At 46.4% G+C, this 59896-nt stretch overlaps 1 protein-coding gene across 1 annotated transcript; it reads right to left on the bottom strand.

The window, feature by feature from the left end:
* Positions 1 to 25532: 25532 nt before the first annotated feature.
* Positions 25533 to 56802, bottom strand: DRAM1 (DNA damage regulated autophagy modulator 1). Its single transcript, XM_081127704.1, has 7 exons — positions 56248 to 56802; positions 41430 to 41497; positions 39239 to 39381; positions 34410 to 34587; positions 29824 to 29882; positions 26889 to 26981; positions 25533 to 26001 (listed from the first exon to the last, which is right to left on the bottom strand). The coding sequence occupies exons 1-7, from the start codon at positions 56376 to 56378 to the stop codon at positions 25957 to 25959; spliced, it is 717 nt and encodes a 238-aa protein (XP_080983830.1). The 5' UTR covers positions 56379 to 56802; the 3' UTR covers positions 25533 to 25956.
* Between the last annotated feature and the right edge of the window lie 3094 nt (positions 56803 to 59896).

The following is a 59896-nucleotide window of genomic DNA, read 5'->3' as shown; positions in this document are numbered from 1 at the left end:
GACCCCTTCGCCCAAAGTACCATATATTCTCACCATGAAGACAGACACGACAGCCTGCTTCGTGAAGCTCATCATACAAAGTGCCAAGAGGGAGTGAGCATCTTTAGGGAACAGTCCAGGCTAGTGTCCTAGGGGGTGAGTAAAAGTTTTTGCAGGAGAAATGGGTGTTGGAACGGCAGCACAGGCAAAGGCTCAGAAGCATGAAACAGCACGGTGTGCACTGGGAGCCATTCAAGTAATTCTGCGTGGACAAAAACAAAAAATTCAAGGAAGGGAGTTCAGAGGCATCTTGGGAATAAGAAGGAAGCGTTGTGTGATCCTGGCCTCCCACATTCTGTGCTGGGGAAATGAAAACCAGATGGGAAATATGCTCCCAAACATGGCCCAGGCTCTCGGAGAAGCAGGAGAGAATCTCCTTCCAGCTTGAGGAGCCCTCAGAACCCTCACTCCCAACCCTTTGGCTATGGCCCACTTCCTTCCATGACCTTCAGCCAAAGCCAAGGGCAGGAAGTCTAGCTCACATACGTCCTCTTACGCACAAGGGCAGCAACGGGAATGAAACAGAGTGTCCCCTCTACCACCCCAGGCTGCCTCACGGGGTCTGGGGAAGCCCAGCTGCCCTTGGCTCCCGTGTGGCATAGGGAGTGTCCAGAAGTTCCCTCAAGGGCCCAGTGAAGGGCACAGAAGGTCGTCGATGGTGCTTCTGGCAAGCTCAGCAGAGGGTTGCCAAAGTAGGGCCCGCAGGGCAGACCACCTGAGCTGGGAATCAAGTGGGGATCCCTCATACTTTAAAGAAATATACAGCCCCAGAAAGCTGGGCTACTCAGAGGCCCCCAGGCTATAACTGAGCTGAGAAACAGAAGACCTGGAGTATTCTGGTCACAGATGTCAGCAGAAAGTGCCAGTAGAGCAAAGAGTGTCCAGAGACACAGGGAAATAATCTCTTCAGAGATGGTGAAGATCCAAGGAGCAGCATGGGACTAGAACACACATCCTAGTTCCCACCTGCCCACCTCTACGGCGACACAGTAAGCAAACCCAGGTGCCAACAGGCCACCTGGAGGCCAAGACACGGAGAGAATACTGAGATACTTATATGTGAGCGTCCTTGTTACTCAGCAAGATGGGGCTCATAAGGAAGATTCAGTGATATATAACAAATAAGAAAGAAAGCTACATTTTCTTTGCAGAAATAGTTTTATTGTGTAGAAATGATCAGCCCCCTCTCTATGTGGTTTATGAACGTGCCTGACCAGGTTTTGGATGAGGTAATCCTACTTTTAGTTCAAAATGACAAGGGTCCTATGCTGGCTGGTGATTTATGAATCATGCCCTTCATTCTCTGCCAGTGCGAAAACCACCTCTTACTGAAGAAGAGGTGAGCTCCCTTTTTCACCTGTCCTCAGGTCGAAATTGGTGGCTACCCCGGTTCACCCTCAGAAAATGGGGACATGGCCTTTATAAAAGGACCGGGACAGCCTTTGGATCTGTGAACTGGTTTTCATAGGGCTGATTTTGTAACATTCCACCTTATAATTGAAGGGGCGTTAGAAAGAGAGAAGCTGTGAAATGGAGACAGCAGGGCTTAGAGTTCAGCAACTTATGAGTCACCGAAGACCGTATTTTTCAGTAAAAAAGTAAAGTAAGAAAGGAATTTTTCTTAGTGAGGTTTGCTGTATTAACAAAACTCAGAGACTCACAACAACAGTGGCTTATTACCCCTGCATGCTCTATGGAGGCCAAGGTGGGCTGTGGTCTGCACCAGGCCCTATGAGTAAGAAAAACTCGCTCTCTCTCCTGTGTGTCTCCCCTTTACTCTCACATCACTGCCACACTCACACTCCTGACACCAGATGTGGGAGTGGAAGTCACCAGGCAAGGCAATCTGTGGCACCATCTAAATGGCCCACAATTCAACTCAACTCTGACATTATCAAACTAGAGATGGTATCAGATTTCACAGGTTAAGGGTTCAGTACCACTACCTTTAGAGGCCAATCCCAAGTCCAGGGTGTCGCCTGGGCTCCTAACCAATCAGCTACAGATCAGAGCTTCCCACCACCCCCTTCTTAGGTTTGATTAATTTGCTAACATGAACATCTTTGTGTATAAATTTTTATCCAAGTTTCTGTTAATTCCTTATAATAGATTCGTGTAAGGAGAATTACTGGGTCAAAGTTTAAGACTCTTAATAATTACCAAATTTTGAGCCAAAATGGTTGTACCAATTTGTATATCTAATGAAAGTATGTAAGCACCCATTTCACTGCACCCTCCTCACCATCAAGTGTGAGCTTCTTAAAGTTCTTTTGCCGATCTAATGGGAAATAAGTCATGTATATTTTAATTTCTTTGCAAATTTGAGGTTGACCTTTTCTATCAGATATTGTTAACATTAAGAATTCTTACACAACACTCTGGATATTTCTATATTTTTCTATATTAAATTAAATCCAACTCGAGTGCACCATAGGACAACATTGGCTGGAAGCTCAATACCAGATATCCATTGCAGCTTCCTTTCCCTCTCTTAGATGGAAGGAAACCTGGAGCCATAATGGGCAGTGTGAAGGTGGGAAGCTCTGCTAGTGCTCCAAGGCCTCATCTCCCTCCAAGATGGGTGCAGAGGAAACTTCATGAAGGGGAAAGTCCACCTGGGTTCCCACAGTCTTGAAGATCCAGTTCTTACGCATAGATATACCTTATTCAGGTTAGTCTACCCCAGAGGCCTTGGAGTGTACACAGTCCCCTCTGGCTCATGTCTTTAACCATCTGTTGCTTGCCACTGTCATATTCTGTGATATCACAGGAAGGCAAGATGCAGACCTCCAGAGTTATAACTTGGGAGAACAAGAGTGTGGCATGTGGGGGGTTGGGGATATGAAGGGATACTGCTGGGGTGATGAGGTTGTATGTAATGCAAAATGCTTTCCAAGTGGTATGAGCAGATATCTCAGAAGACGAGCAGTATAACTTCAAAGTATGATATAAATGGCAAAAGCCTAAGAAATCATGGAGGTGTTGAATCATAAGTCATCATATTTCTTCTGTAACCAAGAAAACAATCACATTTGTACTGAGTTAGAGAAGAAATATGGAGGCAGATCATGAACACCTCTTCACAGACACTTACTGCCAAGACCCTCTGTATTCACACCCCCACCTCCACTATTTTTCTTTCATACCCCGTTCTTTGAAAAAGCTTCACTCCCACCAAATGTCAGGGATCTAGGTTGAGTCAGTCAATGAATCAATAACTATTCTCATCACTTAGGGTGCTGGGGTGGATCACCAAACCCAGTCACAGTTGCTTATCTCTGAGGAGCATGCATACCTGTCTTCAACACTTCTTCAGGTAAAGTAGCTGAGTGAAAAAGCGAAGTCCTCATGAAACCCACTAATTGACCACCCATAGGCCTACCTTCCCGGGGGTAATAGTGGTCAGGCAGTGCAGGGGCCAGCTTTCCTGTACCTAAGACAAATGAAGAACTTGTGAGACAACACATGAAGGCTACTAATGCCAAACGTGCTATGAGGCACCGTTTGCCTGTGCAATCTGTGTGTATTATGATAAAAGAATGTCAGCAAAGGAAAGCAATGGAAACCATTCTCCTCCTCCACACCTGCCAGAGCTGGAATGGTGAATACAAAGTAAGCAGAGGAGCAGGGGGCCCCTGAGAAGGCAGATCAGAAAAGGGGGACCTTGAATTAGTTTCTGGAAAAAAGAGGGGTTTTACTGTTCCCCACAGGGGTTTTACTCTTCCATGTCTCCTTGTGGTTCTTTGATGTCGTCTCTCCACCACACAATCTCACATCTCCTTAAGGTTCAACTTCAGCGAAAGGCCCTGAAGAAACAATGGCTCTTCTGAAAGGACAGAAGAGTCCAGGAACCTTCTGGGTCCAACAGGCCACTGTCTATACTGACAGCCTGCTCTCCAGCTGAAGAGATGATAAAACTTCAGACGGGGGAGAATTCCATGTCAAGAATGTCTGCTTCTGAGAGCTCACCCCGATTGCCCCCTTCTCCACGAACAAAAACAGATGTGTGCTCACAAATCAATATTCAAGGTCCATATATGTTCCTCTCGGCCAATCTAGTCTGGCAAGGTGAGCAGATCATCTACGAAGCAGAGTGGAACTTTTCTATAGCACTGGTGTCAAGTGACGGGGCTCTTACCTGTGTATTAACTGTTATAGTAAATACCCACGGAATAGACTTTCTGTTTCATGGGGAACAATGTGAGCTATGGTAAACCTACTGGCATGGAATGAATATTCTCTATTAGAGAAACAAGAGATAATATTTAAGAGCCTGAGTTTGAACCCTGGTTCAGGTGCTTTTTATTGGTGTCACCTTGGGCGAGTCATTTAACCTGTTTCTCTAAAATAAAGATTTTAATAGTATGGATCTCCTACTTTGTTGGCTCTAAGCATATAGAAATGTGAGCCCATTCTAGGATTATTCCATGCACTAGAGGAAATAGGATCCAGGAAGGCTGGATACCTAAGTCCCCATTCATTCTTTCACTGAATATTTATCATCTACAATGTGCCAGGTAGTGATACAATGATGATGATGAAAGACATAATATAAATCATCATGGTGTTTACATTCTCATGATTCATCTGCCACCCTAGATGTGACCCTCCCATATCACTCAGCACCCTGAGTATGGTGTTTCTCAGAGTTATTAGAACATATAAATCACTCGGCACTCGTGAAAAGACATGTTCAAAAACTTCCCTCATTCTACTGAGCATCATGGGGGGATGCTGGCTGCATTTTCCTTGTTGGCAAAATAGGGAGCAGAGCAACCAGCATAACAATCTAATCGTGTGTTTCAAGCAAAATAGCATAGGTCTTTGGAAACCATGGAGTTACTTTCCAGTGTGTGGCATCCAGGCCCTCTCTGGAGGTTCAGAGAAGCCAGCCAAAGGCCACTCAGAGCCTGTGGTCTGTCCTGGGGTCCTACCACCCCATATCCTCTCTCTGGGCTCTCTAGGGAAGTGACTCAGAAGGCCCCCTTCAGCCCTGTTTTAGCTTCATGAGCTAATGAGTCTCAGACTGGAACCAGCCTCAAGTCCAACACCAAGGTGGACACCTGCGTTGTATTCCAGGAGTGCCTGTTACAAGGTTTCAGAGGGCCAGTCGATGGCCATACTCTTTGATTTTAGGGAACAGTTCTGCCTTCCCTTGGTACCCGCTGAAATGGGAGATGAACCCAAGTTAGAATGGTGAACTGTAGTGTCTTGGCAAGTTCTCATCACCCAGCCCTGACAACCTCTCCAGCTCATCTCCCACTCCTCCTCCTCTAGCCTCTGACTACCTCTCCCCTTCCTTCAGTAATAAAATCCTCCAATTTTTAACTGGTCAAAAAGCCATCCAGAATAATGACTACACTTCCCACTCCCCTCCTACTATGCTCAATGGGATGTAGACACAAATGTCGTATGGCCGCATCCAGGAGCAGTCCACAATAAACAACTAGCATGTGTTTTAGCCCCTTTCTGTCATGCCCCTTCCTCCATCCTGCTGCATGATATACAGATATAATGGCTGAAGCTCTAGCATCTATTTTGGATGCTGGGAATGAGACTACGTATTAGTAGCACTAAAATAGAGAAGGGTCCTGGAGCCCTGTGCGCTGTGTGGAACCGAGCCTCATGTCTAGTCTTGAAATATCAAACCTCTGGACTTCTACGTAAGAGAGAAACAAACTTCTGTTTTAAGCTACTGTTATTTTGAATTTCTGTTACTCGCCTCCAACATGACCTAGTGCTTAGGAGCATAGATTCTGGAATTAGACTGCATAGGTTCAATCACTTATTAGCACATAGCTATTGGTCGTTTGCTTCACTTCTCAGACTCAGCTGAAAAATGAGGGTAATAAAGACAGCATCAACCTTCTAGGATTAGGAATGAGCTAATACACATGAAGTTTCAAATATGCAAAGCCTGGCACATAGTAAACACCCAGAATAAAAGTGTGCCCAAAAGGAGCAAGGTTGGAGGTTATCCTCTCAACCCAGAGGTAGGCATTTTTTCAGTGCTGCAGCAATAGCAATAGTGCTGATAGCAGTATCTTTAAAATTTTTATGGAACACTTTGCAGGAACCCTTCCAACAGCCCTATGAGTTATGGATTCTTATTTGCATTCCACAGAGAAGAAAATGGAATGTAAGAAAAAGAGGTTAGGTAATGTGCCAAAGATCACATAGCTAGTAAGGGGCTGTAATAAGACTCACACCCAGATCTTTTAGCTCCAAATTCATTACATTTTTCTGAAAACCTTCACTTGCTCTTAAATGCAAGTTGTTGTATTGCTGTGTTCTGGTTTTCTATCATTCCCTACACACATACATTTTTGTAAAGGGATTCCCAGGCTACATTTATTTTTTTTAAAAAATTTAAAAAGTACATTTTTCTGTTTGTAAAGAATCAAAAAAGGTGCCCAAATTCCCCGTGTAATAAATGTTGTTTTCTGATTCCTGACAGCTCAGATGTAGATAGGCCCTGTATCTGATCACATAAAATATTAGCCCTAGAATATACTGTGAAAAAGGGATCTGATCAGAGCTTGGCTCAGGAATGGGGGTAAAAGAAAAGCCTTGACCCATCATGATTATAATCTGGATAATGGGCTTGATTCTGAGTGATGTTCCAGGATCCCTGGAGAAGGGGTCCAGAGTGGAGTGTCCAGGTGGGTGGAGGCTTCATGACGGTGAGCACACGTTCTGAATGAACAATTCTTTTCATAGCAGTTTGGAAGCAGGGCTGGAAAGCTGCTGCCAGCTGCAGTGGTGTGGCCATTTCCCATGTTCCCCGGGGGCAGGTCTGTGGCTGTCATTGCATCTGGGGGATTTAATTTAAATGCCAGGAAGAACTTTCTCACTCTAATGATTGTGAAAGGCAGACACAACCATGGCTGGAGAATATTGTTATCTGTGGAAATTTGAAGAAAGTATAGGAAAAAATCTTTCACACATAAAGGATATGGATTGAGTATTGCCACAGTAGAAAACAGGAAGAATAAAAAGCAGTGGTATATGGTTATGAGCAGTGAAAACAGACCTGCCTTCAATCCTAGCTCACTAGTTCAGAGATTTGGGTCCATTTCCACAAACAATCTTATCCTACCTCTGAGAGTGACTGTGAGGTTGAAAAAAAAGAAAGATACAATAATATGGGAGGTGTTCAATGTACAAGGGTGGGCGCAAGTAGGTTTACATAATACAAGTAAATAATACAATAATTAATAAATAACAATATAAGAATAAACCATGTTTTACATACTCACAGCTGTAAACCTACTTATGCCTGCCCCTGTATACGCATTTCCTTCTTTTCTCAGGACTCTTTCCCTCTTCTGTGACTCTGTGGTTCAGCACTAGGAACTTTACAAAGAGCTTAAACTGCTTAATTTCTATGTTTCTGAGAGAGGTGAGTGGGCGAGATGGATCAGGCAGAGTTGGGCTTCGCTTGCTGGCCCAGCAGCCCCCTCTCACTTTCCACTTTTTCTGCTCTTCTCAATGGGACAAGAAGGAGGTTGTCAAAACCAGATGCTCCACGTGGAGTGCAGTCACGGGGGGGGGGGGGGGGAGTGAATGTTGCTTGTGCTTCTTGCTGTCTGTGGAGATGAACACCTGATATCTCGACTGAATGAGCTTCTATGCGAGTCAATGGAATGTGCAGGCAGCTAGGAGCTCAGGCATGGGCCAGGCTGATGCCGCCCTGGGTGGCCTGGGGACTCAGTGAAAGGATGAGACGAGGTGAATGCCGAGGACCTTCCAAGCTCAAAGTCCCTCTGAACCTGCAATGTAGAGAATTTCTGTTGGAGGAGAATGATTTCTCTGTTAGTTTCTGTGGGTTATACTCCTGAATCTTGTTTATACTTACTCTTGAAGAAAAACATTTTAGTCTATGTAATATTTCTTTCCTAATGGGATGTTCTGAATAGGGGCAGCATGGGGTTGGGGTCGGTATGAGGCAGGGAGAAGTGAATGAGGGAGGGTGCAGGGAAAAAAATCACAGTGTCAGCTTAGAAGCAGTCACTCCAGCTCTTGAGTTGACTTGAATAGGGAGGTCTGCCTGCTTCTTCCCAGGAAAATGTCAAAGAAGTGACAAGTGAGAAAAACTTATGTACAGTTGCCCTGGCTGGTTTGGCTCTGTGGTTAAAGCATTGGCCTACAGACTGAAGGGTCCTGGGTTTGATTCTGGCCAAGGGCACGGACCTCAGTTGCAGGCTTGATCCCTGGTGGGGCACATGCGGGATGCGTCTCTCTCACATTGATGTCTCTCTCTCTCTTTCTCTCTCTCTCTCCCCCACTGCCTCTGAAAAACAATGGAAAAAATATCCTCAGGTGAAGATTTAAAAAAAACACTTATGTACAGTCCTTTTTTCCCCACGCCTTTTATGGCCTACCACGTCGTTAGAAAGTCTGATTGTGTAAGTTGTACACCCGAAGTTCAGAGAAAAATATAAATTAAAAATAACATCTCTTGATGCATTTTGTTCTTTTCTTTACCAGTACAATTTTTTTTTCCTTTCAGAATGAGAGAACGGATGAAGGAAAGAAGAATTCCCTTTTCAATGCCTAGGCTCTGAGGTTAGTCCAATAAGAATTTCTACTGTCAAATGTAGCTGCCCCCAAGTGGACACAACCAATGACAAGCAGTTGAAAGAGTTGCTGTAGATGATTTTCTACCTATAAAGGTCAAGGGCGAAAGGGCTATGTTACCTATCCTGATTCTCCCCCATTTTTTCTTCAAAGGAGGAAGAGGGAGAAAGAGATCCAAAAGAAAGAGGAGCTGGCTCTCAGTAGCTTTCCATTCAGTTGGAAAAAAATCGCTTTGGTTGCTACAACGTGGGTTTGCCCTTTCTGGGCCAGTTTGTGGAGAGACGGCCCTACTGCAGTCCACCAGTGCCCCCTATCGTCCATTTCAGGAAACTCACAGGGCTGCATGCACTGGTAAACCCTAAGTGGTCTTTACCCCCTCTCAATTATTCTGACAAGAAAATCTCAGAAATTTAAAATAGTGATTCCACCTTTTATGCAACAGGGGCATTTTATAGTCGTTACACTTATCTTATAGAATTATTAATATTACTTTATACAGAATGTTAGAAAGTATCCTTAGAAAATATTTAGTCAATAGCTTTTTTAACCTAAGCGTAGGTATTAGTTCTGAGAGATATTAGCAGTTATTATGTGAGACCAAAGGAGAGTAGGAAATTCTGGGTTAAACAAGCATTCAGTAAATGTTAAATAATCAGGGTCTTTCTTGCTGGCCTCCTCAGAGCCTTTAATATAGGTTAGGTGTCTTCCGATAGTACTTGAAAATAGAACCACTTTTTATCCGAACTTCTTGCAGAGCCAGGATTCCAGAGAACACACTGGGAAAGAGCTAATAGAATCCTGATGAATCATTGTACAAATTTGGAAACTGAGTCCCAGGGAGGTGCCAGTGATTAAATGGTACCTCCATAAAATGTGTTTCCTTGGGGAATGGGAAATGGCATTGCCTTCAGTCAAAGACACTGAGAAACGGAGGTAGACCCCTGTCAAGCATGTTCCAACCCTTTGAGAAGAAGAATTTGCTTCTGGTATTTTCAATTCAATTTCTCTCTGTCTCTTCTGAAGAACTTTATTGTTTTATAAAAAGCCTTAATTCAACAAGTACTTTATATGCAAACAGCTCTGTGCTAGTTGAATGATACTCAGAAGGGCAAGATTTATACCACATTGAGTAAGAGCAAAGGTTTGGAGGTCAAGTTCTGAGTCTGCCACATCTGGCTAGGTATATTTGGACATGCTATTTGTCATATTTAAGACTCAAGATGAGGAAACAACGTACCTGTCCATTGATAGATGAATTGATCAACACTTTACATATATACATGGAATATTATTCAGCCTCAAAAAGGAAGGAGACCCTGCCATTTACAACAACATGGATGAACCCAGAAGACATTATGTTAAGTGAAAGAAGCCAGGCATAGAAAGAAAAAAAACCCCTGCAAGATCTCACTTACATGTGGAATCTTAAAAAGTTGAACGCATAGAAGCAAATAGTGGAATGGTGGTTACCAAGGGGCAGGGAGGTGGGGAGATGTTGGTGAAAAGGTACAAAGTTGCAATTATGTAGGATGAATATAGTTAATCATACTGTATCGAATACTGAAAATTTACTAAGAGAGTAAGTTTTAGGTGCTCTCATCACAACAAAAATAGTAACTATGAGAGAAGATACATTAATTAGCTTGAATGTAATAATTTCACCATGTATATGTGTATCAAATCGTGTTTACACCCTAAATATATAAACTTTTTATTTTAAAAGTCAATGTAGTAAATGAAAGACTAAGACTCACTATCTAGTAAATAGAGATAACACTAATACCGCCTTCAAAGAATTGTGTTGAAGATTAAATTAGAAAATACATGTAAAATGGTTAGCACAGTGCTGGCACATATAAGTATTCAATAAACATTTGCTGCTGCTATTATTGTTGTTGCTGTTATAATTCCTGATATGATTGTTATGATTATTTTTATTATGATTATGGTCCCTGCCCTCAAGGACTTAATGGCCCTGCTGGAGAAAGAAGACAAGCACACCCAGAAACTTCAAATAAAGGAAATGGATCAGAGACAGCAACAGGTTTCATGTCACTTGCCAGCTCCAGTGAGCGTTTTGTGGCTGCCTCGGGGCTGTGCTGAGAATCCTGAGCTTCTGGCCAGCCTTGGCGGGAAAGAGCACCAGTATCAATTAGTGGTACTTTCCATGGGAATGGGCAGTGTGGGCACAAGGTTATATGGCATGCACTTGCCATTCTTCAAATGAATAATGAAATTCCAAGTGCGGTCGATTAGACAGAGCAGTCATTGCTGGAGAAGGCAGGCTAGCCGGACCTGGCAAATGGGTCTGATATGAAAGGAAGGAAAGGAAGGAAGGGAGGGAATGGTGTCTGGCACCAGGAATTTTGTGAGCATTGTGAACAAATGTGTCAGGGATAAAACCCACATGGCCTATTTGGGTGGCAGTAAGTAGACCAGCCTGTCTGGAGAAACATCTAATGCTAAAGACCAGCTCTACAAACATGGTAAACAGAAATGCTGAGCTGGTCATGCAACATCAAACAAGCCACGCATTGCTCCCATAAATTTCCTCATGTGCACTGGCCCTGTGCCTGGATTTGATGTTCAGTAAATGTGGGCACCAGTGTCTCTACCACCATCCTCTCCACCACAGAGCTGCTCGCAGGCTTCTTCCCATCACCCTGCTCTTGGAGTCCATCCTTTGGTGTTCCGTCTGTGACTGCCGGCCAGAGCCTGTCACTCGCTCTACGTGCACTTCAGGACGTCCTTACAAATGGTTTCCATCCTGCACAGATGCATTGCAGCCCCAAGCATCTGAGATTTTCAACAAACACACACATGGATAAAAAGTCACTGAAAATGAAAAATGAGGAATCAGCCTACCAGAAACGTCCATGCGCATCTTGTGCCTTCTCTATAATCAGTACTGGGCTAGCTCTGGGAGGGACATCAAAGAGGTGTTTATTAAAACCACAGATAAGGCCTGGCCGGGCGTGGCTCAGCGGTTGAGCATTGACCTAGGACCCAGGAGATTGAGGTTCGATTCCCAGTCAGGGCACATGCCTGGGTTGAGGGCTCCATCCCCAGTCGGGGTTGTGCAGGAGGCAGCTGATCGATGACGACTCTCTCATCATTGATGTTTCTATCTCTCTCCCTCTCCCTTCCTCTCTCTGAAATCAATAAAGATATATATATATTTTTAAATAAAATAAAAATAAATAAGGGTGGGGCATTTTGAAAAATTACTTGGTCAAGCTTCATAACTTTGCATAATGAGATTTCACGCATCCATTCTTTTTTACTGCATGTCTATCACAAAGCAGGCCTTTTTATATCATATAGAAATGAACTTGTGAGGTTACAAGTGACAAGAGACCTAACTCAAACTTATTTAAGCCAAAGAAGGGGTTATTATAAGAGATAATGTGATGTCCTTGAAACCTTGGGCAAGAATGTGCCCCGGGCCTGGGAACACCTGAAACCAGGAAGCGAGGACCATCCAGGGCTCTCTGGTTCTTCTTGTCTCAGTACCTCCAGCCAGTCTCTCCCTTAGTTTCATCCTTCATTCTAGGTAGTGATCAGGGTTCTCCAGGGGGTGAAAAATAGGGGTTCAGTAGCTCCCAAATTTACCAGTGTATCTATCTAGCTTTGGCCACTAGAGAGAGACTATCTTAACATTCTCTCTGGTTCCAAGTCAAAAAAAAAAATCCCAGCAAAGGACTCATTGAAGCAGTTCAAGACAGGTCAAGTGTCTTGCGGGAGCAGTCATGAAACAATGTGGTAGCCCCCGTGGGAACCACAAAGGTGGGGCCACAGGAGAGGAAACTTCAGGAAGTAGGAGGGGGAGGTGCTGGGCAAACAAAGCAAGGGGTACCTGTTACATCTTCCCTTACATTTTTTCATGCCAGCTCAATCCAGCCATCAGCCAATAATTTCATTCACTTAATAAGCACCACCCGGCCGGTGTGGCTCAGTTGGCTGAGTGTCGTCCCATGCTCCAAGGGGTCACATGTTCAATTCCCAGTCAGGGCACATGCCCAGGTTTTGGGCTTGACTCCCAGTAGGGAGCATGCAAGAGGCAGCCAATTGATGTTTCTCTCTCACTGATGATGTTTCTATCTCCCTCTCTCTTTCTCTCTCTCTCCCTCTCCCTTCTTTTTTCTCTTAAAAAAAAACAGTAAAAAACATTTTAAAAAATAAGCACCTATTCCCTTGCTGTTTGCTATGTACCATGGACTGTGCTAGAGTTTTGGGATGAAGAGATGACTCACACAATGCTTCTTAGAGGGCTACACATTCAGAGATACAAAAACTATAAAACATCCTTGGTTTTGGACTCTAGGAACTTACCCTATAGCTAAAGAAATATACGTATTAACAGGTGGCAAGCGCCGTGCTGTGGATGATGCAGGTTGAAGGAGGCAGAAGGTAGTGGGGTCTGTGAGACCTGGGACACTCAGGGAAGCGTCTTGGAGAGGGTGATACTTCTGCAGGGTCCTCACAGGGGGAGGACGTTCTTGTTTAGGGCTGCGTGTGTTTCAAGTGCAGGGTTTTCATAACATCGTGCTGAGGCCCTCTGCAAGGCTCCCCGTGCATCTGGAGGCCTTCTGGACGGCAGCCACTGGCCAGCAGCCCTGCCCTTTCTTGGAGACAGGACTACCACCCACAGCTCTTCTGATAGCCTTGTTTTTATTGCCACGGCTGTTGGATCAAAGCCTCTGAGTTTGATGCAAGTTCAGAATAAGTTCCTTCAAGGATTAACTCATCTTTCTGGGCTCTGGGAGCTACACAAGCAACATCTGGTCCAGCCTGAAGAGGGATTCTTCACCCAAGGAGTTTCAGATTTCAACATGTGAGCGGCCCTGCTGAACAGCGTCATCGACGGGAAATGGCACGCAGAGACCTTATCTTGTAACCAGAGCTCTGTGTAACACTTGCGGTCATGTTTTGCACATGTCTGTAGTAAATGGTGCAAATTGTAGTAGGTTCTTTAGCACTTTGTGTCTTGCCAGAGGGACTGAATTTCACACTGATGGGGTCGAACCCCCTTGTGGGTTTCCTCTGGGGCCATTCCGTAGCCCATCTGTTAATAATACCCTCCTTGTGCACAGGCCAGCCCATAAGCTCACATTTTAATGCAGTCACAGGGATCTTGGTCAATTCCCTTCGCCAGACCCCATCTGTCACCTCCCTGTCTGCCCATGCCTCCTAGAAAACCCTTGGTTGAAACCATTTTCTTGGCTCTTGGTAAATCCTGGCTTTGTTCCTCTGAGCTGTGTTTTTTATATCCCTGGTTCTGCCTCCTGCATCCCATGGTTTAGTCCCACCGCTCCTGGAGTTCTCTTCAAGGTCAAGGTGTTACCTTGTTCTTAAAGGTGAAACACTATAGTAGCTAATAGTTGAGTGTTGTGTGTCAGGAATGTATTATTCATCACCCGTGACTCACCAGTGAGGAAAGTGAGATTGAGCTTGACTGAATTGCCCCAAGTACAAGACAGGAACCCATGTCTGTCTTACTGTTAAGACTGTGTTCTTTTTAAGGGGTAAATTTAGGGACCCAAGGAGTCCCACATGAGAATACCTCTATTTCCAACTGGAGGAGGGAGAAGGAATGAGAAATGAGGAAAACCCAAGGAGTAGTGTCTCTGAACTCAAAGAAGAATGTTGAGACATAGTGAACTGTCTTCAGAATAGGTTGGAGAATTTTGAGGCCATCAGCCTAAAGAAGACTGTTGGCAAATGTTTTCATGAGATACTGCAGTAGAGCCCGGCTGGTGTGGCTCAATGGTTCAGCATCATCCCATGCACCAAGAGGTCACGGGTTTGACTCCCGGTCAGGGCCATGCCCGGGTTGCAGGCTAGATCCCCAGTAGGGGGCATGCAGGAGGCAGCTAATCAATGACTCTCATCATTGACGTTTCTCTTTCTCTCTCCCTTTCCCTTCCTCTCTCTTAAAAAATTGATAAAAACATATTTTAAAAAAAGAAATCTTGCAGTAGAGTAATGGGTCTGGAAGAGGTCAGGTAGTGGGCAGACCAATGTAGACTGCAAAGAAAATGAAAGAGCCACTAGATGGATGATGGAATAAAGCAATAGAGTGGGTGCTGTTCTGAACCTACTGAACCTGAGACTCCGGGGGGGCCTGAGAAGAGTTTGAGCAAGCCCTCCGGGTGATTCCGATGCACACGGAGATTTGTGAACCAGGACTACAGCGCAGAGATCCTCAGCCTCAGCTGCGCGTGGGAACCACCTAGAATCATGGTACTTCCGCCCCATTTCCTGAAATTGACTTAATTGCTGCGGGCGGAGGGGTTTTACAAGCTCTCCATGGGATTCAAATGTGCAGCCCGAGTTGAGAGCCTCTGCTGCTGTCAGAGAGGAGGCGGGAGGGTCACAATAGCGCAAGGCTGACTCTGGTTGCGCCGGGCATTGTGTTAAGGTCGAGCTTTTCAAGCCTCCCCGGGAATGAGGGTAACCCATCAGGTTCCCGGGTACTTTACAAGCATTGCTCCAGCGAATCCTCAGGACAACCCTGTGAGGAGGCACCATCGTGATTCCCAGTCTACAGATAAAGACACCGAGCTTCCCAGAAGCTGCCTGACTTGCTCGGGAGTTAAGTGCAAAAGCTCTGGTCTGCCAGGAAGTGGCAGAGCTGGGACTTGAAATCAAGTCTTCTTTGACCCCAAAGAACTCATTCTTAAAAAAAAAAAAAAAAAATGTGGTAAAATACACATAATAATAATTGCCACTTCCACCCAGTTAAAGTGTACAATTCAGTGGCATGAAATACAGTTGCAATGTGTGCAACCCTCTCCCCTCTCCGCTTCCAGAACTTTTTCATCACTCCACACAGAAACTCCGCACCCGTTAAACAATAACCCCCCTTCTCCTCTCCCTCCAGCCCCGGTAACCACTGTGCTGCGGTCTGTCCCTGTGAATAAAAGTATTGGTTCTAAATCACTGTTTCCACACTGGGCTCAAAGAAGAAATTGATCCAATGTTTTCCTTGAATAAGGGTATCTCTAGATAGGTGAGTCCCCCGCCTGCATCCCACGCTCCCCAAATACTGAACAACTTATAATTCCCATCAAACAGCGTATTCTCTCCTGCCTCTGTGCCACAGCACATGTAACTCCCTTCACTGTGCCTTTTCCCGTCGCCCTTCCATTCAGCAGACTCTATCCCTCCAGGCACGGCCACCCCTGAGGATCTGAACTGAGTGTATCAACTGGCATGATCCAGAGGCCAGGGCTTTGCAAACTAACCTGCACTCCAATTACCTAGGCATCTTGTTAAAATGCAGATTCCGGTTAGCGAGTCTGGGGCGGGGCCCTAAGATTCTGCATTTCTGTCAAGCTCCTAAGTGGTGCTCATGCCACCGGCCCCTGGACCACTTTGAGGAGCGAGATCGGAGTGCGGTGGTTCCCCATGACGTGTTTACTGTAGTGTGTTCTTGCTGTTTCCCTGCTCCACTGTAAATACTTGAGGGCAGGAACACATTGTATTTATTGTTACGGTCCAGAGCCCAGCATTGTGTCAACCCAGAGTAACTCTCAATAATCGTTGAATGGCCCAGCCGGGCGTGGCTCAGCGGTTGAGCGTCGACCTAGGATCCAGGCGATCAGGGTTCGATTACCGGTCAGGGCACACGCCCAGGTTGCAGGCTCGATCTCTAGTCAGGGGTGTGCAGGAGGCAGCCGATCAATGACTCTCTCATCATTGATGTTTCTATCTCTCTCTCCCTCTCCCCTCCTCTCTCTGAAATCAATAAAGATATATTTAAAAAAAGTTGAATGAATGAATGAATGAGCTCACAGGCTGGAAGGAAAAAAAGGAGCCAGATCTGTGAAAGGCCTCCTAAGCCACACTAAGGAATCTAAAATGTATCTCGAAGTCATGGGGAGACACTGAAAGATATTAAGTAAGCAGGGGATGTATCAAATATGTATGTGAAGTGTGTACGATGTATTGGAAACGACCAGGACTGAAATCAAGGAAACAATCGTAAGCTACTGCACTAGTCCAAGCAAATTATGAAGGCCTAAAGTAGTGATGCTGGGAATGGGGAGGAGGCAGAGGATCGAAGACCCCGTGTAGGGCTGACCACACGTCCCCATTTGCTTCAGACAAACTCAGTTTACAGCAGGTACACTTATGAATAGCGCCCCTTTCATTCCCCTAAATGCCCAGTTTGGATGATAATTATCTGTTCACTCTGTGCGCAGGAGACAACGTTTATATAGCATGCGATGGGGGAGGGGAGTCTACGGTATGACCTTCCAGTTCCTGCCCTGGGTGGCCCAGTGGATGGTAACACCATTCCCCAAGCTAGGCAGCCCAGGAGGAGGCGCAGTGGGAGAAACGGTTTTTCTTTAAAACTATTTTAAGTTTGACACTGAGTCACTGAAAAGCAGTAAGTAAACTGCAGCACATAGTGCGGCAACAAGTCCAAGGGAGACACACAGATGGTCGACGTTTGGGGAATACAGGCGAAGGTACCACCAAACTGAGAACACCCTCCCTCCCTGAAGCTCGTAAGTGCATTCGCCTCAGAGCAATTTATTGTTTTAGAAAACCTGCCCTGTTCTCCCGCCAGACCAACTTCAGGTAGGAGGCCAACACGGCCAGTTGATTCTGGGTTTTCTCAATCCCCACTTTCTCCACCTCGCCTCCCAAGTCGCCTGGGTGTCCATTCCAGCAACTAGCGGACTTCTGAGTATCTGAGGCTGAGCTGGGTCATGGTAGGCTCAGCCATCGAGTCGCCAGAACAAGGACGCGTCCCCAAGGCCTGTTAGCCGAGTCAGAGCATCCCCGGTTCGCCCTGAGCCCAAGGTCAGGGACCATCGCAGCCTTCTCCCTGGTTTACAAGCCGCATGACCCCAAGCTCTTCCTGATCTCTCCTCTCGCTTGCCAGGGCCTCGGCTTGCCCCCTGCGCCGCATGTCAACACCCCGGTAATTACTTAATAACCCTCAGCGCATACCTTCTCCGTCCCGGCCAGAGCCGGGATTTTCCCAGCGTCGGTTACAAGGTGGCTCTCACGGTTCCAAGTGCCATCAAGCGGAACAACAAACTCACACACCAGAGCCTCTTGAGGGGACTTGCAAACACAGCCGTGGCTTTTCAAGTATTAAGAGGAAATGACAGACTGAACCGGGTGCAGCGTCCACTTTAATACCCGCGTTAGCGGCCGTCAAACCAACTGGCCAGCTCTAAACACGTCCCTCTTCGCCTTAAATCAGGCGTCTGGGTGGTGCCCGCAACTGGCTCCTTGGGCTGGCCCGGAGCAAAAGGATCGATGGATCGAGGAGGGGAAAGGCGCCTTCCAGGCATCCCGATCCCTCCTGCTACCGCGAGCCCGCTGAGCGGAGCTGGGAGGGAGACTGAGGCCCGAGGCTGCCCACGCTTCCTGCTGCTGCCGGAGGCTCCGCTAACTCTGTGCCGTGCTGGGGGTCCCACACCAGGCCCAGATGTCTGCAGTGTGGACCTCGCCCATCCTGGAGCAGCCGAATGGCCTTTCCTCTGGGTCCCACTGTGACTTCCCCCTTGAGGAGCGGAGAGCAGATCTTTCTTTCCAAACAGAAAACAGCCCTGAGTCTGTCTCACTGCACCAACCAGAAGCAAAAGACACTAAGAGTTGAGTCCCAAGAAACCGAAGCCTTAACTGTACTGAAATCGCCCTGCCCCACGGCCTCACTGCCCAGGGGGATCTTGGACACTCAGTGTTCCTCCTCCAGGGTCATGAGTGGGTGCCAGGGGGCTAATCTCAAACTGCCACCAAAGGCTGGGGGTGTCCTGCCAGTCCTCTCTATCATGTTTCTACTCCTGACACCCACCGCCGACGCCCTGCCCCAAGTCTTAGATGCACAGAGTTCAACCAGGACCTGCCCTTCTGAAGCAACAACCCAAACATTTCACCCAATTTTCTCAACTTACCGGTTTAGGAATTTCACTCCTCAGTGCCTTGTATTATGTGACCCCAGAAAAGCTGACAAAGTAATTCATAATCACACTATGATGGTTCATAATCCCACTGTCCCATTAGGAAAGGTTGACTGCAGGGGTCACAGCTCTGGGTTTGGTCTGAGCCCCATCACTTGGTACTTGGCACCTTAACTTCCTTAATTTTTAGTAAAATGGGCTATGGTAATGTGCCTTCAGTGTGGTAGATACTCAGTGTTAACAGAACCTGAGGTAATACACGAGGGCAGACAAATGTCCTTGGTGGTTAAGCCCAAGGCCCTAAATACCTGGTGCTGGGGGAAAAGGGCAATGCAAATAATATGTTCTTTTTCTAAGCAACAAAAGGATTTTAGGGCAGTGAAACTACTCTGTACGATACTATAATAGTGGGTGCCTGCTATTACGTATTCGCCCAAGTCTGTAGCATGTACACCACCGAGGGTGAGCCCTGTGAGCTGTGGGCTACGGGGTTTGGTGATGTGTCAACGTGAGTTCGTCAGTTATGGCAAATGCACCACCCTGGTGGGAGACGAGGGTATTTGGGGAGGCTGTGAATGTGGGGGGGGGGCAGGGGATGAGAGGGAATTCCATACTTTTCACTCTGTTTTTCCACAAACCTAAAACTGCTCCAAAGGGTCAAGTTTATTTTTTTTTAAATTACATAAAAGGTACATTGAAGCAAAATTAAAGCCTATGGATTCTAAATATTCTAGGTTTCTCAAAGCTAGAGTTTCCTTTCTCTTTTTGTGTACCCTGAATTGGTGGTGTCCCCCACTCACTGGGTCATTCAGCACAGACCACCAACCTATAAGATCAGGGAGGGCCAAGTGGCCTTGTGGGTTCCCCCAGGTGTTCTATAGGTTCCCCCAGGTGTTCTATAGGTTCCCCCAGGTGTTCTATAGGTTCCCCCAGGTGTTCTATAGGTTTCCCTAGGTGTTCTATAGGTTTCCCCAGGTGTTCCATAGGTCCCCCCAGGTGTTCTATAGGTTTCCCTAGGTGTTCTATAGGTTCCCCCAGGTGTTCCATAGGTTCCCCCAGGTGTTCTGTAGGTTCCCCCAGGTGTCCTGTAGGTTCCCCCAGGTGTTCTATAGGTGCCCCCAGGTGTTCTGTAGGTTCCCCCAGGTGTTCTGTAGGTTCCCCCAGGTGTTCTATAGGTTCCCCCAGGTGTTCTTTAGGTTCCCCCAGGTATTCTATGGGTTCCCCTAGGTGTTCTATAGATTCCCCCAGGGGTTCTATAGGTTCCCCCAGGTGTTCTATAGGTTCCCCCAGGTGTTCTATGGGTTCCCCCAGGTGTCCTGTAGGTTCCCCCAGGTGTTCTATAGGTTCCCCCAGGTGTTCTATAGGTGCCCCAGGTGTTCTATAGGTTCCCCCAGGTGTTCTGTAGGTTCCCCCAGGTGTTCTATGGGTTCCCCTAGGTGTTCTGTAGGTTCCCCCAGGTGTTCTATAGGTTCCCCCAGGTGTTCTTTAGGTTCCCCCAGGTGTTCTATGGGTTCCCCTAGGTGTTCTATAGATTCCCCCAGGGGTTCTATGGGTTCCCCCAGGTGTTCTATAGGTTCCCCTAGGTGTTCTATAATGAAAAGGGGAAGGGAATATCATGATTGATGACTGATGTCTATAAAAGCACAATGTTCTCAAAAAGGAGGTGTAAGTGACGTGGCAGCCTTTCAAAGAGATACCCAAAAGAGAAAGTGGAACAAGATGAGAAAAGGTAGTGACAAAAGCAGGACAGCACCGCGAAAAGCCCACGAGGGCTGGGGACACTCTTGACCATGGAAAGGAGCCGGGGCGGAGGCAGGAGACAGGAGGGCTGTGTTGTCTGCAGAAAGGGCAGCGGACAGCCTTGCTCCCCTGCCCAAGGTGTTTACGGGAGGATGAGAGGAAGTGTCCGCAGAACAATGACCAGTCAGCTGGCCTCTGTCCACAGTCTGCCGCAGAACCCACATCTGGGCCTGGGGATGAGTCAATGAGTCACCAAGGGAAAGTGAACTTATAGTCGGCATCCTCAGTTTAGAAGAAAGTGTGAAAGAGTTGGAAAGACTTTCAAATGAAAAACGCTCGAGTAAAAAGATTCTAAAGGCAAGATGAAGACAGTGTTGGTCAGATGAGAGATATGGTTCCCAGCAGCCCCTCTTACGGCAACTTCTCCCACAGATTTCCTTGCACGTGTGCTCAGTGGTGTATGTGCAATGTCATCCACTTGTAATTGCCAAAGTCTGGAAACCACAAGATTGTTCATCAAATCCAGGACTTGTTCAGTACATGGGGGCAAAGCCCTACGTGGAATCCAGGACAGGTGTGAAACAGAAGTAGGAAGTCAGAAAGCTCTATGTGTTGACAAGGAAACATCTCTCAGATCCAGTGCTTAGTCAAAAAAGGAAGGCTCGAAAGTACAGCATGCTGCTTTGGGGGTAGAAGTTAAAAGGGAAACATTTCAAAATATGTGTTTCTGCTTGTATTTCCATAAAATGTGGGGACCTGCAAGGAGAGGAGTGAGTTGAGTGAATGTGGGTAGAAAAAAATACAAAGGCTTTTGCAGAGAATCCCTTTTTATACTGCTTTTGATTTTTTGAATCATGTGAATATTACTGATTTGAAATTTTTAAAGAACAAATGGCCTGGCCGGCGTGGCTCAGCAGTACAGCATCGGACCTAGGATCCAAGAGACTGCGGTGGGATTCCCGGTCAGGGCACATGCCCCAGTTGCGGGCTCGATCCCCAGTGGGGGGCATGCAGGAGGCAGCTGATCAATGACTCTCTCATCACTGATGTTTCTCTCTCTCTCTCTCCCTTCCTCTCTCTGAAATCAATAAAGACATATTAAAATAAATAAGAACAAATGATTCGGAGAGTGGGGTAAGCAGGAGCAGTTGAGTCCGCACTTACCTAGAAATTTTCTTTCCACCCCAGCACAGTGAGTCCAGATAACAGGAGTTCACTGTATTTGCATATTGTTGGTATCTCCCTCAGCATTTTCCAAGCATTGAGTTTTGGAGGTCACTGTCAACCCAGCCCCAATATGAGTTTGGCATCCTGCTGTCCTTCATTTTATTATTATTATTATTATTATTTTAGAAATATATCTTTATTGTTGAAAGTATTACAGATGTAATACTTTTTTCCCCCATGGATCCCCTCCACCCTGCACCCGATCCCCCAGGCCTGTGTCCATGCCCTTCGTTTTAGAAGATGAGTCTGCTAGGGGTGGCCCAGGAGAGTCGGAAGCCTGTCCTCCAGGGCCGAGGCTGTGGTTGCTCTCTTGTGCAACAGGCAGGACACAGATTCATGACTCTCTGGCCTTGAGAATGCGGGGCACTCAGAGTCAGATCAAGAGTATGTGTGTGGGGAGACAGCTGGGCTCACCGATCGCCAGAATGCAGGGGCGGGAGCGAATGGGACACTACTTATCACCCGCCCACCCCTCCTTCTTCATTCCAGGCCCAAACACCAGACCAGCATGTCTCCAACTGAGTAAAAAATGGGAACGTGGGATAATGCCACATGTGAGGGATGTTAGGAAACCCACACACAGCACACCACGGATGTCCTTAATTTGGTTTATGAAATGCAATTTCTGTGGAATCCTTTGTGTGTTAAGGGGAAGAAAAGACCCACTTAATTAGAAATTGGGAAAACTAGTTCCCAGCTAGAATCTGCAGCCATCTGGCAGTAGACGCCCTTGCAGGTCACTGAACTTCTCTGCCTTCCGCGTCTGAAACAGTGATCATGAGCGGCCTGACCGAGCTCCCAGAGGTTAAGTAAGAACACAAGAGGCTTGAAAAAGCACAGACATCACTTCGAAGTCAACCGAAAGCATGTTTATTACCTGCATGGCTTACATTTTCTTTCCTTTTAACCTGGAAAGGTTGTCGGCAAGTATAATTTGGTTCCTCTGAAAGAAGTTAGGTTGGCTTTTCTGGCATATGGGGGTCAGGCGGGGAGCAGGCCCGGGGGAACTTTAAATCCACGGTAGAATCTTGCTTTATGTTTGTCCATTTCCCAATCCTTTCTTCTGAGAAACAACTTTCGCCCACCATCAGCCTGGTAGCTGGGGCAGGTGCTGACCCCTTTCTGCTCCAGAGGTGGACATGAGACCCAAGCCAGCCGATCACAGGCAACGAGTTTCAACCCACTGGCTATTGTTGGAAATACTGAGAAGTCCTCCCTCTCCACTGGACAGGTCCTGGCCTGGGGTTCCCAGGAGCCTGCCTGAGAATGATACTGACAGAGGGAAAAGCAGAGCTGACCAGAGAGAATAAAGGGAGTCCTGGTGGCACTTTTGAATCCAGCCATCCCTAGAGCCAGCTCCATCCCTGTACCTCTGCTACTTGAATGAATAGATGCCCCTCTTCCTCTGAGGAACTTGGTTATATTTCAACTCTGAGAGTCTTGACTGATGCGAATTCCTGAAACTAATGTTCAAGAATCTCTACAAAGGTGCCAGGTGCGTCCTGGAATGACTGGAGAGATCCCTTCGTAAGTTATATAACTGTCCAACCACGATGCTGTACATCTGAAACTAATATAAAATAATATTGAATGCCAACTGTAATTAAAAAAAAAACAAAACACACCCGGCCAGTGTGGCTCCGGATCCAGGAGATCACGGTTCGATTCCCGATCAGGCCACAGGCCCGGGTTGCGGGCTCAATCCCTAGTGGGGGGCGTGCAGGAGGCAGCCGATCAACGACTTTCTCATCATTGCTGTTTCTATCTCTCTCTCCCTCTTCCTTCTTCTCTCAAATCAATAAAGACATATTTTTAAAAAATAAAAAAGCACAATAAAATAATAAAATGAATCTCTACAAAGCACATGTGAACCATTGTGCTCACATGCAAAGCTATATGAATTAAGAAAACATAAGGTTTAAACTAAAGCTTTATAAAACCCAGTAGAGCTAGAATTGTTTCCCTGATAAATACACATCATCGTTGTACCCAAAGGCAACGTAATATAATTTAACAGAGACACAAAGCACTAAAAGAAATACTTCATTTTATTTTACTCTTTCAGCCACGAGGTCCAAGAAAATGCAAGTTCTTGGAAATGAGAAATAATACCCAAGTGTGGATCGGACCAGCTATAGAGGTTGTATGAAATCAGCACGGATTGTCTGGAGCGAGACTGGCCTTCTCAGGTGGCCGGGCCAGGCGAAGAGAGTTGTCACAGGATGGTGAGGCCCGAAGAGGGAAATGTTTACAGCACACAAAGCAACAGTGGACAACTACCGGTTCTTCACTCAACTAGTGAATCGGAGCTCATCTCAATAGGCAGCACTACAAATATCCCCAGCCATTCCTTTACTTGTTCACGCATTCCTTCATGCACTCAGTGAGCATTTATTAAGCACCTGCTGTGTAGCAGGAGGTACCCGCTTAAATGCTGGAGTTACAAAGATAAAGATTAAGGCACGTACTCTGCCCCCAAGGAGCTCCCAATGCACTCCCGGGGAGAGGTGGAAAGGAGAGGCCGTGCATGACAGGCGCTGGCATCTGGTCCCAGGGAGACCAACCAGGGCTCCTTCGCCCACAGCTCCGGGAACGGTGTTCCGCGTCCCTCCTCCCGCTCAGAACGGCAGCGCTCCACGCCGCTCGGGTCAGCCTTGCAGGTCCAGCGCGACGGGGGACCCGTCGCAACAAGTCACAAGAGACCCGGAAATGGCTATCGGGTTCCCACTGCTGAGCACTTAGGGGACACAGTTTGTCATCGCAGAGGAGGCTGAACAGTGCTGGGCCTCACTCTGCACTCACCCCACAAGCGGTCCATGGAGGAGCCACCGTGGGCGCGCTCCCATCCCCTCAGCGCCGCCGGGTGGGCTGCTCTGCCCTGGGCACCTGCCCTCACGGTTTCCATCCACTCGGCCAGAGGGGGGTTCGCACGCGGAGAGCCCCGGAAGGGCTGTTCCTCCTCTTTAACTTTCAGGTGCAATCAGCCTTCACGTTGCAAGAAGCACTTCCGCTGGGACGACTTGCTTTTCATTTGTCATTAGTGATTTGGGCAAACGGGCAGAGTTGTAGGTGTCACTTAGCAAAGGCCCTGACTCACCTTCTGTTCTGCGTGGTGGGCAAACACCCAGCCACAGGCCTTAAAGGAGCTGCAGATAACCTGCCCCAGGGGCCTCCCCTCTCCTCTCCCTCTGGGCCCTGTGTTCTCTCCAACGTGTTCACGGGCACAGGCTGAACCCCTAGATGTGAGTCTCAGCTTCTGAGTCTGACGGGATATCCACTTATGCCAGTGACAATCCAGGCGGGTTCATAAATGGGCTTGCTAATGATTTTCCTAGGTGGGCTTGGCTGAGGTTTGGCACTAAGTCAAGTTTCCTTTCCGTAATCCTGCCTCCCACGAACGCTCCCAGGGACTCGCTTTCCCTCAAGGCTCAGCCTGCAACCTGGGGGGTTCCTGTTTGCTGCTCGCCTCCATATCACTCTGTTGCTGGGAGGTTTGTGATTTCCAGCCCGCCTTGCCGAATCCATCCCACCTAAAATTATGCCCACTACGGACTGCCCATCAGCGGCAAAGGGAAAACCTCCGGCTCCTGTGAGCAGGGCGGCTGAGCAGGGTGGAAGTTCAAAGCTGAGGTGGGCACGTTTACCTAGAGTTCATGTGTAGGGAGGCATTAAGGCTTTTTAATAAAAGCATTTTGCTGCCCAGCCGGTGTGGCTCAGGGGTTGAGCGTCGACCTAGGATCCAGGAGATCACAGTTCGATTCCCGGTCAGGGCACACGCCCGGGTTGAGGGCTCGATCCCCGGTTGGGGGGCGTGCAGGAGGCAGCCGATCAATGACTCTCATCACTGATGTTTCTATCTCTCTCTCCCTCTCCCTTCCTCCCTCTGAAATCAATAAAGATGTATACATATTTTTAAAAAGCATTTTGCTAATTTAGTTCATCTAAAAGTCAGAGTCCCATAGTTAGAGTTAATATATTAACTAAATCTTGATGATCACTATAAATTGAATTATACAAACACCCTCAAGATATAAAATTATCGTTTATTCTCAAAATATCCCGATTTTACATGTTAATAAATTCCTCATTTAGTGTATTTCCAGAAATCACTCACACACAAAGAAATGACAAAACAGAATCTGTAGAAAAATAAGAGCTCTCCATTTTCCGTAATACCTTATCTTTTATGTAATGAATTTGTGAATATAAAAAAGTGTCAGTTTAGAAAAGTATAAAAACATTGCTACATCATAAGTGCTCTACATTCGCTAGGAAAACATACCTTTGGAAACAGTACAACTATAGGGAACTCTTAGTGGAATTCAAGTCCTGGGCGTGCCACAGATGCCTGCCTGCGGCAGGCCGGCATTCAAACCCTGCCTGTCCCCCGGGCCGCTTCTAGAAACTGTCCGCGACTTCCAACGAGTAAGATATTGTTCGTCTTTCTTCAAATGTCATTATTGAGTTCTGTGGATATCCTTAGGGTGACGCTCTAGCAAAAAAAAAAAAAAGGAAGGTTGAAAAGAAGGTCAACAATTCCAGGACCAGCTATGCAGCTCCCCAAAGCCCTGCAGCCCCCGAGACGTGACCTCACTGTGATTTGTACCGGGCTTGAGTTGGGTCTTCAAGACTTTTCTTGACTCCTATATTCTTGAAGCTAATCCCAATTCACTTGTTCCAAAATGTATTTTTTACCTATAGCCAAACCTGATAGGGTCCCACCTCCTCTCTGCCTTGGGAACACTTTTCAACAACCTACTTTTATTGTTTTTAAAAGACATATGGCCCTGGGGTGGGTAGCTCAGTTGGTTAGGGCATTGTCCCAACACACCCAGGTTGTGGGTCTAATCCCCGGTCAGGACACATACAAAAATCAATGAATGAATGCATAAATAAGTGGAACAACACATTGATGTTTCTTTCTCTCTTCCCCGCCCCCTTCTCTCTCTCTAAAATAAACAAATAAAAAATTCAAATAAATAAAAATACTTATTTCTGGGGTGGGGGACAGGTGGAGGTGGGCAAAGACGGTGGAAATGGGGGATATCTGTAATAGCGTTAACAATAAAAATAAATAAAATAAAAAGACATAGTTTCTACTATGTGGAACCAGTAAGTGAGACCTCCTGAAGAAAAAATAACCAGGATGTATAACTATAAACATCGAACGGCAGAGAACACATGGAAACTTCACTGGTTGGTTGAAGCTGCTTGCCTTTGGGCATAAACTAAGCTGCACAATACATATATTTTTCCAAACACACAATATTAAAAAGAAAGAAAAATCATGCTCTTATTTTTTTGTGCAAGAAATTTTCTATGGATTTTTCCAATCCTAACTGTCAGCAATTTATGACATTGAAATTGATAAATACCTACCTGGAAATCATGGATGAACGTTAGGAAGTAAAAAATAAAACCGAAGGCCACTGTCCATTCACAGATTGCACTCACCACGTGATATGCATAATCCTAACCGCAATCAGAAAGAGAGAGAAATTTAGTCTAAATCGATCCACTTTACAGGATGTACTGAAATAATGAGGTCCGAGCGGAGGACAGAGCTGTCCAGGGAGAATCAATCGACCCCTTGAGGAAATACAGCAGGCAAGGCCGTGCAGGTGAGCCTCATGAGAACGTGGGTGCAATTATTCCAGAAGCGCTTTCTGGCTCTTGCACACTCTAGCTTTAAGACTTGTCTAAAGCCCTAGCCAGGGTTTGCTCAGTGGTTAGAGCACCGGCCCACAGACTGAAGGGTCCTGGGTTCGGTTCTAGCCAAGAGCACGCACCTCAGCTGCAGGCTCAATTCCCCAGCCCCAGTCAGGGCTTGTGAGGGAGGCAACCAATCTCACATTGTCGTTTCTCTCTCTCTCCCTTCCACTCTCTCTGAAAAATAATGGAAAAAATATCCTCAGGTGAGGGTTGGAAAAAGAAAAAAAAGACTTGTCTACATAGTTTCAAAAACAGAAGTAGGGCCATAGGATGGCTAAGCCTGGAATGCAAATGTGGACTCAGCAGAAGACAGAGCTTTCCAGGACTGGCTCGCTGGAGGCTGGGACTCCCCCCGTTGAAAGGCATTCAGCTTCGCGCAGTGTTTCCAAAGGTGGAGCACATGCACCTAACGGAGACTGGCTCACTGTCACCACTGGGCTGTGTGTTCCCGCAGCTACAGAAAGTGTCCAGAAAATAGTTCTGCTTGACGTTATATGTAAACACAGCTAGAAATCAAATGCTGCTGTGACATCCTCACCGGCTGTCTTACTGGGGCAAGAAGGAGGGAATGGACAGAAAGAACAAGCATGGCTTTAACTGGGGTCCCAAGGTCAGCTGCCTACGGAGGCCAGGAGATTAATAAAAATAAATGAAACTGAGAGTTGCAGAAAGAGAGGGAAGTGGGGAGCCCATGCTTATCAGCTCAATTCCATTTTCACCGAATGGGAAAATGCGACACGAGTGTTGCTTTAAAAAGGTAGAAAGAGCCCTTGCGGGTGCGCTGGGCCGCGCGGGCATCGCTCTGGGCACCGGGAGGGCGCTGTTCGGATCGCGGGACGCGGCCAGTCACTGTGTGTCGCTCTCACATTTCTCCTCCACCCTTCCTCTCTCTCTAAAAATCAATTAAAAATCTTTTTTTAAAAAAAGTAAAATCAAAAGTGTGTGACAGAGACAGAGAAAGAGAGCGAGAGGGAGATCTCCTGATTTTTAAGAGCTGGAAAAATGTTAAAAGCATTTTTAAGCACCGTCTGAGTGAAACCTAACGTCATCTTTCCGTCACGCACCTGCCGAATGAGGCCTGCGGGCTCCCAGGCCTGGCTTCAAACGGACCTGTTTTGTTTCTTTGCTTTTTTTCTCCTTTGCTTTCTGCTATAGATTACAAGTGTAAATAAATGTGCTGGATTACAAGTCAGTTCTATGGAGACAGGTGTTTTCTGTGATCCAGTTTTCATTTGCAAAGATTAACTGAGGCCGGTCAACTCTCGGGCACCTCCGCTTACCCCCCCCCCCCCATGGGCAATACCACCCACCCCTCTCCTCACCCAGGTCATACTGGGGAGAACCTGACCACCCCACACTAAGGGGGCAGGGAACAGAAGTTGCCTCCTTTTGGCGACAGAACCAGGGGATCTGCCCCATCCTCTTATCATCCCAGGACAATAAAGGCGGCTTATAAATTTCTGGCAGAAACTTCTTTAGCACAATACTAATGAAAGTATGCTGAACCGGCAGTCCAGATTCCTCCGCTATCCATGTGTGAGTGCGGGCCAAGCTCTAACGTCCTTGCTACCTACAATGAGACAAGGACATTCCAGTTCTCACCCTCCCTACCCAGTCAGTTAACACGCAGGACTGCACAAGGAAAGCTCTACGGCAGCACCCATCCGTCCGAGGCAGCACCTAAATGCTTATTCCACTGAGTGAATTCATGCAAAGGATTTTCTTTTCATTTATTGGTATTGGGAGCAGAAGGCAATCCAAGAGTGGCATGGTAATTTATGGAGTGAACAGAAAACCAGGTACTTTTCACATTTTTAAGATTAAATATGAAATGAAAAAAGATTTTCAACTGTCTGGGGATATGCTTTGATGAATCTGTCCCGGCAGCTGATTTTTGTCTGATTTGTGGGGCAAAGTCTCCCCCAAGTGGTTGAACAATAAAGTACACCTGAGGCTGCTCTGCTGTGATGTCTCACTTTCAGGAAGCACTTTTTTTTTTTAATTTGTCTGAATCATTCTCTCCCTCAGCACCTTCCGTCTCTCCCTCGTCTCCTGCAGGCTCCCATCCCGCGCCAGAACCTTCCTCTGGCCATGCTGTCCCGACCTCCGGTCACCTAACTCTGGGCTCCTAACTCTGGTCACCTAACTCAGGCATGAGCCTCTATGGCCACCTCCTAAGTCCCTGAACAAACCAGTCCAGGAAAATTTATACCTGACCCTATTTATGTGTCACTCTCCCCTGAAACGAGCCATCCACTCACACCGAAGCTGGACTCATGCTTCGCCTGGCTTCCATACACCGTCATCCACATTGGTCCCCGACCCTTAAATGCCCGACCCCTTTTACTAATCATAGATGAACTGTTTAAGAGAGAATCAGGAATTCAGAATTTTGAAACTAATCCCAGGAACCATCTGGGATTACCCCAATAGCTACTTCTGACCCACAAATTGCCAAATAGTTGAACAGTAAGTTAATCATTTGCTTCTTATTTTGCAACGTGTCCTAAGAAATGGCAGTGATCCTTCCTAAGAAGGCTTCACCCAGCCGCACTCACATCACCCGGCTTGGCAACCACATGGAAAACTACTTGAATTTTACCTTTTCTTTGGGATTCCACTCCAGCTTGGTTATGGAAATTAGTGAAGCACAGGTAATCACTAAAAAAAAGGAAACTGTTAAGGAAAGTACTGAAGAAAATAGGTCCATCAAAGTTAAGACTAGATTACTATTTTAATATAATTACACAGTGTTAAAATATTTCACCTCACACCCATTAGGATGACTACTATTGAAAAACAAAAATTGAGTGTTGGTGAGGAGATGGAGACACTGGAACCCTTCTGCACTGTTGGTGGGACTGTAAAATGGGGCAGCCACTGTGGAAAACAGTACAAAGTCTCCTCAAAAAATTAAAAATAGAATTTCCATATGACCCAGCAATTCCACTTTTGGGTATATACCCGAAAGAATTAAAAACAGAGTTTCAAAGAGATATTTGTATATCTGTGCTCATAGTAGCAATACTCACAACAGCTAAAACCCAGTGTCCATTGAGAGATCAATGGATAAGCAAAACGTGGTCTAGCCGTACAATGGAATATTACTCAGCCTTAAAAAGGAAGGCAGTTCTGCAAAATGCTGCAACGTGGATGAACCCTGAGGACATGAAGCTAAGCATAACAAGCAGGTTACAAAAAACACGAGGACTATGTGATTCCTCTTATATGAGGTACTCAGAGTAGCCCAGATCATACAGACAGTAGAATAGTGGTTTTAGACGCTGGGGGAAGGGGAAGATAGGGAGTTATTGTTTAACAAGTATAGATTTTGTTACAAGATGAAAAAATAATGGAATGAATGGTGATGATGGTTGCACAACATGTATTTAATACCACTGAACTGTACACTTAAAAATGGTCCAGATGGTGAATTTTATGTTATGTGGACTTGAACACAATAAAAAAGTCTTAATACCAACATTTCTGCAATAGAAACAGGTTATAACAGCTTCTTATCATCTCAAACCGTTTTTGCAAAATAAAAGAAAGCAGAGCAGATTCTGACCCTTTTATGATCATACTTCTGTTTCTAATAGTTTTAAAGCCTCTTTATTTTTTTCATTTATTTGTTTTTTAGTTCCACGTTCTGGGTACCAGGCACCATGCTACAGGGGGAGAAGGGAGAGGCGGGGGAACCCTGGCCACCCGGCCTTGGCCTCAGCTCCCAGAAACATCACAGGCTTGTCGAAGGAAGCGCAGGACTGAGCCACGCGAGAGACAGGGGTGGGGCGCTGCGAGGAGGCAGGGGAAGGAGTATTAATTCAGAGTGGAATGAGGCTGGGGGTGTCAGGGAGGCCTTCCGGCATTGAACTTATTCTAAGCTGTGAAGTTTGAGGAGCCCTCCAGAGCAAAGCTGTCGCACAGAAACACGCCAGCCGCAGGCTGATGCTGTTTCCAGCAGCTGTGCGGGAGGCAGTCGGGCAGGCATGAGCAGAGGGGAGCGAGGCCAGGTATGGAATGTGACCAGGGCGGGAAGCCCCGGGTGCCTAGCAACAGGCAAAGCTGGGCAAACAAGGACTCGTCCCCAGGGTGACCTTTCATGTCTCGACAGTCATGCGGTAGGACCCTCCCCTGCTTAGAGGAAGAACAAGGGGCCCGAGAAAGGCCTCATGACTCCCTTGCACAACCGCTCCCTTAAGCGTCAAACCCTCAGGATGATGAGGTTTTGACCCGCATCAAGTGATTTTGGAAGCAGAGCCTCGGGCCTCTTGACCACAGAGACAGAGCTTTGGTCAAACTAGAGATAACATCTAGGCCTCAGTTGTGTTTCAGCTCCAGGCCCAGAAAAGCAGCAAGGCCAGGAGTGGCAACACCATGGATGACATCAGGACCAACTTCAATGGCTAATGGCCTCCTGCCCTGGCACCTAGCAACCAGGACCTTGAAAGGACACACCTGGAAAAGCTGATGAATGTTCTATTGAGATCCCTGCCTTTAGAAAGGGGATAAAAACCCTTAGGATGGAAGACCTGGCGCGCGCGCTCTCTCTCTCTTTTTTTTTTAATGTATCATTATTGATTTCAGAGAGAGGAAGGGAGAGGGAGAGAGTTGAAACATCAATGATGAGAGAGCCATCGTTGATCAGATGCCTCCTGCACGCCCCCGACTTGGGATCGAGCCCACAACCCAGGCACATGCCAGGGAGGGAATCGAACCGCGATCCCCTGGATCCCAGGTTGATGCTCAATTGCTGAACCACACCCGGCCGGGCTCTCTCTCTCTCTCTCTCTCTTTCTCCCTCTTTCCCACTCCCCCCCCCCTTTCCTGAGCACATCTGCACCTTTCCCGCCCCCTTCTTTCCCCAGTGCAAACTGTCTGGGAAACACCCCCGAGCCTTTCCCTTTCCTCTTCCCCCGGGTGCCTTCTCTCTCTGCCTTTCTCTTTCCTCATCTCCAAGAGCCCTGCTTTATCCTCTGTAACTTGTTTCCTGAGCCCACGCAGCTCAGCTGGCTCACTTCTTCCATGGCTCGCTTCTATCTCTGTTATTTTCTAAACAAACCTTTGCTTGTATTTGAGTCTTGGCTCTGAATTCTTTATTAGCCAGAACTCAAGTACTAAGGATGCTGAACTGAGGTCCAATTGCCAGTAACATTCTGGTGCCATTTCACCACTAACAATCACATTTTAATTAATTTTAATATTATAGCTCCTTTAATACAATAGGTAAAAAAAATATTCCCACTTCAACATGTAATAATATAAAGAATTATTAATGAGATAGTTTACATTTTTTTCTTAAGTCTTTGAAATCTGGTGTGTGTTTTACATCATGGCCCGTCTCAATGCAGACTGGCTACGTTTCAAGTGCATAATAGCCACATGTGGCCTGTGGCTACCATACTGGCTGGAAAGACCAGGTGGAGGGGATGGAATTCATCCAGGAGAAGGGCAGGGGGCAAAAGCAGAGGGCAGGAAACAGCCCACTCTGGGGGAGTCTCAGAGCACATGTTTCAAGCAAAGGAACCTGGACTTGGTGCTATTAGTCATTTTGTGAAGGCAATGATACCGATGCCAGTATAAGACGGACAGTTTACCAGGAAGGGCCTAGAAGCCTGATTCTAAAGTGCCTCACTTTCATCAGTAGTTAAATGAGGCCATTTCACTGAAATATTGCTGTAAGGAGCAACAAAGACACTTTAAAGATGCTCTGAAATATTTGTAAGTAAATTTAATTCCATGCTAATGTTTAAGCCAAACACATTTCCATATGGATGAGTTTGTTCGAGTTAAGGTGATACAGGGACATGCCTTGCTTCGGGTGGGGCTGCAACCCCTTGGCATGGCTCTTAAGAACCCTCCAGAAACAGGAACTCTTACTATGCAAAACTTTAAGGCCTGAAATGCTTGTTGTGCTAAAACTTTCCCTGATTTTAATATTTAGGGGTCTGCCTCCAGAGTTGGGAGCAAGAAAAAGTTTCCCACACCAAGATACTTTGCATTTAACACTGCAAACACTTCTGCTCTGAATTTTACAACTGAAACAGGCTAAATAAGGTCTAAAGGAAATATATTGGAAGCAAAAGCATGAATGTCTCCAACCCATAAACAGGACAAGAAACCTGAGAAGGAACTATCTTAGGAACCAGGGTACATACTTTGTCATTAACTTTCTCAATACTATGATTTATTTCCTCTGTGCTTACAGATGTTGTCATTTCTTTCCCTAAGATGAAAACAAAACAAAACCCAAGACCATGTGCAGCCTTCACATTGTGTGTAGCTTCCATCCCAAATGAGCAACGCCAAGCTCAATATCAGAAGCACAGGGTATGCTATCACTCAAGCTTGCCCACTCGATACCACAGTCCAACCCAGGCCGACAACATGGCTAATAGAGTAGTTTCCATTTTCCTGTAATGTGTCAGTAACCACTATTTTTCATGACTTTGCAGCTTTCTCTGACAGGAGTGCAGATGGTATTTCGAAAGATGGGGAAATTTCTACCCCTTGAAGACCACAGCTTTCTCATGTTCTTTGTTAAATACAGAGAGAGAGAACTTTCACTTCCTCTAAATCAGAACATACAAACCTGATAAATTCATATTTTCCTTTCACGTTGAATTAGAAAATGAAATAAAATTTTGAAAATAGAAATCACTAATAAAAAGAAAAGGCTGCATGCATTTTAAATGACTTAGAAATAAATAATATAGAGCTTTTAAAAACCTCTTAATGTGAATGATTAAATGAAGTCAACTAATCACCTACAGGCCGGGCGGGGGGGGGGGGGGGGGAGTCTGACCTCTTGGGACTTCTCAAGGCTATTCCTTTAAGTACAATATCAATATTTGGCGTCTTTAGCCAAGTACTCCAAGGAAAAATAAATATTTTCCCATGGCTGGTGAAACCGACCCTGGTGGAAGGAAAGTAAACGGAGACTGACGTTTCCCGACATTTTTCCACCCCCCTCTCAAGCCATTCTCTTTCCTGAACATTCTTTTGATCTACCCTGACCACGTCGGGACCTAGTCTCAACGATTTACACTTTTCTCCCGATGGTTCTTCAGAAGTATATGGAAACTTTGGCCGTGAATCTTTGCTTTTTTCATGCTTTTTTGCTGGACGGGGGGGCAGGTGGGGGAGGGTATCAAGCTTGTAAGGACAGTGACACATGAGAAAGGATACTGGGGATGACGGCTGCGCAGGAAATGAAGGAGATGGTCATCCGCACACGGCACGTGGAGAGGCTGTTCCACTGCGGACACGATTTGTAAGAGATGATGGATTGCAGGAGCGTGTACACCACACCACAGACAAAAGCCAGGAGGGCACCGCCATCGTGGACCACAGGGACTGCCAGCTCCTAGGGGGAGAGTCACACACATGTGTTACTCCACGCGTGTCTACCCACTCCGTGGTCCAAGCACTCAGTCCCTCTGGGCTATCCCAAGCCATCTGTTGTCACAGATGTACCCACCCCACCTTTGGAAAATGTGGCTGCTTGCACAAGATTGCCAAGAGAAAAGCCTTCCCCACAGTGGAATATTATTCAGCCATAAAAAAGGAAAAAAAACCTTGCCATTTATGACAACATGGATGGATCTGAAGGCATTATGCTAAGTGAAATCGGTCAAAAAAAGACAAATACTGTATGATCTCACTTATATGTAAAATCTTAAAAAACAAACAAAACCGAACTCATAGATACAGAAAACAGACTGGTGGTTGCCAGAGATGGGGAGTTGAGGAGTGGAAGAAATGGGTAAAGGGAGTCAAAAGGTAAAAACTTTGTTAAAAGGTAAAAATTTTTCAGTTATATATAATGTACAGCATAGTGACTAAGTTGAACAAAAGTGTAGTTTTGAAAGTTGCTAAGAGAGCAAATCTTTTTTTTTTTTCTTGAAAGTAAATCTTAAAAGTGCTCATCACAAGAAAAAAATTGTAACTATGAGAAGTGGTGAATGTTAACTAAACTTACTGCAGTAATCATTTCAGGATATATACATATACCAAGTCACTATGTTACATACCTTGGACGAATACATTGTTATATGTCAGTGATATCTCAGTAAAACTGAGGGGAAAACAATATTAAACAAAAACAAAAAGTAAAAAAAAAACAACCCACAATTAAGAAAAACAAACCCTTTTCACCCCCTGAATGTTGGGCACCTTTGACGAAGGAAAAATAAACAACACGCAAGGCATTGACTGCTCAGCCATTTCTGGGAATAATCTTCTGAGAATCCTGGCTCTTTCCACTCTCTTTTTTTCCATGCTAAGTCAACATTCAGATTTTACATACTTCTCCCCTCCCACAGGCACGGCAGGGGATTTGCCCAAGTCAACACAGCCTTTAGGATCTCAATCCGCAAACTGCACGGCCCCGCATCAACCTGCCGGGGCCACAGCAAAGGCCCTGGGCACAGCGGGGGCTGTGCTGTCACGAGGAGCACATGCCCCCCACCCAAGACGCCTTTTGAAAGGAAATTGCTCTTAGGTCAAACATGGATCTTGGACAGAAGATAAAATGAAAACCTGGTGCCCTTTTTGTTATTTATTTATTTATTTATTTATTTACTTTTGTTGATTTCAGGGAGAGGGAGGGAGAGAAACCTCAACGATGAGAGTCACCGATGGGCCGCCTCCTGCACGCCCCCTGTGGGGCGGAGCCTGAAACCGGGCCTGCGCCCTGACCCTGGGCTCCTGCTCCACCACTGAGCCACCCGGGCTGTCCCGATGCCCTTTTTAGATCTTTATCAAAACTCCCTTGTTAATTGAAAAGAGAGTAAAAAAGAGGAAACTAGAATATGGAGAGAGATAAGCCTTGGAAAACCTGACTTTCCCAAAAGGCAACTTCCCGAGGAAAAGTGCAGCCGAGGCCGAAGCGGCACAGAGCCGCCACCCGCCTGCCAGCTCAGGACGGAGCGGGCTCCCCGTGACCCCCGCGAACGCGGTTCCCTCCCCACTCAGGAGCCCGCGCCGGCGCCCCTGCCCTGGCCTCTCTCCTCCTCCTCAGGGTAACGGGTCCGAGAGTGGTTACGCGGTATCAGGCAAGGAAGCTGCAAAGACGGGTTTATGGGACCAGGGACAAGGCAAACACCCTGCTCTCGGGAAAGTTACCGATTCTGTTTCTGGTGCTTGTAAAAATGTAATGGCATCACGGAAGCCTTCAAGAGAACCAAGAGCTCAGTTATCTCACCACCTAGGTTTTCTTCCAAAAGCCTGCCCTTTGTGGCTTAAGCGTTGACAGGTGTGTCACTTGCGACGTTGCGGGGCTTGGAGAGCAGAGGGATCGGGGTGTCAGCGTGCAGATCCCGCGCTGAACCCTTCCTAGCCGCACTCTCCTAGGCCAAGGGCATCGTCCCAGGCCTCCCTCCCTTTTTCCCCACCGCCGTCCGAGGCTGGAGCTCTGCGATGGTGACGACGGTGACGGGCTTCTTCCTCCCAGAGGCCTCCTGCAGCCGGAGGTTACCTTTCCCACAGGCTCCCGCGAGCGGCTGGGTGCCAGGGCCACGCCCGCCTGCGCCCTCCCACCATTTCCCTTTCCTGGGCCTCCACCTCCCTGAGGAGGGAAATCATACCACCCATCTTCTAAGGTTGCAATTAGAATTACATGAGTTAAAGCACTGATTGTTTTCAGAAGTATGTCACAGAAAATGTTCAGTGCATGTTCTGAAAATCAATGCATCCAGTCAGAAAACGTGGGAATGCCTCAGAGTCTACCGTGCGGGGAATGGCAAGGGCAACCTGCGTTGCGCATGGTGTGTCTGATCTCCAGGCAGGGGGCAATAAGGGTGGGAAAGCGAGCTCGCTCTCTCCTCTCCTCCCCTCTCTCTCTCTCTCTCTGCACCAGTGATTTTCCACTGGTGAGCCACAAGAATTTTTAAAACATGCATGCAATACCAGACTATTTAGTCAGGGGCACTGACCTCTCTGCCCTCAGATTGTCAAATTAAAAAAAAACCACAATAGCCAACACAACAAGAGCCATCTGGTGTGAATGAACCAAAATTATACTTTTTTTTTTTTTTTTGGTCAGATCAGCAAAAAATATATTTTTTGAGATGAAAAAGGTTGAAAATCACTGCTCTACACTGTAGAGACCTAGCCTTTCCCCTAATAATCAGCAACCCCTCGGGCAGCAGAAGCCCACATAGTCAGGACCTCTGGCAGGTTAAAGATAACATCTTGACCTAAGTTATGTTTCAGTTCCTGAGCCCTAAGGTGGAACAGATCCCCTGGCTACTTTCCTCATGAAACCAGACAGAGGGACACCAGAACAGACCTCAGAGCTGTCCTCAAGACCTGAAGTGACCAATCAGCTCCAGCATGACCTGAACCCCTAACGCAAAGTGTCTTACGATTTTGCCCCATATAATCTATAACCTACAGGCCATCGGGGATTCAGATTGTTTAGAGCACAAGCTCCCTGCTTCCGTATTGGCCAATTCAACATTAAACTATTTTTTTCTTTCTAAAAAAAAGGGGAGGTAGGAAAGTGAAATGGAGCCAGAAGCAAGTTTAGTTCACAGAATGCTTTCCGCGAAGGCCTATACCCCTGCTTCAGGGAGGCTACACATTTGGTTCCCACCTTCCCAGCTTCCCACGTGAACAAGGTCACTAATAATTATGGATTTGTAACATCCCAAAGCGGAAACTCACTGAGAGAATATCCTGGACTCGTGGGCTGTCCTGAGGCTACCCTGTAACATAAGGAAGGGGCCTTCCCCTCAACCCCACGACACAGCCCTGCCTTCCCCAGAGCACTTCATTATAATGTCCCCTCCCCTCCACTGACAGATGGCATCCCCAAGTGCGGTGCAGAAATGGTGGCTCCGTGAGGCCTGCGTGGGGCAGGTGAGAGGTCAGACAGAGGACTGTGACAACGGTCATCCTTCATGAAGGAGCAGATGTTAGCAAACGGGCGGAAAGCGGATGGCATGGGTGGAGGCCTGAGCTTATTTATTACCCTCCAGATCAACACGAGGGTGCAGCACCCCCGGCTGCTGCTTCGGTGTGTGGACAAGGACGTTAGCCTCCAGCTGACCCCTGGGCCGAACAAGAAGTCATCCTGGAGTAACTTCCTTTCTGCTGTCACAGGTGACAACAGTGACGGAGAGAGCAGGACGGCTCCGGTGTCAGCCTATAGTGACGCACCCGCGATGCCCGTGAAGGCCGCCAAGGACAGACTGCTGGTTACTGTGCGTTATCTCATGCAATCCTTGCAGCAACCCTACTATTATAATTAGAACTAATTTTAAACACAACGAATGTTTTTAAAATATTAAACACTGTCTCCATAGATTAGTAGGTGCCATGCTTTCTTGAAAGAGACCTCGGGAGGAACAGGGATCCACCAATTAGAATGAAACGGGCAGGGTTTTTTCCAGACAGTTGACACAGTAAGACTACATGGAGCCGGCTCAGTTGTCATGTAAGTTAACTGGCTCCATCAGGGCCACATTTTGGCTCAGCAACTAATTAGCTAAGGAACCCTGAGCAAATTATTTCACTTACACCTACCTATATCTTATTGCGAAAGGAAGAGATCAGATGCCGTTGTTTGAATTGAACACCAGAGGTTCAAACCGTAGAATCAGTACATACACACACTACACACACACACACACACACACACACACACACACACACACACACACACACACTCATACGCAGATATTTTCACGCTTAGTGAAATCACCACAGTGGCTGAAGGAGCTCTCCCAGCACGTCAACCTCATCAGTAAGGACAGGGAGCATTGCAAGGCCCACGGCATCGTGCAAAGCACACTCTCTCCTCCCCATCACGCACGCACCCCATTGCTCCCCAGTACCAGGCAGGTCCGACTTCCAAATGGCATTTGTTTCTAAACAGCAAATTACCCCCATTTTGATAAACTCATCAACTATGTGACAGCTATACTGGCACGAGCGTGGCTCTTGTGTTCTTGCTTCTCCAGACACACATTCTCCATCTCCCCCCTAATAACCGAAAAGATGTCAGGGTGTACCTGAAAATTGGCGACGATGCCCATTCCGATACACCCCACCAATCCCAGAACTAAGGACACCAAGTTGAAAACGGGAGTGCTGAAGTAGCTGGTTTGATTCTGCTTTTCCACTATTTTGTATCTTGTGTACATTGTGGCTGCACCTGAGAAAGGAGCGGTAGGGAATTTTTATTATTTGACCGTTTAGAATGGAAAACACAGAAACAGCTTTGTATTGTTTTTCTCCTTTTCTTTCTTTCTTTTTTTTTTTTTGGTTAACCGTCACCTGAGGATATTTTTTCCATTGATTTTTAAGAGAGTGGGAGACAGGGAGGGAGAGAGAGATCGATGTGAGAGGCATCAATTGGTTGCCTCCTGCACATGCCCCGACGGGGGCAGGGGTCGAGTCTGCCACCCAGGTATGTGCCGTTGTCCAGGAATCGAACCAGAGACCCCTCGGTGCAAGGGCTGACACTCTACCACTGAGCAACACTGGCCAGGGCTGTATTGCTTTTTATAAAGTTTGTATTTTCACTTTATTAATTGTCACAGCCTCCCCATTCACCCAGCCCTGTCCTTCCTTACCCCACCTTGCTCTCTCCCCAGTGTGATGGGGACACACCCACACGCCTTCTTGGCTGTTATCTTTTTCCCATAAATGCTATCATGCACGTACTGTTCTGTGACTTCCTTTTTTTCACTTAAAAATGTACCACAGAGATCTTGCCATGTCAGCACAAATAGGTCTATCGACTGATTAAATAAATTACAATACATCCATAAGAGCAATATCATGCATGGGTTAAAAGAATAAAGTAGATTTCTATGTATTGAAATAGTGTGATGGCCATAATATTTGTGCTGAACTTTAAAAGCAGGTTAAAAGCTAATCATTTATCATAGACATTTAAACAAAAACATTCGTGTCGGATTCTGCCTTGCCTAAAAGCAAAAACCATATTGATTGCTTGCTGCTGACAAAATAGTCTCTTTGTCTTTTTAATCGGGCAAGGATGGTGTAAGAGGGTGCTCGGATTGATGGACTATGTCTACTTCCCCTTGCTCACCTCCAAAACCTTGGGAGGAGAAGACCACAGATGGGTGATGGGGTGAAACTTTCTCTCTACCAAGGATGAACAAGTTCCAAAGGTGCCAAGTCACTAGGTAGAGTTTCCAGCACCTCTGTCCCTTCCCACCTGTACCAGTAGAGAGGGACAGAGTGCTGGTTACACGACAGGCCCCTGGAAACACCTGACTGTTCCACAGAGTGGGTGTATGAAAGGACTAAGAGAGAGAGACCTCTACATTACATCTATAGACCAGGACCACTCCATAGTAGACAGAGCTTTTCGGTTATTACATTAATTGGCTCATGAGGGTTACATCCTATCAACTGCATCTCAGGGGCACCTGAGGAACTGAAAAGAAAAATCATGCCTGAGTTGGAGACAAACTTCCCTACTTCCCCTTTCCCCTCTCTCCACCAGGTAAGACTACACTTTAGTCAACAGTTCGAAAGCTTTAGGGAGTATCCAAGTCCCCTAGACTGCTGTTTCCCAGTGTGTGTTCTTGGGCCCCACTCCCAGAGCTTCTGTTGAGTAGATCTGTGTGGTGTAGCCCTGAACCTGCATCTGAACCAGCCCCCCACATGATTTTCATGGAAGTTGCCTTCAGAACATACTTTGAGAAACATTAGCTTACACACTAAGTGTCTTTGGCTTACACAAATGTACTGTATATAAATCACAATTTTTAAAAATCAAATTACATTAAAATCCACTTCATAATCTTGTGGTCAGTTGACAGGTAAATTGAGGAATAGGTCTACGAGGCCATAAATAGCTGTGGATTTCAAATCATATTTGTTTCTCAAAGTAGAACAAAATTCCAGTTGCAAAGGCTGTACATTTTAAAAATGACACACACCAAGAATGAGCTCTGATGTAAACTATGGACTTTGGATGACAATGAGGTGTCAGCGTAGGTTCATCAACAAGGTACCACTCTGGTGGGGTGTGTTGATAATGGGGAAGGCTGGGGGCTGGGGGTAGGGGGATGGGGCTATGTAGGGTATCTCTACCTTTGGATTAATTTTGCTGTGAGCCTAAAACTGTCCTAAAAAAAATTATGTTTAAAAATGACAATAAAAATTATACACAGCACATGAGATTGTGAACTTTTCATTTATTTATAATAATTTTTGTGTACTTACCAAGAAATGCAGAGAAGTTTATCATAAATCCAAAAATACCACTCTCTGGAGGTGTTGTTCCTGTGTCACTGAGAAAGAGAAGAAATATCCAAATTATTAAAAAGGAATTCAGGCCCAGCCAGGCGTGGCTCACTGGTTGAACGTCAGCCTATGAACAAGGAGGTCACGGTTCAATTCCCGGTCAGGGCAGTGCCTGGGTTGTAGGCTCGATCCCTAGTAGGGGGCGTGCAGGAGGCAGCCGGTCAATGACTCTCATTGATGTTTCTATCTCCCTCTCCCTCTCTCTGAAATCAATTAAAAATAAAAATAAAAAGGAATTCAGTTCAGACCTCTGGGCAGGCATAAAATCGGCAGGTTTTATAGTGTGTTTCTTTTGGGTGTCTAGTCACTTGGAATTGCAAAGATTTGGCCTCATTTTGTTCTAAAGTGTTTTAATTTTGGCTCTGAAAGATAGCTAAAATTCATTTTTTTTCTACCTTTTTTTATTGTAAAAAGCTAGGAAAAGCTTAAAGTGGATGGTGGTGGTATTTTAAAAATAATCGAGCTCAATAAACTTGATATGTGTCCACTCGAGGTGAAGAATTGAATGTGACTATTTTGGGGGGGAAATGGTCTGAAATGACACTGGAAAAATCTACCATTGGGATATTAAATACACATAAACACATTAAATTTTTTCAACAATTGGATTTACGCACAATTTTACAGGGCTGGAAATATAATGATGAAAAGCTGAGCACTATGATTGATATCTATGAGTACTTTATGGAAGCAGTGTATTGAGGGGATATATTGTGATAAATTATTTTAACAAGAAAATTATTTCTAGAAAACATATTTCAGGTGCAGTCTACCAATTTGGTAATTAAATGAGTTAGAAAGTAGTCTTTGGCAGTTCTGTTTTCTTTTTCTTTTTTTTCCCCAGGTGATTTTGAGAGTATGTTTATTAAAGCTGAGGCTGGTGAAACTAGGAAAGGCTTAGGACAAAAACCAAAAAAAAGCAACAGGGGAGAGCATAGGCGGAGCTGCTTTGGCTCTCTAGAAATGTTATGGGGGAAAAAGTGAGCAAAGGCAGGTCTGCTGTTAGCTCCCTGGAAAGTCAGACAAAAGGGGGCCTTGGAGACAGGTTCAGGGGGCTGGCCTGGGATGAGCTGCTGCTGCCCATTTCTCCCTGGTTGCAAGTCCTTTCGAGACCCTTAGCGTTTAGGAGATGCTCGCCTGAGAGGGAAGAAAGGTGTAGGCGATAGGTTCTGTTTTCTATTGATCAGTGCCAAGGTTTAAATTTTTACATTTTCAAGCTGCCTGCGTAAAGCAACAGTTGAAAACTGATGACAAAAGAGTTTCCAACATAAAACAACTCGTGCCCATCTTGAGTGTTCCCACGTATTAAATCATTCCTGAAATTTAAGTATTGAAAGATCCATCTCATTGAAAAGACACACTTCAAAGTGTTTGAAGAATTCCACAGGAAGCCTGTGTGTGCGGAAAGCAGAAGCCTTTGTAAACACTCGATACTTGAAGAGCAGAGCTTGTACTGCAGCTGGTACTCTGGTGTCTCAGCCTTGCCCAAGTTCCAGCCTCACCAGGGTCCCAGTCCCTCTGGAGTCCCAGCTCTGCCACCTTCCTGCCATCCCATAGGCATGCAGGGAGCCTGGGTGCTGCTGCTGCTGCTGCTGCTGGGCCTGAGGCTATGGCTCTCCCTGGGCATCCTCCAGTTGAGGAGGAAGACCCAGCCTTCTGGAACCGTCAGGCAGCCCAGGCCCTGGACATCGCCAAGAAGCTGCAGCCCACCCAGATGACTGCCAAGAACCTCATTATCTTCCTGGGGGACGGGATGGGGGTGTCCACGGTGACAGCAGTTTGGATCCTAAAGGGACAGATGAATGGCAAGCTGGGACCTGAGACAAAGAAAGATAAAAAGCCTCAAGACAATAGGCCGGTGTAGCTCAGTGGTTGAATGTCAACCCATGAACCAGGAGGTCATGGTTTGATTCCCAGTCAGGGCACATGCCCGGGTTTTGGGCTTGATCCCCAGTAGGGGGCGTGCAGGAGGCAGCTGATCAAGGATTGTCCCTCATCATTGATGTTTCTAACTTTCTCTCCCTCTCCCTTCCTCACTCTGAAAAAAAAAAAAAGCCTAAAGACAAGGGACCCACAGCATGCTCTTGCTAGAGCGTGCCCATGCCTCGCATCTCTGCTTTCTTTCTAAACTCTAAGGGTCCCCACAATACATACAACCAGGGGAGTAGCAGGCAGTGGTAGCTTGTCTTGGGCTAACCCCCTGAACCTGTCTCCAAGGTCCTCTTTTTCTCTGACTTTCCAGTGAGCTAACAGCAGCCCCACCTTGGCTCACTTCTTTCAATGTGACTCATTTCTAGAGGGCCAAAGCAGCCCTTCCTAGGCTCTCTCTGGTTGCTTCTTTTACCTTAAGCCCTTCCTTCATTTCACTGTCCCCAGCTTTAAAAACACACCCTCAAATTCACCTGGACTCGCATTGTGAAATCTTCCCTGCACATAGTCAAGAACCTTCACACTACTGGCAGGCTGGAGGCAGACCTGCTATGAGTCCGGTCCCCACCGATAATAAAGGGATCACCAGGAAGGTGTCAAGTAGGCAAGATTTCATAGCTTCTCAAATGTCATCATTTAATTGTAAACATCTTTAACAAATATTCACTGTCATGGTAAATCCGATTTCCTTTCAGAACTCCTGAGTCTACAACACCCACCATTAATGCATGAATATCAATGGGCCTACCTTCCTACCCAGGGGGTGTCAGGAGGCAGCCGGTCAATGATGTATCTCTCTCATCGATGTTTCTTTCTCTCTCTCCCTCTCCCTTCTTCTCTCTCTAAAATCAATAAAAACATATTTAAAAAATAAATAAGAGAAAATGAAGAATGAATGAGAGGCAAAATCAGCTGCCCCCTGATCCAGCAGAAGTAGTCTCTCACCCTTCCCAACTCCCACCACTGATTCTGTACCACGTGGCTTATGCAATATGGTTCCAGCCCTGCCTCAGTCCCATCCACCTCCTCACTTGTCAGCTTGCAAATGAGGCACTTCCCGAAAATTAAAATGGGGATAGGAACCAACTGTTCGTTTGCATGTGTCTTAGCAGCTGTTGAGGGTATCATGTGTACACAGTAGTTTCTAGGGTAGGTTGTGCTTAGGAAATCAGTTTTCTTCTATATTTCCATTATTTATATTTCTACAAGTGAAGTTCATCATGAAAAATTCCAAGTTATTTGTCTAACATCGTTCTTCAAACTAATTTCTGATGTTAAGCCAGTGTACAGTCACTCGACGCTCAAAGGGGTGAAAAAAAATACAAAGAAAACATGTATGACAATACAAGCCTGGTCAGATGCTGTTCTTTTAATCATTGGACAGCTGGGATTCCATTACTGCAAAGCCTGGAGTCATGATTTATGAGGGGACTGAAATGACAAGATGCAAAATTATCTGCAAGCCCAGACTGAGGTTTTTGGTTGACCTAAAATCCTAGGCCCATTGCTTAGGAGATTAATCAGGACTTAGAACCTAAAAACACTTAATACTCCACTAGAAAAGGAGACCATTACTTCCTTTATCTTCACAATAATTAAATATATCACGTAAAGGAACAAATATATCAACTATTTTTAGATGTAAAAAGAATTTCCTACTCATAAGTACAATTTGCTCTCTCCTCACACCACCCACATGCAGCTTTCCCTCTATCAGTCCGAGATTCCTCTCGGTTCACTCACACAACATTTTTTTAAAAAATTGTTAAGCACTACCTGAGTGTCGGGAACTGTGCCAGTTAATGGGGCTACAAAGATGAAAAGATAATTTGCTATCTTCAAGAAACTTAATACCTAACACAAAATTCAAGGACCCATTGATCACACACAGCTACCGATTGCTTTCTACGCTAACGGGCAGCTTTGTAGCCGTGGAGAATGAAGTTGGTGGAACTTATACTCTGGTGGGGGGGCAATAAAAGTAGTGAGTCACGCTGTGCAGAAGAGAAAAGCTGGATCAGGAGACAGAGGGTGACCGGTGAGTCGCCCACTGAGACGGGGTGTTCTGGGAAGGGTACCTGAACAGAGATCTAAATGGAGTGAATATCGGGCCGGGAAAATTACAAGCAGAGAGAAGAGCAAAGTGAAAGGCCTTCAGGTGGGGACATATTACAGGAACTGCGAGGAAGTGGTGGCGGGAGGGAAGTGAGCGGGGACACGTGTGTGCGAACGGGGGTCACAGACAGCCGCTTGGGTCGTGGTGTCGTGGCGAGGACTCTGAGTGTTATCCTAAGCCTGATGAGCAGCTGTTGAGGGCGGCGAGCAGGGAAGTGATACGAAGTTGACGTGCTTGAGGGATGTTACAAAAAGACTACAGAGAGGCAGGGAGACCGTTAGGAAGCACCGTCAAACTACCTGAGCCAGCTGGGGCCTGGGTAACTTGGCTGGATGATAAACGGGCAAGCCTGCGGCACCACCCTTTATTTTACTTTTTTTGTTTTTTGGCCTCCGAACAGCCATGATGAACTGTTTATTACATCTGTGTTACACACGAATCCCAGCATAGTGCCATATATACACGGAGGATGGTGTAGAAATATACTTTAGTTCAACTGGAGTAAGAACTTGTCAAGAGATGACAACGGCTGGGCCCAGGGTGGTAATGAAGAGGGAGGCGTTAAGTCAAACTCGAGAAGTTTTCTGAGGGAAGAGTATCTAGAAACCATCCTGCTTGGACCACAGCTGCGAATCTTACAAAAGAAAAGCAGTGAACATTTCCTCAGTGCTTGCACTCGGCCAGGCACATTGTATTTGGTCTTCACAATATTATAAGGAAAGTACTTACTATTAGAAAAGTAACTTGCTCAAGGCCACATAGATAGTTAATGGGGAAGCCACGCCAGGCATCGAGAGCTGTCTCATTTCAATGGGCACAGCTTGGGAACTCTTCTCTGCTGCGCTCTGTTCCACTGCTTGTTATGACAACGTATTTCCATATGAGTTTACAGTGTTGTATATTTACAGCCAACCGGGCATCAGCCATGCCTCCCCAAGCCGTCAGAAGGCTGTCCTCGGCGTGCGGTAACTCTACCATGCACGTTCTTGATGGGGTGAAAGGCGATTGCTGTCAGGTAAAGAGGACCATCAAGTGACCGCTCTTTTCTATAAAGTTGAATTTGAGCCATTATATTTAAAAGCTGTCAGCTCTCATCAGTCGAGACTTTTGAGCAACATTCTAATGCCTTCTTAAAAATAGGAGTAACAGAAGAAAAATGTTCACAATTCTATTTAAGTTAGTGGGGAGAAACTGTCATGTAATCAAGTGACCATAGAAAATTAAAATTGAACAGAGGAGCCTGGCCCATGTGGCTCAGTAGTTGAGTGTCAACGCATGAACCAGGAGATTACGGTTCGATTCCCCATCAGGGCACATGCCCAGGTTGAGGGCTCAATCTCCAGTAGGGGGCGAGCAGGAGGCAGCCGATCAATGACTCTTATCACTGATGTTTCTAACTCTCTCTCCTTCTCCCTTCCTTTCTGAAGTCAATAAAAGCACTTTTTTTTAATTGAACAGAGGAGAAATTACATATCGACTGTTGGCTCAGAAGCCGAATGCTGCATCCATCACCTCAATTAATTTTCAAGCTGTAAAAGATTGGGATCCTCAATACTGTCCTTATGCTTTTATTAGAATTAAATAATTTGGGTCATGTTTTCTTCCAGAATATAGTAAACTATAAATCATCATTTAAAAGAATGGTACTTTTCTCAGCTAAGTGTTATAAATGGCATGCCTGCCTTTTCATCCTCGTGACATCGTAGCTTAGAAACACTAGGAGGTAATAATCACTGCACTGTAAGGACCGAAGTGTCGTTAGCATCATGCCAGGATGTGTGGCTCTATGCACAGACCTTGTTCTCTGAGTCTTTATTATCCCAGACCCCACTGTTTCGGTTGAACAGGAAAGCAAAGGTCACCACTGCCTGAAATTCAATGTAGCTGGTAATCAAAAAGTTGGTTTAGGCAGGAAGTCATCAAAAATTATATGGAAACGTACACACCACAAACAGAAATGCAAATCCCCTTGCCTACTTGCTGATGTAGGCCAAGGCTGTTACATGAGTACAAATCCAACATACGTCTTTCTGATACATAAACCACGCCTACCCGGAATTGTTTCATTTAGTTTTGGTTTCTTTAAAGTGGAGAAAAATCTTAGACACTTTTAAAGCCATTTGAGTGCCATATCCTTCTGGCTGTTGTGTGATTTTTTTTTTTTTTAACAGTTTCTGTAAATCTTTACATATGTCATAAACACTATTAAACAGACTGCAATTTTTTGACTTGTCTCTTTTGAATCTTTCCCCAAAACATTCTTATCGAGTTTTCATAGAAACTACAATTCTCTTTTTGCACTTACAGGCCAACAGTTTACGTGTATTGAGTTAAAGCACACCGTTATGATAAAAACAGTACAACTGGCATAAACACTTTTGGGAACAAGCGCAGCTGGCATTTGATAAGGGGACAAAGAAAGAGGCCGAAGACGCGAGCAAGCGGCTCAGAGCGGCCACCGCCGGGAGAGGTTTTCAGGGCCCACGGGCTCGAGTCAGTATATGTTTCAGAGAATGAGGTTATCAGTTAAACCACCAAATTCATTAAGTTGAGGTTGGTTAAGAAAGTTTCTTTTATGGGCACAACTACACCCATCACTTATAAAAATCAGCCCTCAACCAAATGTCCTTTCCCTACTTAACACTAGCATCTATCCAGACCAATGTGGACCTGTCCCTTGATAATACTAATAGCAATTGCTTACGGAGAATTCATTATGTCCTTGGACCAGGGTGTCAATGAGTTCTAAGGGGGTTCATGTGTTAATTCATGGGGGAGGTGCTATTATTAACCCACAGGGAAGCAGAGAGAAGTAAAGTAACTTGTCCAAAGTCCCACAGCTGGGGCATATGGTAGACGTGTGTTCTCACCACAGCTGTCTGCTCTAAAGTTGCTCCTGTATCCAACACACTCTATTGCCTCTCAGTGTGGTTCCAAATGTTGTAAATATTCAACATGGTGAATATTCACTAGGTGACCCAGTTTTCTGCCACCAATCACTGAACCGGGCTTGTGGTCATGAGGAGGAACAATGAGAGGGACCAAAGGCCACATTCATCCAGCAAACAGCACTTGACAAGAAGTGAGGCCAGGCTACTCAAAAGCAACCAGGATGCAGAACTGGCAAGACTTTAAAAGTCAAGGGTCTCAGAATGTTCTGGAAGCATGAGACCCAGCCAAAGCAGAGGGTATAAAAGAAAGTGGCTTATCGTCGGGGAGGAGTTGATAAGTACGTAGTCAAATTGGTGCCAAAGTCCCTACCCTTGTAAAATAAGGAGAATTTCATGAAGCCAGTAGAAATGGTGTTGGAGGAGAGCTGGAACCACAACCAAGTTAATCAACAGTGAACTCTGGCAGAATCAGTTAGCAATTGAAGAGCAGCTGACGAGATCAATAAAACAGGCCCTTATGTTGTGAGTTATCTTAGCATTCAGTCGATATTTACTAAACACATCCTATTTGTCTGGCACTGTCATAAGTGCTGGGGACACCCTGCTGATGTGGCTCAGTGGTTAGAACATCAGCCAGAGCACCAAAGGGTCCCAGGTTCAATTCCCAGTCAAGGGCATGTATCTAGGTTGCAGGTTCAATCCCCAGTGGAAAAAAATATCCTCAGGTGAGGATTAACAAAAAAAAATTAAAATAAAATAAAGGCTGGGGATGCAGCAGTGAACAGACCCTAACTCTCTACCCTCATGGAACTTTTGTGTGAGAGACAGACAATAAACATGATCAATATCCTTATATACAGATTAAGAATGATCATTGGGAAAACTGAAGTGAAAACATTTCTGCAAAAATGACTTCTTCCTATCATCCTTCAAAAGATAAATGTGGCCTGGCCGGGCATGGCTCAGCAGTTGAGCGTCGACTTAGGATCCAGGAGATCGCGGTTCGACTCCTGGTCAGGGCACATGCCCGAGTTGTGGGCTTGATCCCCAGCAGGGGGCGTGCAGGAGGCAGCCAATCAATGACGCCTCTCTCATCATTGATGTTTCTATCTCTCTCTCTCCCCCACTCCCTTCCTCTTTCTGAAATCAATAGACATATTTTTTAAAAAATAAAAATAAATAAAAAAGACAAATATGATATCAAGGACTTTGGATCACGCAATCATAAAACAGTATTGGAAAATCATGTGCTCCTCCCTTAAAAAATCAGCACCTGAATGAATCATTTTAGGATTTTTGTTCATTTTAAGAAATGTGTCTTTTCATTTTGTTTTGTTCATTGTAAGAAGTATTCATTAAAATGAATTTTGTACACTATGAGAATCAGTACTTTATGATTATAACCTAAATTCTGTGATTGTTAACTAAATGACTAACCTCTTTTACATTGTCTACTATGTCACTTTGGTCCCCCTTTTAGTGGCTTAATTTTAGGTGACCCAGTTTTCTGCCACCAATCACCAAGCAGGGTTTGTGGTCATGAGGGGGAACAATGGGAAGGACCAAAGACCACACTCATCCAGCAAACAGCACTTGACAAAAAGTGAGACTAGGCTAATAAAGGATGCAACCAGGATGCAGAATTGGCAAAACTTTAAAGGGCCACAAAACATTCAGGAAGCATGAGACACAAGCCAAAGAAGATGTAAAAGAGAGTAGCTTATCAGCTAAGAGGAGTTAATAAGTAACTGGTGATCCAAGATAGCCTGAGGGATTTGGTCACAGAGGAAATAGGAGAAACTATAACAAATTAACCAGATGGTGCTCAAGAATGTGAGTGTAACCTTGTGAAAATCTAAACTAATCCTTCCACATTGACTTTTGTTTGTCCTTGGTTTTGACATCCTCACATTAATGGTCTCATAATCCAGAAACATCACACTGTGCTGTTCCAACTTGTTAAATTTAGCAGCTGTGCCCTAGCCCTAGCCGGTTTCGCTCAGGGTTAGAGTGTCCGCCTTCAGATTGAAGGGTCCTGGGTTTAATTCCAGCCAAGGGCACATACCTAGTTGCAGGCTGGATCCCCAGACCTGGTCGGGGTGCATGCAGGAGGCAACCAATCACTGTATCTCTCTCATGTCAAGGTTTCTCTCTCTCTCTCCCTTCTACTCTCTCTGAAAAGCAATGGAAAAAATATCCTCGGGTGAGAACAATAAAAAAAAAAAAAATTTAGGCCCAGCCAGGCGTGGCTCAGCGGTTGAGCGTCAACCTGGGATCCAGGCGATCGGGGTTCGATTCCCGGTCAGGGCACATGCCCGGGTTGCGGACTCGATCAATGACTCATCATTGATGTTTCTATCTCTCTCTCTCCCTCTCCTTTCCTCTCTCTGAAATCAATAAAGATATATTTAAAAAAAAAGTTTAGTAACTGTTTGAATCCCATGTTTCTAATTTAATTTTCTGACCAGAAACCCATCCATTTGGTTAAAAGTTAACTACATACCAAAAGGGATTCCAGGTTTGCAAGACGTTAGCTTTGAGATAAACTGGGTAAAAGATACATGGGATCTTTCTGTATTTTTTACAACTTCATGTAAATTGACAATCATCTCAAAGTAACAAGATTAATATTTTTAAAGTAAAAAAGGTCTTATTTCCACCTTATTTCTCACCTGCGAAGGTCTCCTTGACCATGACCTACTCTGGCCATAATACACAGATAAACCACTTTCATAAGTTTCTTTATGTAAGCAAATATAAATGCATATTACCCTCCTTTACCCCTCAAGCCCCACCCACCTCCTTCACTACTTGGTAGCATATTTTGTTCCGCATCTTGCTTTTTCCAAGTAACAATATATCAGAGATTTTTCCATATCAATGCATTCATTTAAAGAGTATTCTATGTATAGATTTTGTTTGAGATCGTCTTTGGATAAAGTATATTTATTTAGCCAGTCCTTCTCCTCATGGATATTTGTATGGTTGCCAACCTTTTGTTATGAAAAGCAATGCTGTGAGTAACTTTGTGTGTGTGTATATATATATATATATATATATATATATTATTGTTGATTTCAGGGAAAGGAAGTGAGAAGGGGAGAGAAATAGAAATATCAACAATGATGAGAGTCATTGATTGGCTGCTTCTTGCAAGGCCCCTACTGGGGATTGAGCCCAAAACCCGTGCATGTGCCCTGACCAGGAATCGAACTGTGATCTCCTGGATCATAGGTCGATGCGCAACTGCTGAGCCACGCCAGAGGGGCTAGATATATGTTTTTGTCATTTTGATAGGTAATGCCAAAGTCCCTCTCTAGAGATTGAATCAATTTACATTCCCACTAGCAACATATGAAAGCCTGTTTTCCCAAAGTCTCACCAACAGAGTGTGTCAAACATTTGGGTTTCTGCCAATCTAGTGGATGAAAAATTGCATCAGTGAGTTTTAATTTGAATTTTTACTTGACCGTCTTTCTATATGTTTAAGAGTGATTTGCCCAATTATCCAACATATTGAAGAATAACAATGTAATAAGACAATATCTGATAAGGAAACTTAGTTTGAATGTCACACTGGATATTGGTCCTCCGTGGGTTCTGGCTCCTAATTAAAAAGCAATGGCTCTTACTCAGTGTTCAACATTGTTAAAAAAACAAAACATCAGAACATCCGATTGGCTGAACGTCATCACGTAAAAGGAGACCCATCTTAAATACACATGGTCCCCAACTTATGATGGTTCTACTTGCATTTTTTTACATTGCTATGGTTCGAAAGCAATAGGCATTCAACAGGAACCATAATTCAAATTGTGAATTTTTATCTTTTCCCAGGCTAGTAATATTCGGTACGATAGTCTGGCAACGCTGGACAGTGGCAGTGGGCCCCAGCTCCCAGTCAGGCACACAGCCCCAAAGGTAAGCAACCAGCACTCCGCAGTGTACTGCATTGCCAGCATTCTTTGTTTTAGTTCAGTGTTTCAAACATTCTTCAGGCCCAGTGTGCTTTCAGCTGTGTTAACGGTCAATGGAGAGCTCCCATACAACCATTCTGTTTTCCACTTTCAGTACAGTATTCAACACATTACATGAGATATTCAACACTTTATCATAAAATAGGCATTTTATTATGTGATTTTGCCCAACTATTCGCTAATGTATGTGTTCTGAGCATGTTTAAGGTAGGCTAGGCTAAGCTACCTTGTTCAGTAGGTTAGGTGTACTAAATGCAGTTTCAACTTTAGATATTTTGGACCAAAATAAGCGGGGAGGTTCTATGGAAAGTAACCTCACTGGGTGATCTAATCATAAATTCCAAAATGGGCAGGTCATGGTGGGTGGTTATGCCCCAGGCATAGAACTTCTTTAGTGAGAGGTTTTAAACCAGCTCTGCCCATTGTTCTTGTGCATCTAAGTTAGCACACCTTTGAAATACCAGAAGCAAGACCCCTTGAAGGGGGTATCAACCCTTAGGAGAGCACATGATCTTGTTCACTGTCCTGCAATCCAATCCCCGAGTTACTTCCTCCAATCTCCAACTACTCTTCCTAATGTTCTCTCAATCTCAAATGCATAAAAGAAGCTGCAAAACTGTTACTCAGAAGCAGTGAGATCTTGCCCCGGGCACATGTCATTAGTTTGGCTCAAATAAACTCTTATAAAAATTCTCTACAATGTAAGAAAAACAATAATAAAAATTTTTTAAAAAGAAAAATTCTCTACAGGTTTGAATGTTCTTTACGTCGATATATTCAACTTAACATGGGTTTATCAGGACATAACACAAATCAAGGAATATCTGTCTGTATATCCCAACCACCAATGACCTGATCACACCTTCCCTAAAACCATCTGCCCTGCCCTAGGGACAAGAATAGCAATACCCATAGTGAGTGTGTGAGAAATACTAATTCAAAAAATAATGAAAACCTTCGTGAATCTTACACTCCAGAGGGAAGACAGGAAATCAACATAAGTAAACCACACAGTTGGTTAGCAGGGGATGGATAGGTGCAATGGTGAATAGGTAAGACTGGGTATGGGGGAGGCCTGGCACACTTAAGGCCCAGGGAAGGAGCCAGTGTGGTTAGAGGAAGTGGAGGGAGCAGGACTAAGGCAGAGTAAGAGGTACTGGCAGCAGAGATGAGATATAGAAGATTCTGGGCAAAACTGATCAATCTGGCACAACCATTGGGCCCGGATATCTAGCTCTTAAGTACGTCTTGCCCTTTCCTCAACGACTTGGTTTTTTTAAGAGGGGCAGAGGCAATCCAGAGCTCCAGCCGCTCTTACAGGCAGAGAGCGAGGACAACCAAGTGCCCAGGCACATGTGGGCAAGCAATCCATACGTTAATTGTTTGTATGTAGGCTGATGACTCCTGGAAACAAGGGAGCAATCACACGCCTTTTTCTCTCGTAATTCCACCTTTCCTAAAGGCTTCCTTTCCTTGTTAAATTTAAAACCTGTTCCCTGGCATGCGTGTGATATGAGCATTTCACAAGGGGTTCATCTTGTCAGCTCATTTCCCCATTCCTGAATGCCTTCCCTTTCAAGTTCACCTTGTAGGTGATATTAATCACAACTGTGTCAGACACCTTAACATTACAAAGGCTTAAACCCTGCCTGTGGCTGCCTGGACAAAGCCTATCAAATATTATCTGTCCCCGACCTTCAGATCCTAGACAAACACAGCTACTCTTTTCTCAATAAAATGCACTGCAGGGAGGAGAGCGTTTGGGATTTTGCTCCCTGGCACGTGTCTTCAGTTGGACTCACATAAAAATTTTTTTCTTTCTTTCTTAATCCTTACCTGGGGATCTTTTTTCCACTGCTTTTCAGAGTGGGTGAGAGAAAGACACATGGATTGGTTGCCTTCCCACACATGCCCTAACCAGGGCCTGGGTTCAAGCCTGCAACCTAGATACGGACCCCTGGCTGGAATAGTACCTGGGACCCTTCAGTCCTCAGACTGATGCCCTAACCACTGAGCCAAGCTGGCTAGGGCTCAAATAAATCCTTTTTATTTATTTATTTATTTTTAAAAAATATATCTTTATTGACTTCAGAGAGAGGAAAGGAGAGGGAGAGAGATAGAAACATCAATGATGAGAGAGAGTCATTGATCAGCTGCCTCCTGCACGCCCCTGACTGGGAATAGAGCCCATAACCCGGGCATGGGCCCTGACCGGGAAGCGAACTCCGGTCGCCTGGATCCTAGGTTGATGCTCAACTGCTGAGCCACGCCTGGACGGGCTCAAATAAATTCTTATTAAGAAATTAGAGAAACTAAACAAAACACTGCAGTGAGAGAAGCTTTTTTTTTTTAGTGTATCTTTAATGATTTCAGAGAGAGTCATTGATCAGCTGCCTCCTACAAGCCCCCAACTGGGGATGGAGCTCACAACCCGGGCATGTGCCCTGACCGGGAAGCGAACCCCGATCTCCTGGATCCTAGGCAAATGCTCAACCGCTGAGCCCCGGCCGGGCAGGGAGAGAAGCTTTTAGCACAAGTCTAAGGAGATCCATCCTGCCTCAGAACCAAGAGGAGAGAGACAGTGGCGCTTGGGACTGAGATGAGACACCAGACCTGGGTCCCTGAAGGGGCACAAGGCCCGACAGGAAAGGTTGCCCGATGCACGCGACGCCTCTTTCTGTATGAACAAAACCACCACGACCGCGGATTTGCCCTGTCTCCATAATGCTCCCCTCACCGCTCCTCTAAACTCTAGTCTCCTCTCGCCTCACCTTCATTCCCCCTTCCACACCCACAGAAAACACTGCAGAATACGCGCACTGGGCAGAAGGGCCGCAGGGGCAGAGGCCCTACATCTGTGTCATCTCTACAAACTCCATGTCACCAACTTTACTGTCCCCTCACCAGCCAACAGACTCAGGGGCGCCGCACCACTTGGGTAAAGGCGAATCGTTCTAATAATCACTGCTACGGCCAAGGCACAGAGCTGGAGTCCCTGAGCGCTGAGCAGTGGCCGCAGGGGGTTCGGTTCCACGGAACCGCACAGAGCTTTCAGGCCGGGGGTGGGACAGCATCTCGGGGAGACGCTTCTCTGGCAGTGACAGGTGCCACTTACTGAGAGTGCCGGTCGGGAGGTCCCAGCACAGAGCTGGGAACCACACGAAGGGCATCAGGACATGAGTCCTGGGCCATGATGAGATGGACTGACCCCCAAAAGGTGGAGACCAACACTCGTGAAAAGTGAAACGGCACAGCGACAGCACAAGAGCTGTCACAAGCTGCTCGCAGCTCGAGGGCTCTGACTTTGGGGGCACAGAACCCCCGGGGGTCCTGCGTGGGCCCGAGCTCTCCCGCAGGGAGCGGAGGCTGCTCCGGGCCTGGGCCACCCGGGGGGATTCTGCTGGCGCCGCGTCCCAGCTCCCAGCGGTGACACCCGCGTCCCACGGGCGGCATTTCAACACCTCCTGAAACGTCTCCTTTCTTGAAAAAGTGAACCCGCGATCCCCTCCCGAGGATGCTGGGAAGCAGAAGTGAAATAACGCGAGCTGCTCTGGCTCACACCTGCACCCCGGCCTGCGCCCCGACCAAGGGGCATCGGCACTGCCGGAGAACACGCCGCCCCACCCCCGGTCGGAAAGTTCTGTGCGGTTCTGTCGAACCGAACCCCCCCTGCTGCCACTGCTGGGCGCGCAGGGGCCCTCGGGGCGCGCCCCCGCCTCGGACTCGCCCGCCCGTGGCCGCCGTCCCGCCTGCAGGCCCCCCCGGCCCCCGGCCCCCAGCGCCCGCCGGCCCCCGCCGCCCTGGCCTCCGCGTCCCGCGCTCACCTGATGTAGGGGAGGAAGGGGTTCACGTGCCCCGAGAGCACCGCCACCACGTAGGAGATGATGAAGGCGGCCGACGACCAGGTCACCAGGAGGAAGGGCACGAAGGCCATTCCCTTCAGGAAGCAGGGCATCGCCGCGGGAGTGCACCGCGCCGGGGTCTGCGGGGGGCGGGGCGCCACGTGCGGGGCGCCCGGGCGGGACGCGGGGCTCGGCGGAGGCGGGAGGAGCCGCCGAGGGAGGCGAGGCGAGGCGCGGAGAGGCCGGGAGGCTGCGGGCGCCGGCGGCTGGGTGGCCGGGTGGCCGGGCGGGTGGGGCGCGAGTGGCCCCGGCTTGTTGCGAAACCGGTGAAGTCACAAAGTGGCGGCCCCGCCGAACTGGAAGCGCGCGGCGACCTCCCTGCGGACGCCGCGCCGCGCGGGGAGGGGGCCCCGCGGCTCCTTTCGCTTTTGGTTCGGACGGGGTGGGGTCGGCGGGGTGGGCTGCGCGGGGGCGCGCGGGGCGCGAGCGGAAACGTCCGGCTCTCGGCCCGGCGCTTGCACAACTCCGGAGAAACTGATCTCCCTCCCCGCCCCTCCTTCCCGCGGGATTTCCGGGGTGCCAGGCCTCCAGCACCCAGGGCTTCCCCTCCCAGGGGCTGCCCCTGCGCCTCGGCGGGGAGAGGGCGGCCCCCGCGGTGCACCCACCCCGCCCCGCCCACCCCGTCCCGCTGCCGCGCGCGGCTGCTGCTGGGGCCGAGCTAGGGGTCCCCGAGGGCTCTGCGGGGCCACGCGGCTCAGAAGTGACACGCACCTGGACGGGGTCCACCTGAAAGCCTAGAGGGTGTAGGGGCACGCAGGGGTCTGGTGGGGCCGAGCTCCAGGCCGGCTGGACGGTCCCCCTGCCTCCCACAGCTGTGCCTCAAGCCAGGGCAGACCTGGAGTATTGCTCGGGGCCGTGACCGAAGGAAGGTGAGTCACGGTGACCTAACACATCTCAAACCCTGCAAAAGGGATTTGTGTCCTGGAGGCACTTAGGAGCATGGTGATTTTGAGGTGTAGTTTGGGGATTCTGGGCCCAGGGTATGTGGTGGAGGCCACTGGGTCGTTGGCAACCGAGCGTGGGCTCCTTTCAGCTGCATAAACGTTTCTTGGGGGCCGCACCCTGCTAGGGGACAGGATACAAAGATTAGTTCTATGGGGTGTAGAGAACAGATGTTCAAAATAAAACGAAACTGTATGGAATATTAAATAGAGCGGTGATGACTTAAAAAAGTAAAATAGAAATATGCACAGAGCTGAGAGGCGGGGGCCGGTGCTCGGATGAAGAACCAGGGAAGGTTTCCTGACAGGTATTCGAGTTTTCGAAAGTTAAGTGTTCATTCTCCACGCAAAGAACGGTGACTAGCATTGCAGGCCAAGGAAACAGCAGCAGGTGCAGACTGTGAAACTGCTTGTGTTCCTGGGTCTAAAAAGTCACTCGAATAAGTGTGGACAGACAACGGCAAGTGGACAAAGAGGCCGTGGCGCCAGAGCCCTGCTGAGAGTCGTCGTTGGGGTGTGTTTTGGTTTTGGTCTTGGTCTGGTTTGGTTTTTGGTAGAGAGGCGAGTGTAGGAATATAAACAGACTCCTGTTTCAGGAGATCATTGTAGCTGGGGAGGTGGTGGTGGGGGGTGAGCACCATATTGAATACGCCAGAAGCTTTAAATTAAGGCTTTTAAAAAATCACAAGCGCTGCAGAAGAATCAACAAGAAGGAAATAAAATAGAAAAAAGAGGGGAAAAAATCACAAGAGCTAATAATAACTATGTATCACGGTGCCCAATGGGAACAGGAATAATCGGTGGGGATCACTTTATAATTAAATGTCTAACTGCTATGCTGTTCACCTGCAACTAATACAAAATAATATGGGATGTTGACTGTAATTGAAAAATGAAAATAAAAATCACAAAAGCTATCATCCATAATGACTCCATGGTGACTCGCTTCGCATCTCTATTTAGGTTTGCGTGTGTATGTGTTTTCCATTGCTTTCCAGAGAGAGTGGGCGGGAGAGAGAGAAACAGAGACTCACATGGATTGGTTGCCGATGGAGCCCGCAACCAAGGTACAAGCTCTAGACTGGAATCGGTCCCAAGACCCCTTCCGTCTGCAGGCCAGCGCCCTAACCACTGAGTCAAGCCGGCTAGGGCTAGGTTTGTGAGTTTTGAAAACCACTCTTCCCTGGTCTCCCCCCACCCCCACCCCTCCTTTGCTGCCCTGCTAGATTCATCTGGTTTGAAAAACCCTCCCTGAGGCAGAGGTATTATGACATCAAGTGGGATTCACCCAATCGTCTTAGCTTTCGGTTCCTTGCATAATTCCCTTAAGCAATCCAGTCAGCTTTTTACACAATTACAAGAATTGTCTGACTAATGGCAATAGGTATTTTGTTGTCTAAAATAAGCATGTATACACGTATGTATTGAAAACAGGCAGATAGCTAGCCCTGGCCTGTGTGGCTTAGTTGGTTGAGCATCACCCCCTGTAAGGAGATGTCACTGGTTCAATTCCCGCTCAGGGCACATGTCCAGATTTCGGCTGGATCCCCAGTGGGAGGCAGCCAATGATGTTTCTCTCCCTTCCCCTTCCTCTCTCTCTAAAATCAGTAAAAACATATTAAAATAAAACAGATAACTATAACTATATATATGTACATATGGTGTCAAGCAGCCCTGAGAAGCACAGTGCTGCTTCTCCTAAAAGCTTTCCGTACTGTAGACCTTATTAACACCCTTTCCTTGGAATAGTAAAGCTTATATTGTACAAAACTTTAAAGTTCTAGAAAACAACCACACTGGTGAAGGAAACCAGGATATATCACCCCAAAGTATGCCAACGTTGACATAAGAATTACTTTGAGCCGAAGGCAATTAAGCAGCAGCAAGAGCAGGAAGGGCTCTCTCTACCGTCCTTTCTGTCTAAAGGCAGGATATATATCTCCTTACCTGGAGGCTGCTCTAGACTCTTAGCCCAGAGATGTTGGCACCAGAGGAACCTACAAACTTCACTCCGTTGGTTTCCCCCCATATGTTTACCTCTTTTTTTCTCTTGCTAATCTGTTTTTTGTTAACAGAGACCCAGCTGAGAATCTAAATACTTTTCCTCCCCTTGAATTGATTTCTGACCCTGTCAAAGTCACACTGACTCAAAGTAAGGGTCTCTCGACGGACTGTCCTTTTGAGGATAAAGTCGTTCTTACTTGGGGACCACCACCTATTGAAAGGCAGTGTAATTCCTGATCTAAATAATCCTCACACCAAAGTTTAGGTATCATCTCCTTTTTATGGATGAAGAAATAAGCTCCAGGCCATGCAACTAATGAATAAAGGTGCAGAACTTGAATCCAGATCTATCTGGCAAAAGCCTATAACTGTAACCATTGTGAAGAATTGTCTCATCCTTCTAATTCCTCAAACTCCGGAATTACAGAAGGAAACACCTTAAGATATATGCCGCCCGGCCGGGTGTGGCTCAGCAGTTGAGCATCGACCTAGGATCCAGGCAATGGGCGTTCGATTCCCTGTCAGGGCATATGCCTGGGCTGCGGGCTGCAGCCAATCAATGATTCTCATCATTGATGGTTCCGTCTCTCTCTCTCCATCTCCTTTCCTCTCTCTGAAATCAATAA

This window comes from Miniopterus schreibersii (genome assembly GCF_964146895.1).
Source record: "Miniopterus schreibersii genome assembly, chromosome: 2".
Lineage (NCBI taxonomy): Eukaryota > Metazoa > Chordata > Mammalia > Chiroptera > Miniopteridae > Miniopterus > Miniopterus schreibersii.
This window is presented reverse-complemented; position numbering and strand designations above follow the sequence as displayed.

Excerpts from the sequence above, each read along its gene's own strand:
- DRAM1 (XM_081127704.1), bottom strand. The coding sequence starts at position 56,378 with ATGCCCTGCTTCCTGAAGGGAATGGCCTTCGTGCCCTTCCTCCTGGTG. Across the intron at positions 41,498-56,247 it reads CCCTTCCTCCCCTACATCAG|TGACACAGGAACAACACCTC; the intron begins GTGAGCGCGGGA and ends TCTCTTTCTCAG. Across the intron at positions 26,002-26,888 it reads CGTTCATCCATGATTTCCAG|AGCGTCACCCTAAGGATATC; the intron begins GTAGGTATTTAT and ends TTTTTTTGCTAG.